Below are 72,089 nucleotides of genomic sequence, written 5' to 3'. Positions count from 1 at the left end.
CGTGGACACATCATTCTCTAACACATACACACCCTCTCTGCATCTTGTATCTATCTCATAGTCTCTTTCATGGCCTCTCCCAAACACACACATTCTCTTTCACGGTCTGTCTAATGTATTATTCCTCTCTTTTTCTGTTCCTGTCTCTTTCTCTACCTCCTGCTACTCATTCTCTTTCCTTCTGTCTCTTTTTCTCCTCTGACATCAGTAGTAGCATGCAGCTCAAAGTAGTAGCATGCATCAGGCCGCCCCATGTCAATGTTTTAGGAGGCTCAGGCCAGGAATCTAAATGCCTGATCAAGGGAGCGTTATCCATGGTTTTTAGACAGTACTTTTAATTATCCAACTTAATAACATTTTTTTTATTCCCAGCGATATATCAATAGTTTCGTCAAGAGATGACCCCAATCCCATTGGATGACAGCCCCCCATCCCATTTACACCCCCCTATAGATCCCTCCCTGTAGATCCCTACTCTGTTTATCATATATCCTGATGCCTAGTCACCTTAGCCCTATACATATCTAACCCTCCCACTCCAGTATCCCTGCACATTGTAAATATGGGTATTGGCACTGACCCTGCAACTGACCCTGTATATAGCTTACTTACTTTCTCGTGTGTTTTTGTTCTACTTGACTTTTTATTTTATTTTTTATAGTACTTCTGATATTGATCACTGCATTGTTGGGATTGCGCAAGCAAGAAAAGCATTTCACTGTACATGTGAACGTGACGATTAAAACCTGCTTATCTTTCTGAATTTTGTTAATGCTACTGTAACAGTATAACTTTAAACCGTCCCCTCGCCCCGACACGGGCGCGAACCAGGGACCTTCTGCACACATCAACAACTGACACCCACGAAGCGTCGTTACCCATCGCTCCACAAAAGCCGCGGCCCTTGCAGAGCAAGGGGCAACACTACATCTAGGTTTCAGAGCAAGTGACGTAACTGATTGAAACGCTACTAGCGCGTACCCGCTACCTAGCTAGCCATTTCACATCCGTTACACTACAACCCTTACATTTTTCATACACAGTAAACTTTGTATATCACATTTTTGTTTGTGCTGAATAATTTCAAATGGACTATTCAGTCTTATCAGCATGCACAGTTGTGATTGCTCTCAGGTACGGTATACATCCTGTTCAAATATAACCCAAACACAACTATTGACTTATTAGGTCAGAGCCACAGTACGTCATTTGTGTCACTTGTTGTATCCTACTATGGATTCTGTCCTATCACTCGAGGCAGAAATGGCTCTTGATTGTTGTGTAACTAGTATACACATCATGCATTGATTTATTCAATTTGTTCTAAGTATTTTGTATATGTGAAATCTAGATGTAGGATACTGTACATCCTACAATTCGTATTTAATTGTATGACCGCAGCTCAATTGGTAGCCCAATGTAATCTAACGTAAGGTATCATATCATACTAAAGCAGGCAAACTTAATATATTATAAATGGGCCAAAGCATACTGGTGCAATCAAGACGTTGGATACTATACGTCCTACAATTTGTATTATATTGTACGACAGCTATTCCATCAATAGCCTAATGTAATGTAACCTAACGTAAGGTAGCATATCATACTAAATGGAGTGGCACGGATTTACGTACAGAATAATATGTTTAGTGACAGATACTACTGCACTGTTGGAGCTAGGAACAATAAGCATTTCGCTACACCCGCAATAACATCGGCTAAATATGTGTATGTGACCAATCAAATTTGATTTGATAGGCGGGTTTTAGGGACAGGAGGCTCGACTCCAGAGCTGCAGCTAGATACTAGGATAGGATGTATAGGATGTAGTATAGGATGCATTCAGGGCATTCAGGGTTGGCGCCCCCCTTGGGTTGTGCCGTGGCGGAGATCTTTGTGGGCTATACTCGGCCTTGTCTCAGGATGGTAAGTTGGTGGTTGGAGTTATCCCTCTAGTGGTGTGGGGGCTGTGCTTTGGCAAAGTGGGTGGGGTTATATCCTTCCTGTTTGGCCCTGTCCGGGGGTATCATCGGATGGGGCCACAGTGTCTCCTGACCCCTCCTGTCTCAGCCTCCAGTATTTATGCTGCAATAGTTTATGTGTCGGGGGGCTAGGGATAAGACTTCTCCTGTCTTATCCGGTGTCCTGTGTGAATTTAAGTATGCTCTCTCTGATTCTCTCTTTCTCTCTTTCTTCTTGTTCTCATGTTGTCTTTTTGGTCTCGTCTCTTTCTGTGCTGTGTGCACCTTCCCATTTACACCAGAGATCTGTATGTAATGACGAGATGATCATCCTAATATAATATCATCCTAGGACCATGCCTCAGGACTACCTGGCATGATGACTCTTGTTGTCCCAAGTCCACCTGGCCGTGCTGCTGCTCAGTTTCAACTGTTCTGCCTGCGGATATGGAACCCTGACCTGTTCACCAGTCGTGCTACCTGTCCCGGACCTGCTGTTTTCAACTCTCTAGAGACAGCAGGAGCGGTAGAGATACTCTTAATGATCGACTATGAAAATCCAACTGACATTTACTCCTGAGGTGCTGACTTGTTGCACCCTCGACAACTACTGTGATTATTATTGTTTGACCATGCTGGTCATTTATGAACATTTGAACATCTTGGCCATGTTTGTTATAATCTCCACACGGCACAGCAGAGGAGGACTGGCACACCCTCATAGCCTGGTTCCTCTCTAGGTTTCTTCCTAGGTTTTGGCCTTTCTAGGGAGTTTTTCCTAGCCACCGTGCTTCTACACCTGCATTGCTTGCTGTTTGGTGTTTTAGGCTGGTTTCTGTACAGCACTTTGAGATATCAGCTGATGTAAGAAGGGCTTTATAAATACATTTGATTTGATGATTTCAGTAAGATCCTGTTACACCTATGGGGTCTTTGTTCGTGCACGGTTCTAGAGTGAGGGGAATACTGTAGTGCTTAATACATGAGAGTAAAGTAGAAATGTAATGCAGACATGGTCCGCAGATTTTTCTACTATTCTCTAATTAAATGTATACTGAGATGTAGTAACTGTTCAAAAATAAGTCATACCAGTACCCGTCCTCGCAGGTACCAGGATGTCAGAAAGAATATCGTATGATGTGACGTCATTACGTTTTAACAATGTTTTTGCAAAGATGGCGGTGGTTGAGTGAATGGGACGAAACAACCTTTTAGTTTGAAAAATAGATTTATTCTAAGGTATTTCAGTTTCTTTTCCGACAATCTGATTTAAATAGTTTATTTTCTGAAATTCCTTAATAAATAGATTCTTATTAAACGAAGAACTAGAATAGGTAATATGACACAGAGCAAAAAGAAGAAACGGGCGAATCGCAGTCTCCTGCTGGCGAAAAAAATTATTATCAAGGATGGAGGAACGGTGAGTTTCCACCTAAATGACAGTATTTGCCATCGTATTTCTTGAGATTAACTAGCAGCATGTGGTATGTCTACAATATGTCACATTTCGCGAGCTAGCTAGCTCCTGCTTGCTAGCGTCCGGGAAGTTCATCATATGCCTCTTCATAGTCCTCTCAAAAACAACATAGCTAACGTTAGCTAGTTGGCTGGCTAGCACCAGATGTGTGGCACTAGCTAGCTAAGTTAGCTAGCATATCAGTATCTTTGACAGTAATTTAGCTAGATGCCATCTGAGATGGACAAGTATTAGCTAGCTGACTAGCTAGTGAAGTAACTTTAAACACTATTGTTAAAAAGGTGTCTAGGCTAATAGAGTTCCATAACTATGGGCAAGCTTTCTAGCTAACTGTTTGTTTAGTTCGATGATGTTAGTTCGATGATAGTTATTCAGTAATATGGTAGCTAGCTAAATTCCTACTTACTGAAATCAACAACAACTAAAGTGAAATTTGCGAAGACTGCAACACCGCTACTGGCTCTAGTGTCAATTATGAATTCTGTGTAAGCAGGAAGATGCCCCACTGTGTATTATGGTGACTTATTGCTGAGTTGACCTTTTAATATATCTTCTTTGAAAGTAAGACAGTTGAGTATTACTTGTTTCTTGTTGACATACTTACATAGTTATTCCACTCTGTTCACCAGGCACAAGGTTTCGGGGCTCCCAGCGTGTACCATGCTGTAATTGTCATCTTTTTGGAATTTTTTGCCTGGGGCCTGCTTACAGCACCCACTTTGGTGGTATGTTGTCTTGTTTATGACCTATTATTTAATACAGTATGATTTGTTGGCTGCTGATGAAACTATGTTGAAGACCTTCTCCAATTAACAGTCTCCACTCTCTGTCCCTGTCCCCTTCCAATCCAGGTCCTACATGAGACGTTCCCGAAGCATACGTTTCTGATGAATGGCTTGATCCAGGGGGTAAAGGTATGGTGTTTGAACATGTGCTATTATTTTGAACAGTTATCTTTCAATTCTGTTACAAATTTTGTGGGTTGGTCTTGTTGTATTACAGGGCCTACTGTCTTTCCTGAGTGCTCCGCTGATTGGTGCCCTGTCTGATGTGTGGGGCCGGAAGTCTTTTCTCCTGCTCACCGTTTTCTTCACCTGCGCTCCCATTCCACTGATGAAGATAAGCCCGTGGTACGATGGCTCCCAACCAGAGCGAGTTCATAGTTACTGAGATCACCATTTTAAAAGCTGAAACAAGTGTATTATTAACTGAGTGCCATATCCTGCCTCGGGTTTCAGGTGGTACTTTGCAGTTATCTCGGTGTCCGGTGTGTTCGCTGTTACATTCTCTGTGGTCTTTGCCTATGTGGCTGACATCACGCAGGAGCATGAGCGCAGCATGGCCTATGGACTGGTGTGTATTGAACATTACCTACACAGTTTCTTCTAATCTTGTTTACCATAACACCTTTTTTTGATTCAGGGATTTGTGGTTCAGTGCTAAAATAGTACATCATTCAGAACCTATTTGCAGATTTGTCCCACTTAAACAAAGAGAAATTATGCGCAAAAAAAACTAAGTGGAACCACAATTTCATTCAAAGAGTGGTAGTAGCAGAGCTTGGCAGTAGTAAACCTTGTCTACTCTTGTTCGTTAGGTGTCGGCCACCTTTGCTGCTAGCTTGGTGACGAGCCCGGCCATTGGCGCCTACTTGGGCCGTGTGTACGGGGACGGCCTGGTGGTGGTGCTGGCCTCGGCCATCGCTATGCTGGACATCTGCTTTATCCTGGTGGCCGTGCCCGAGTCTCTGCCTGAGAAGATGAGGCCAGCGTCCTGGGGGGCTCCCATCTCCTGGGAACAAGCCGACCCCTTTGCTGTGAGTACCTGTTCACCTCTAAAGACTCAGTCAGTTGGTGTTATTATTTTGTGTAGCCATTATTAGTGTGCTTTCAGAACGCAAAATGATTTGGATTAGGCAGATGAGATGCAGTTACCTTCTCTTCAGAGTGTAGGCTAAGCTGTATGGCAAATTACATTTGAATTCAAGAAGTGAAGGGTTAGTCTACCAATATACAAATATATTGGCTTGTTAGGGAAACATTCTCAAACCTCTTGAAAATGTGTGCTTCACTTTGGCACTATGATCAGTGGTAGCAGCTAGAAATTTGGTGGGTCTCAAAGAGACCGAGGCGGAATATGGACATTTTTAATTTCTGTTGCATCATAGTCCTCCTGACTGCTGCTGTTGGGGTCATTTAGAAATCCAAAAGGTTATAGGGGTAACGTGTGTCTGTTTTCAAATGCTGGAAGGGACAATGGTATCAACGTAATTGGTGGCGGGGGGTGGAGGCAGGTATTGTTTATGATTGAAAGAGGGCTTAGTAATAGAATGTGGTGAGAATGGCTGTGCTGCAAGACCTCGCCCCCCTGACTGACGCCCATGGTTCCCCTTGGGGAAACATTATAGCATCTGTTTTTGTGTTGACACTTTCAACTAGCTACTCGTGTTACAAGTGGTCCTCTTCAGTCTTCCCATTTCCCTACAATAGCTCTATCACTTAGGCTACTGTTTTCATTCGAGTTCATAGAAGAACAAGACCACATGAGATGTCGTATGCATTTGGGTAGAGAAACTTGACAAGTTCTCATGTGGTTAGTTGTAAATGTAACGATTAATGTATTTGGACCAACTTGTTTGGTACAGGCCATGTTAGTGTTACCTCGTCTTTAATTTATGCACACTGTTTTCATAATTCCTCTATAGTAGGCTTTCAGCGAGTGGTGGTGGCTCTAATTGCGCATTGGAACCAAAGGTGCCCAAAACAGTGCAGGAATAGTACACAAAAAATTATATTTGATCAACACAATTGGATTTACCCAGGATAAGGAACAAACATTCATGGCGCGTTTAGACCAGGATGTGGTCTTTGTCAGCCAAATCTGAACTTCCCCTAAGGCGGGTTGTTTGAAGGGGCCACGGTGGTGTGTGTGTGTAAAAGGGGGAGGGAGTTCAACAGGCTGTTAGACAGAGGCCAAATAGGGGAACAATTAACCTTTCATAATCCTCTATATTGCTGTACAACAACAGTTAAAGCTACATGCCACAATGTACAGCAGCTACTCATGGCACAACGAACAGGTCTGCCTCAGGCAATGTTGAGGAGCGAAGGCTGACGTGTCGCTGAAATACATCAACATCACATGAAAAAGCAATGCTGATTGCAGGGTACTTAGTGTCTTCAGAAAGTATTCACACCCCTTGACTTTTTCCATATTTTCTTATTACAGCCTGAATTTAAAATGGATTCAATTGAGATTGTGTTTGGTCACTGTCAAAGTGGAGTTATGTTTTTCTACATTTTTACAAAAATGTAAAGATGTAATATGTAGAACTTGCTCCACCATTTCCTGGTTGCTAAAATTCGAATAGTTTGTCTAATTTCAGTTTGTGACAAAACAAGTAGTCATTGTGTAGATAATCATTGTAGATTTACAGCTTCTTAGACTTGCTTTCGATACGAATGACAGATTTATACACAGATTTCTATGTGAATTTGGTCGGGTCGCCCCAAAAATGACATATTGTAGCTTTAAAGTTGAAATGTCTTGAGTCAATAAGTATTCAACTCCTTTTGTTATGGCGAGCCTAAATGCATTCAGGAGTAAAAATGTGCTTAAGTCAAATGATAAGTTGCATGGACTCTGTGTGCAATGATAGTGTTTAACATGACTACCTCATCTCTGTACCCCACACATACAATTATCTATAAGGACCCTTAGCCGAGCAGTGAATTTCAAACACAGATTCAACCACAAAGACCAGGGGGAGTTTCAAGTGCCTCGCAAAGAAGAGCACCTATTGGTAAATGGGTAAAAAAATTAAAAGCAGACATTGATTATCCCTTTGAGCATGGTGAAGTTGTTAAACTTTGGATGGTGTATCAATTAGAGGTCGACCGATTAATCGGAATGGCCGATTAATTAGGGCCGATTTCAAGTTTTCATAACAATCGGAAATCGGTATTTCTGGACTCCGATTTGGCCGATTTTTTTACATTTTTATTATTATTATAAAAATACAAAAAATGTACACCTTTATTTATACTTTATTTAACTAGGCAAGTCAGTTAAGAACACATTCTTATTTTCAATGACGGCCTAGGAACGGTGGGTTAACTGCCTTGTTCAGGGGCAGAATGACAGATTTTTACCTTGTCAGCTCGGGGATTCAATCTTGCAACCTTACAGTTAACTAGTCCAACGCTCTAACCACCTGATTTACATTGCACTCCACGAGGAAACTGCCTGTTACGCGAATGCAGTAAGAAGCCAAGGTAAGTTGCTAGCTAGCAGGGGCCTCCCGGGTGGCGCAGTGTTCTAGGGCACTGCATCGCAGCGCTAGCTGTGCCACCAGAGTCTCTGGGTTCGCGCCCAGGCTCTGTCGCAGCCGGCCGCGACCGGGAGGTCCGTGGGGCGATGCACAATTGGCCTAGCGTCGTCCGGGTTAGGGAGGGTTTGGCCGGTAGGGATATCCTTGTCTCATCGCGCTCCAGCGACTCCTGTGGCGGGCCGGGCGCAGTGCGCGCTAACCAAGGGGGGCGGGTGCACGGTGTTTCCTCCGACACATTGGTGCGGCTGGCTTCCGGGTTGGAGGCGCGCTGTGTTAAGAAGCAGTGCGGCTTGGTTGGGTTGTGCTTCGGAGGACGCATGGCTTTCGACCTTCGTCTCTCCCGAGCCCGTACGGGAGTTGTAGCGATGAGACAAGATAGTAATTACTAGCGATTGGATACCACGAAAATTGGGGAGAAAAGGGGGTAAAATAAAATTAAAAAGTTGCTAGCTAGCATTAAACTTATCTTATAAAAAACAATCAATCAATCATAATCACTAGTTAACTACACATGGTTGATGATATTACTCGTTTATCTAGCGTGTCCTGCGTTGCATATAATCGATGCGAAAAAGGACTGTCGTTGCTCCAATGTGTACCTAACCATAAACATCAATGCCTTTCTTAAAATCAATACACAAGTATATATTTTTAAACCTGCATATTTAGTTAATATTGCCTGCTAACATGACTCGTTGCGAACTGTGAAGACTAGTTCTTCCTAACAAATTTAACAAAAGCGCATTTGCGAAAAAAGCACAATCGTTGCACGACTGTACCTAACCATAAACATCAATGCATTTCTTAAAATCAATACACAAAAGTATATATTTTTAAACCTGCATATTTAGCTAAAAGAAATCCAGGTTAGCAGGCAATATTAACCCGGTGAAATTGTATCACTTCTCTGGCGTTCATTGCACGCAGAGTCAGTGTATATGCAGCAGTTTGGGCTGCCTAATTTGCCAGAATTTTACGTAATTATGACATAACATTGAAGGTTGTGCAATGTAACAGGAATATTTAGATTTAGGGATGCCACCCGTTAGATTAAATACGTAACGGTTCCGTATTTCACTGAAAGAATAAACGTCTTGTTTTCGAGATGATAGTTTCCGGATTCGACCATATTAATGACCTAAGGCTCGTATTTCTGTGTGTTATGATGTTATAAAGTCTATGATTTGATAGAGAAGTCTGACTGAGAGATGGTAGGCACAAGCAGGCACGTAAGCATTCATTCAAACAGCACTTTCGTGCTGTGCTTCAAGCATTGAGCTGTTTATGACTTCAAGCCTATCAACTCCCGAGATTAGGCTGGTGTAACCGATGTGAAATGGCTAGCTAGTTAGCGGAGTGCGCGCTAATAGCGTTTCAAGCGTCACTCGCTCTGAGACTTGGAGTGGTTGTTCCCCTTGCTCTGCATGGGTAACGCTGCTTCGAGGGTGGCTTTTGTTGATGTGTAGGGACGGAAGCTATACTGTTACACTGGCAATACTAAAGTGCCTATAAGAACATCCAATAGTCAAAGGTATGTGAAATACAAATGGTATGGAGAGAAATAGTCCTATAATAACTACAACCTAAAACTTCTTACCTGAGAATATTGAAGACTCATGTTAAAAGGAACCACCAGCTTTCATATGTTCTCATGTTCTGAGCAAGGAACTTAAACGTTAGCTTTTTTACATGGCACATATTGCACTTTGACTTACTTCTCCAACACTTTGTTTTTGCATTATTTAAACCAAATTGAACATGTTTCATTATTTATTTGAGGCTAAATTGATTTTATTGATGTATTATATTAAGTTAAAATAAGTGTTCATTCAGTATTGTTGTAATTGTCATTATTACAAATACATATATATTTTTTTAAATCGGCCGATTAATCGGTATCGGCGTTGAAAAATCGTAATCGGTCGACCTCTAGTATCAATACACCCAGTCACTTCAAAGATACAGGCGTCAGGGATTTCACCATGAGGCCAATGGTGACTTAAAAAAACACTTAGTGTTTCATGGCTGTGATAGGAGAAAACTGAGGATGAATCAACAACATTGTAGTTACTCTACAATACTAACGTAATTGACAGAATGAAAAGAAGGAAGCCTGTACAGAATATGCATCCTGTTTTCGACAATGCACAGAAGTAATACTGGGAATAAATGTGGCAAAGAAATCTACTTTTTGTCCTGAATAGAAAGTGTTATGTTTGGGAGAAAATACAACTCATTACTGAGTACAACTCTCCATATTTGCAAGCATAGTGGTGGCTGCATCATGTTATAGGTATGCTTGTAAACGTTACTGACTGGGGAATTTTTCAGGTTATAAAATAAACGGAATTGAGCTAAGCACAGGCAAAATCCTAGAGGAAAACTTGGTTCAGTCTGCTTTCCACCAGACACTGGAAGATGAATTCACCTTTTCAGCAGGACAATAACTTAAAACACAAGGCCAAATCTACACTGGAGTTGCTTACCAAGAAGACAGTGAACGTTCCTGGGTGGCCGAGTTAAAGTTATGACTTAAATCTGCTTGAAAATCTATGGCAAGACCTTAAAATGGTTGTCTAGCAATGATCAACAACCAATTTGACAGAGCTTGAAGAATTTTTTAAAGAATAATGGGCAAATGTTGCTCAATCCAGGTGTGGAAAGCTCTTAAAGACTTACTCAGAAAGACTGTGATTGCTGCCAAAGGTACTCCTACAAAGTATTGACTAAATTAGATATTTCTGTATTTCATTTCCCAAAAATTTGCAAAACATGTTTTGACTTTGTCATTGTGGGTTATTGCATCAATTTAATCAATTTTGAATTCAGGCTGTAACACAACAAAATGTGGAATAAGTCGAGGGGTATGTATAGTTTCTGAAGGCATTGCGAAGATAATATCAAGATTGTGTTAATAAATGTAAGTGTGTTATGATGATCGTTCCAGGGAAATAAGCATCATCACACAATTGACCTACAAAACTTAGGCTAAAGGAGTATTTATTTTGAGTCCGAGTGAAGTCTCTCTTTTTTGCTCTTAACACAATCGTCACGATTGACGCTGTATAACGCTGAAGGCCCTAGTCACTGATATTGTAGCATAACAATACAGTATGGGGTGTTTGTAGGTCAGGGGTTCCCAACCTTTGTTCCCCAGTGCCACCTTTTTCACATAAAAAAAAGCCCCCCCCCCTTATTTATTTATTATTGTTTATTAAGGTGGCCTATATTAAATACAACACCAGCTTGTCATTGTTTAATTACCTTAGAAAAGTGTTGTTTTGAAGCTAATTTCCTGCAATTTTACGTAGTGTAACAAGACTCATGTGGTAGGCTATTTAATTATGATAATAATGGATAAGGAAAATATTGGTTTATTATAATGTATATGAACCCTCAATGTAATTATACATAATATAATTTTTTCCGGAAAGTGATTCGATCAGTTGATGGCAACAGTCACGCATTGTATAAGATTACTTCCCGAGCATTTTAGAAAGTCGTAGCTCAGCTTATGAATGTCATAGAGACAAACCAACGATATTCCCACGTGCACCAGAATTGCGTCTTACTCTTGCATTTCACCACTTGTTTCTATCCTAAAGCATCGTGGATTTATGCGTAGTTTTAGATCTGTATAAACAATCGCGAATTGTAGAAAAATTATTTCCCCCCCCAAATCAAGGAAGGTCCCGCAAACCGCCACGAAACGTTGGCGCCCCATATGGGGGGGGTGTGGGAACCTCTGTTGTAGGTAGTTATGTGTTGATGTAATTCTAGGTCTGACTCTCCGAAGCAGACCACAGCTGTTTTGTAACTCTACTTCTCTAGTTTACTCTCTTGGGTTGTGACCAAGTTCTCACAATAGGCCTTCTTTCCGCCATGAGTAGTGGTTGGGTCTTCTTGCACATCATATCGTTAACACTTGTTATCACCTACCGTCCTAACCCTTTTTCTTTCTGTCTCCAGTCTCTAAGGAAAGTGGGCCAGGATTCCACTGTGCTGCTCATCTGTATAACAGTGTTCCTGTCCTATCTCCCCGAGGCTGGCCAGTACTCCAGCTTCTTCCTCTACTTACGACAGGTCGGCTATGTATACTGTCAAATATATAAACAGACGTGTGAGATGCGCGTCAGATGTCAGCCCATCCCCCTATTTCCATTATCAATGTAGCTGAGGTCAAGTCCTTTTCATAGTCAGAATATAATTTGGTAGACTTGTCGAGGGGGTTTGACTATGTAGCTCATTCAAAGTATACAACCAAGTTATCATATTTTGCTTGGACCCCTGTTCTTTGCTGCTCACAGCTAGGCCTGTATATAGCTAAATCATTGTCTTTCCTTGATGATAGGCATACTCATTTTGTCTCACGGGCAGTACGATCACATTTTCGCTCTCCCTTTTTTCAGATTATGGGATTTTCACCTGAAAATGTTGCAGCTTTCATAGCTGTTCTAGGACTGCTTTCAATCATTGCACAGGTTCGTTGTCATTAACTATCATTACATTATATTTGTGTATATATCTATCTCACACACACACACACAAAAGTATGTGGACACCCCTTCAAATTAGTAGATTCGGCTATTTCAGCCACAACAGGTGTATAGAATCGAGCACACAGCCATGCAATCGCCGTAGACAAACATTGGCAGTAGAATGGCCTTACTGAAGAACTCAGTGACATTCAATGTGGCACCGTCATACAAGTCAGTTCGTCAAATTTCTGCCCTGCTAGAGCTGCTGTTATTGTGAAGTTGTAACGTCGCGGAGCAACAACGGCTCAGCCGCGAAGTGGTAGGCCTCACAAGCTCACAGAACAGTACCACCGAGTGCTGTAGCACGTAAACATAGTCTTTCCTCGATTGCAACACTCACTACCGAGTTCCAAACTGCCTCTGGAAGCAACGTCAGCACAAGAACTGTTCTTCGGGGGCTTCATGAAATAGGTTTCCATGACCGAGCAGCTGCACACAAGCCTAAGATCACCATGCGCAATGCCAAGCTTCCAACTTTGTGGCTACAGTTTGGTGAAGGCCTTTGCTGTTTCAGCATGACAATGCCCCCCGTGCACAAAGCGAGGTCCATACAGATATGGTTTGTTGAGATTGGTGTGGAAGAACTTGACTGGCTTGTACAGAGCCCTGACCTCAACTCCATCGAACACCTTTGGGATGAATTGGAACGCCGACTGCGAAGCCAGGCCTAATCGCCCAACATCAGTGCCCGACCACACTAATGCTCTTGTGGCTGAGTGGAAGTAAGTCCCCGCAGCAATGTTCCAACATCTAGTTGAAAGCCTTCCCAGAAGAGTGGAGGCTGTTATCATATATTAATACCCATGATTTTGGAATGAGATGTTAGACAAGCAGGTGTCCACATACTTTTGGTCATGTAGTATATATCTATATAGTCATTCCATTCTCTGCCATGTTATAACGACCTTTGGTTTGGCCATATAACAAGAACTTTCATTATAGGCACTATGAACATTCCAATAAAGTGTTTCTAATTATGTCCTTTTTTGTTCCCTTTGTAAGACTGTAGTATTGAGTTTACTCATGCGTTCCATCGGGAATAAGAACACCATCTTGCTCGGCCTTGGGTTCCAGATACTGCAGCTCGCCTGGTATGGGTTTGGCTCCGAGCCATGGTAAGCTTTTTCAAGGCGACTCACACCATTGAACGCATCTGATCATTCAGTTCAGTCATAGTCACTGTAAAGTAACTATCTTTCTGTTTTCTCTCATCTCTACAGGATGATGTGGGCAGCAGGGGCTGTAGCAGCCATGTCAAGTATCACTTTCCCAGCAATCAGTGCGTTGGTTTCCCGCACCGCTGAGCCAGACCAACAAGGTTTGTACTTAGTTATAACTTTATTTTGCAACTTTCTTTGATTTGTCTTTTGGCCGGGTCATAAATGCAAATGAGAAATCGTTCTGTTAAAGGGGCAGTTAATCAAAATGACTTATTTTTTTCCTTACCTTGAAACCAGTTAATGCTTAGCCATAGACCGCTTTTCAAGGTAAGGAAATAAATATGTACTTTTGCAGAACTATCCCTTTAACTTACCTTGTGAATTAAAAGTTTAATAAAATCCAACTAATATGAAATTCATTTTGGCGCTCATCCCACAGGGGTGGGCCAGGGGATGGTGACGGGGATCCGGGGTCTGTGTAACGGCCTGGGGCCGGCGCTCTACGGCTTCATCTTCTACATCTTCCACGTGGAGCTGGATGCGCCCCCAGATGGCAGCCAGGACACTCCGGTCCACACTCAACCCCACCTTCAGCACCTCCCACAGGTTAGCCCGCAGCCCCAACCTTTTCTCCTCCTAGTTTGATACGCAGCCTGAACCCGACGAGGCTTGAATTTGGGTGGAGTTCAACAGCCAGCATAGCTCCTCAAAAGTGAAAAAGCAGTTCAACAAGGCTCTATTGCTGTCTTTAAAGTGGCTATCATTATTTAGGCACTATGCAATCTGAGGTTTGTGGCCACTATTTAACATTAACTAGTTACCAAGTATTTACGTGACTGTTTTTGAATATGCTTTGTACAACCTTGATTTGTTAAGCATTTTCCTAATTTAGTCAAATTCTCTTGTACCTTTTATTCCCGCCTCCTCTCCTCAGACGTCCATCATTCCTGGCCCACCATTTCTCTTCGGAGCATGCTCAGTGCTGCTAGCACTCTTGGTGGCCCTCTTCATACCAGAGCACCCCCACCTGGGCCCCCGGCCTGGCAGCTGGAAGAAGCACAGCTCGCCCCACGGGCACCCCCACAGCCCGCAGCCGCCCGGGGAGGCCAAAGAGCCCCTACTGCAGGACACAAATGTGTAACACAGACCTGGCTACTCGGGCCTGACTCCCCCCTCTTCAAAACCACACAAAGCAAGATAGCTCATGTGTAGTAAACAATCAAAAAGCTATATTAAGAGTTACCACTATATATGTATACATAGGAGTATGTTTTTTTAAAGAAAGTTCTATCCAAAGGCACTATTTGCAATGGCTTATATTTATTCATTTTTGTTTTTGTTTTTCCTCAAACTTTTACTTTTTGTTTTTCTTCAACTGTTTTGATGATATTGGACAGGGCAAAGCTCAACTCAGGGACATACCTGTTGGGCTGTTTCTGAACACAGTGTGTTCCACAATCAGAAGAGGGAGTCTCTGCACAATAAAAACAACCTAGAAAGAAAAAGAAGCATCAAAAAGACTGGTTAGTCCTCTAGAGCTGGGCCTTCAGCTTTACTGAACTGTGTGTGAGAAAATGACAATGCGGGGCTGAATCGGAAATCCACTTGAAATTTCCCCAGATCTCTGCATAAAAAAGCCTTAATCCACAAACTAACCACGGAATGTGAAGACGCGATGGACTTGGAATTGGTACAGCTGAATTTTTAAAGCACCTTTGTTTTGACGCTTATATCAAACTGCTGCCTATATGAATTCCTACTACCACTTCTTCAGACTGACTGGTGCCTCAATTGGGGTGGGATACTTTTTGGCGGGACTACAAGGAGATATCGTATCAACACCTGCTTACTCTTTGACATCACAGAATGTGACAGATTGGCTTGATATTTTGTCTTTTAATTCTCATTTGTTCATGTACACGGCCAAGTCCCTGACATGTATGGATCGTACAGTTACAGAAAATGATCATACAAGAAGGGTTTGCCTTTAAAAAAATATCCAATTTACACGAAGGACATCCTATGTCAGACAACGCGTTGCATAGTTACGGAATCCGTAGATCCATCTCGTGGCCTTCTTTAAAAAAAAAACTTTTCACTTGTACAAACAAAATATGTTCTCGTTTTAACTTGCTTTTTGACCAAATACCAAAAGTACATATTGAATCATGAAAGTTTGCTCTAGCTATTTATGAGTTGGTGTTCTGTAAAACAGCAATTTCTTGAAATACTGTATGCAGTTTTTTTCTTTTCCATGTATTGTCATTGTTTTGCTGCCTTTTATTTTCAATATTACATTTGTTGACTGACCTTGTAAATATACAGTAAGTATACAACCATGCATTTCAATAAAGTGGAATATTTTGATGGATGGTGGATTTATGGTTGGGAAATTTAGGTAAAGGGATCATTGAGCTAAACATGAGATACCAGTATGATGAATCTCGTAGTCAATCCATTTTAGGGTTCCACCCACAGCCTTTTATTGTACACTATCTGATAGGGTACACACTTATCGATATAGTTTTGCATGCTTTGCTGTGTTGGGCAGCAGGCTGTAATTAACATGTGAGATGGACAGTTATTTCATCAAGAAAAAGTTCAACGTCAAGCTATATTTCTAGTTTGTCTTCAAATAGTTCTTTAAGCTTGATTTGGCAATGCAACTATTTGAGGAGATCCACAAGATGCAACTTCTGTTTAAAGACAACAAACCAACAGATTTAATTGCAGTTGATCAGAGGCTTGACCACTGACATTTTTGGAAAACAGAACTTTAAAAAAAAATATATATATATATATACACACACACACAATGATTTATTTCATACACCCATAGGTACAGTTTTTACACAGCAAAACACTTCAATGAGCTGGTGAAGAGCACGTTAACCATTGAAAAGGGTAACTTCTCAAATGGTTGCACAATGTAAACAAATGGCAGCTTTTCTTGGGAAACACTATTAAGAACGTTTTCACACGGGCTCAAGTGTCATTTGGACCAGGGCTTGAGTATTTTAAACAATTTATTTAACCAGGAAGGGCTCATTGAGATTTGAAATCTAATTTTCAAGAGATTCCTGGCCAAGATAGGCAGCACCAAAGTCATTACACAATTACAGACAGACATGAACAACTACAGGTAATCTAGTAAAAAAAAAAAAGAATTCACACGAGAATAACAAAAACATAAAACAAAATATTGACAGGTATAGGAATCAGCCTCAAAATCCTTCATCAATGTTTTAAAAACAATCGGAACAAATTCTTCCAGTTTAAAAGTATTTTGTAAGGCATTCCAAGCTGATGGCGCAGAGTACATAAAAGCCCTTTTGCCAAATTCCGTTCGTGACATTTGGAACAGTTAGCAGGATAAAGTCCTGCGAACGAAGAGAGTACCCACAACATTTCTGAACAATAAAAATATCAAATAAAATCGTAGAAAACCCCAAATGGCTTTGTAAATAAAAGTATACCAGTGACTGAGCCTGCGATTAACTAGAGAAGGCCAGCCAACGCTGGTATATAAAGTGCAGTGGTGCGTAACGGTTTTGCAATTTAAAATAAATCTCAATGCTCCATGGTAAAGGGTGTCAATTGATCTCAAACACTGAGTGGAAGCATTCATATATAAAATATCACCATAGTCTAGTATAGGCATAAATGTAGCTGATACAAGCCCCCTTCTGGCTTCAAATGAAAAACAGGCCTTATTCCTAAAATAAAATACCAACTTCAGCTTCAAAGTTTTTGTAAGTTGTTGAATATACAAATTGAAAGAAAGGCTGTCATCAATTAATTCCAAGATACTTATATGAGGTTACAGCTTCAATCTCATTGCCCTGACGGGTAGTAATAAGTTAAAGGTTCTATTTCTTGCTTTAGAAAACACAATTAGTTTAGTTTTGTCAGCATTACGGATAAGCTTCAGTTGACACAAGGTACAGTTGAAGCCGGAAGTTTACATACACCTTAGCCAAATACATTTAAACTGTTTTTCACAATTCCTGACATTTAATCCTAGTACAAATTCCCTGTTTTAGGTCAGTTAGGATCACCACTTTATTTTAAGAATGTGAAATGTCAGAATAATAGTAGAGAGAATGATTTATTTCAGCTTTTATTTCTTTCATCACAATACCAGTAGGTCAGAAGTTTACAAAACACTCAATTAGTATTTGGTAGCATTGCCTTTCAATTTTTTAATGTGGGTCAAACGTTTCGGGTAGCCTTCCTCAAGCTTCCCACAATAAGTTGGGTGAATTTTGGCTCATTCCTCCTGACAGAGCTGGTGTAACTGAGTCAGGTTTGTAGGCCTCCTTGCTCACTCACGCTTTTTCAGTTCTGCCCACAAATTTTCAATAGGATTGAGGTCAGGGCTTTTTGATGACCACTCCAATACCTTGACTTTGTTGTCCTTAAGCCATTTGATGTTGCTTCAATATTAGTTTGAAGGTAGGCCTTGAAATAAATCCACAGGTACAACTCCAATTAACTCAGATGATGTCAATTAGCCTATCAGAAGCTTCTAAAGCCATGACATCATTTTCTGGAATTTTACAAGTTGTTTAAAGGCACAGTCAACTTAGTGTATGTAAACTTCTGACCCACTGGAATTGTGATACAGTGAATTACAAGTGAAATAATCTGTCTGTAAAGAATTGTTGGAAAAATGACTTGTGTCACGCACAAAGTAGATGTCCTAACCGACTTGCCAAAACGATAGTTTGTTAACAAGAAATTTGTGGAGTGGTTGAAAAACTAGTTTTAATGACTCCAACCTAAGTGTATGTAAACTTCCGACTTCAACTGTACCGTATAAAAAGCAGTTTGCAAGTTCTGGATAGCTTTTGTCAACAATGAGACACAACAATAAATAACAGTATCATCAGCAGAAAAGTGAAGTTGCGCATTTTGCAAATTTTGGCCTAAATTATTTATATAAATAGTGAATAAAAGGGGACCAAGTACAGACAGATAATTTAACAGGCATAAGCCCATCAAATTGTTCTATCCAGTGGTGTAAAGTACTTAAGTAAAAACACTTTAAAGTAATTTTTTGGGGTATCTGTACTTTACTATTTTTGACAACTTTTACTTTTACTTCACTACATTCCTTAAGAAAATAATGTACTTTTTACTCCATACATTTTCCCTGACACCCAAAATTACATTTTGAATGCTTAGCAGGACAGGAAAATGGTCCAATTTGCACACTTATCAAGAGAACATCCTTGGTCATCCCTACTCCCTGATCTGGCGGATTCACTAAACACAAATGCTTCATTTGTAAATTATGTTGGGGTGTTGGAGCGCGCCCCTGGCTATCCTTAATTTAAAGGACAAGAAAATTGTGCCGTCTGGTTTTCTCAATATAAGGAATTTGAAATTATTTTTACTTATGCAAAGAAGGTATTTCTTCTTTTAATATATTTTCGAAAATGTCTAACATGTTTTCGCTTTGTCATTATGGGGTATTGTGTGTAGATTGCTGAGGATTAAAAAAAAACTACTAGCATGCTAGCGGATACAATAGACATCCAGTCATTGCCCTAATGCTTGTTAGCAATTGCGCTAACGCTAGTTAGCAACTTCCTTCAAGCTGCACGCAGACATAAAAATGGTATCTACAAGATCATCTGACTCTGGGGAAGTAGATAATGGTCTTCATTGCCAAAATCCTGAAGTATCCCTTTAAGCCTATTGGCTTTTGAACCTATGGGTATTCAATATTCCATCAAATGATCAAGGATAAACATCACTCACCTACCTACACTGGCCCTTTGATCTTGTTGCTTCTGCATATCTGGTTTAGTTTTCTTAATTCTAGTCTCCCAAAGGGACTTGATAGAGATGACGGTGCCACTGCCACCCAGGTCATGGTGACCCTGATCAAATGCAGCTCCCAAAACAGCCTCAACTCAAAACAGGACTGGAGTCTGTCTGCCTGTTCACTGCTTCCTCAGACAGATAGAGCTTGACAAGGACAGAGGCAGGAACATATCTGCTTAGATTTGTTCACCGCAGAAGGAAACACATTGGTCCTCATAATGATGATTGACAACATGATTAGCCTTTTTTCAATTTGGACCTCAATTCTTATTCCTTATCAAGCCAAACTGCAAGTACTAAATAACTTTCACATAATTGACAAAAAGGATTAAATACATCTCACCCCAAATAGACTGTAAAGTTCATGGAAGCACCAACAGTCAATGTATAAGTTCAAAACAGATGGGAGCACAGCTGTAGAAGTCCGGTAACAAATGGTCAAATCCTGTTGCCGGGAGGTCGCAGCCAAATTAAATAGTACCTTCTAAATTGGACTAATTTGCATGAAGTAAACCCATGTGCTAAGTTCCTTAGACATGTCCTCAGTGTATGTTATTGTATTGATGGAATAGCTTCTTTGCTTTGAAAATCTTGTTACAGAGTAGCAATAGAGCTCATACCTTGTCAGTAGTGTTCCTAGATGAAACGTGACTCCGGAGGTTTCATTTTAGTCAGGGGTAGAACACTGAAAATAGTGGTGGTGGTCACAAGCTAAACTTGCCACATGGACTACAGTCCCCCTGACAACACATACCTTCCGAAGACAGTAGGAAGAATTGTGTGAAATAGGGGTGGAAAACGTTCCAATGGTTCCAATGTCCTCTGTTCACTGGGGTGGGAAATTAGAAGCATTTTAGGACCAGCTCTATTCATTCCAAGTCCTGGAGACAAAAACATTGAGCAATGGTCAATGGAAAGATGGTTACTCAGTTAACTACATATTTTAAATGAACTGTAGGGCTATATAATACAGACCTTACATTTCACCATTAAAAGAATTCCCATGGGAAAAATGACTGGGAATTTCCAACATGAACCTGTATCTCTCCCATACTTCCAGGTGACGACAATTATTTAGCTCCTATAGACTGAAGGCTTTATTTTGCCAAACTAGTGAGTGTCAGAATTCTTGTGGAACATAACCGACAACACTCAGCAAAGCCAATAAATCTTTACACCTCAAATTTATTAAAACTTGTTTTCAGGACCCACACAATATCAGAAACGGTGATTAAGTCAGACAGGCATTTCTCACACACCTTCAAATAGTACAATCTCCCTAAAATACAGAGACCACAGTACGCATTCCCAAAATCCTACACTAAGGTTGTGTTCGAATACTCATACTAACTGCACTATTTGTGACGTAAATTGAGTAGGTAGTATACGGTATGTTAGTATGGGTATTCGAACACAGCTTAAGTGTTCACTTCCACCCATAACTTAATATTTTCCTTAAAAAAACAAACATCAAACAGCAAGAAAAGCAGCAACTTCGTAACACAAATTGATCAAACTAACAATTGGGGAACCATTGGAGTGTTTTGTCCAGTAGCTGCTGACATTATCATACAGTGCCTTCAGAAAGTATTCATACCCCTTGACTTTGTTCACATTTTGCTGTGGATTTAAAATTGATAAAATTTTTGATTTGTTATCACTGGCCTACACACAATACACACCCATAATGTCAAAGTTTTTTTACAAATTAAAATTGAAAAGCTGAAATATCTTGAGTCAATAAGTATTCAACCCCCTTTTTTTATGGCAAGCCTAAATAAGTTCAGGAGTAAAAATGTACTGAACCAGTCACATAATAAGGTACATGGACTCATTGTGTGCAAAAATCACATTTAACATGATTTTTGAATGACTACCTCACCTCTGTACCCCACACATACAGATAATTGTAAGGTCCCTCAGTCGAGCAGTGAATTTAAAACCGTTTCAACCAAAACACCTGGGAGTTTTTCCAATGCCTCACAAAGGGCACCCATTGGTGGATGGGTAAAAACAAAAAGCAGACATTGAATATCCCTTTGAACATTAAGTTATTCATTACACTTTTGATAGTGTATCAATACACGCAGTCACTACAAAGATACAGGTGTCCTTCCTAACGCAGTTGCCGGAGAGGAAGGAAACCACTCAGGGATTTCACCATGAGGCCAGTTAGAGTTTAATGGCTGTGATAGGAGAAAACTGAAGACGGATCAACATTGTAGTTAATCCACAATAATAACCTAATTGACAGAGTGAAAAGGAAGCCTGTATCGAATAAATCATTTTCAAAACATGCCTCCTGTTTGCAACAAGGCACTAAAGTAATACTGCAAAAGATGTGGCAAAGTAATTAACTTTTTGTCCTGAATACAAAGTGTTATGTTTGGGGCAAATCCAATGCAACACATTACTGATAAAAAGAAAATGGAATGGCGCTCAGCACAGGCAAAATCCTAGAGGAAAACATGGTTCAGTCTGCTTTCCACCAGACACAGGATAATAACCTAAAACACAAGGCCAAAATCTACACTGGAGTTGCTTACCATGAAGACAGTAAATGTTCCAGAGTGGCCAAGTTAGTTTCGACTATAATCTACTTGAAAATCTATGGCAAGACCTGAAAATGGTTGTCTAGCTTCGATCAACAACAAATTTGAGTTTGGAGAATTTTGACAAGTATAATGGGCAAATGTTGCACAATGCTGGTGTGGAAAGCTCTTAGAGACTTACCCAGAAAGATTAACAGCTGAAATTCCTGCCAAAAGGTTGCAACAAAGTATTGACTCAATGGTGTGAATACTTACGTAAATGAGATCTGTATTTCATTTTCAAAACATTCTAAAAACCTGTTTTCACTTTGTCATTGTAGGGTATTGCATCGATTTAATCAATTTTGAATTCAGGCTGAAACACAACAAAATGTGGAATAAGTAAAGGGGTATGAATACTTTCTGAAGGCACTGTAGCTGATATGAACACTAACAAGCGCATGTTGTGCAATGACACTTTTCATAGGGAATCACTAAACCGCACATTCTCTTGAAAATAGCTTTCTAGCATTAATGAGGGAATGTGTGGGGCTGTAAGAAAACAAAAAAAAGGTGCAAAGACATTTTTACAGGGTTATACAGTATTTCAGAAATACAACAGGTTTACTAAAAAGGTTTGTTTTCCAACATTCTGCTCTACAGGAGAAAGCGCTACTGTTCATACCCATCCTATGTCAGTAAGGCAACCAGAAGAGAGCAATCAAACTAAGGCCACACACAAAGATAAAAACAGCCAGCAACTAGAGGTTAGTTTCACAACGTCGAGTAGTAGGGAACTTGTGGTGTCCGTGGCGTGTGCAGCCATCCATGTTCGGAGGAAGAAAGGTTTGGAAGGCCAAGGGGGCAGGAGCAGTATGGTGACCAGTAACACCCAGTCAAAGTGACTACCCAAAGAGTCAGAGTACAGTAGACCAACTTCACATCATCATGGGGGCTGGTTTTGCATTGCTGGGCTTGCGTCCAGTGGACGCAGGCCAGGGTACTGCAGGCTCATTTCAGATCCAGGACCATAGAGGCCGGGTTCTCCAAGTAGTCCCTCCACAGGTTGGAAAACCGCGCCATGGTGGCCCCGTCGATGATCCGGTGGTCTGCCGACCAGCTGACATTCATGACGTGAGCTTTCACCACCTCGTCCCTCGAGTTAAACCTTGGCAGGACCTGGAAGGGGCATAAACATGTCAGAAGATTATTATTCATAAAGCAATCCAGACATCCATAACTATCAAATAAATATAAATGTAACAAGTCCAGACAATGTCATGAGGCTCAGTCAGGCGTCTGTATCGTGTTGACACCTCCCAGTCAGCTGGCCACATGCCCACTGAGCTGAGAACTAGCACCAACACTCAGCTCCCATTATCAGCTGAGGTCCGTACCCCTGCGCTACTCATCATAGCCAGCATTGACAACATAACTGATAATGTTAAAGTAATATACATTTTCACAAACCTGGATCTTTCCAAGAGCGCCAATCGCCACCTCAGGAGGCAGAATTACTGGCTTTGCATAAGTGCCTCCAATCTGATTCAATGGAAAACACAAATACATGACATGTAAAGACTGAACAAACGGCTTAAGCAAGCATAGGTCCCAAATAATGCAGCCGCTAGCTGTCAATTACTATTCAAGTTAGCATTAGATGGCTACTAAAATAGCTACTAAAAAATGCCAACACGGCTTTTAATTATGAAAACGTCAACATTATCAAATCACACAAGGTTTAAAAAATATATAAATCTGTTTGACTTATCAGTATCACTTTAAGCTCATCCTCCCAGCCATTAGTTTCCCCTCCCCAGCTCACCGAGCCGATGTTGGAGAGGGTGAAGGTGCCTCCTGTGAGGTCGGCCGTGCCCAGCTGGCCCGTGGTGCCCAGGGTCTGCATGCGGTTGAGCTCCACTGCGATCTCAAACACACTCAGCAATTGCACATTCTTCACATTGGGCACCAGCAGGCCCTGGCTCGTGTCCATGGCCAGACCAATATTGTGGGATGCCTGGTGGTGGAGGAGGAGACAAATCAGCACATCTCAGAACCAGCTCGGGTTCTCAATCACTTTGAAGAAAGGATGAGAGAAATGTCATGTCTGTGTTCATGTTAATGAGTCATTCTAGTTCTACGGCCAGCATTCTGCTCGCTGTGAGCAAGTATCCCATCTATTTGAATATACACTACATGACCAAATGTATGTGGACACCTGTTTGTCAATCATCTCATTCCAAAACCATGGGCATTAATATAGAGAGTTGGTCCCCCCTTTGCTGCTATAACAGCCACCACTCTTCTGGGAAGACTTTCCACTAGGATGCTGGAACATTGCTGCAGGGACTTGCTTCCATTCAGCCACAAAAGCATTAGTGAGGTCGGGCACTGATGTTGGGCGATTAGGCCTGGCTTCGCAGTTGGCGTTCCAATTCATCCCAAAGGTGTTCGATTGGGTTGAGGTCAGGGCTCTGTGCAGGCTAGTCAAAGTCTTCCACACCGATCACGACAAACCATTTTTGTATGGACCTCGCTTTGTGCACGAGTGTATTATCATTCTGAAACAGGGAAGGGCCTTCCCAAAAATGTTGCCACAAAGTTGGAAGCACAGAATCGTCTAGAATGTCATTGTATGCTGTAGCGTTAAGATTTCCCTTCACTGGAACTAAGGGGCCTAATATGTTCCCGTGTCAACCTCTAACTTACACAAAGACAACAAACCTGAGTATCTCTTTATTCATTTGGGCATGGTTATGAAATTCAAGATGTAGGATGGGACATAAACCTAAACTTTAAATTAGTAATTTCTCTGAACAGGGGGGAACAACCAAATTCACTGAGAATACATTAGATAGGATGAAGAAACAATACTCAGAGCCGCAGCTCACAGTCACATGTACAGGGTAGCAGGTGTGATTGCAGAGTACAGTGAAAGTCATAAGCTCCGACATGCAGGTCTAAGTGAAATAAAATGACAATGCTAATAAAAAAAACGATAGAACTATATACACATAACTGTAGCAGTGATTACTACATGTCTATTAGGGTGGAGGCAGAGTATAGACTTGAGGCGGTGGGGGGACCATGTGAAATAAAAACAAAAATAATAAAATGAGAAGAAAAAAAACATTAGAAAACAAACAAAGTAGAAATCTGCAATGTTTTATCGGAGCTTGAGGCGAGGCGCCCTCTTAAGCTTGCTGCTACATGCCAGGGAGATTGATTGTGGAGGCTGCTTAGAGAGCGCCCTGCCACAAGATGTATTAGCAAAACAGACAAAAAGTTGGTTGGTTATCCCAGGTCCGTTCAATGTACGTGCGTAAAGCTGGCACCGGACACTGGGCATGTAAACTATGTTGCTCATCAGAAACAAATGGAGGCAAACAATAGAAAATAGCTACAAAAAAATAAGGACCTGTAGGACATAGCCATTACTTTCGGGGCGAAGACTGCATTTGGACGCGACGTCACCTCAGAATCGCCTTAGACAAACTAAGTACCGGAAGGGTGTATGGATAACTTGGAGGTCCCCAACATCTCCACAAGAAGGAGATGTCACAGGAGAGGATCTTCAGATCCAGACTCAGTGATTCAAAAGAAGGCCTCTCACAGAGCATCCAAAACCAAATCCCAAGCGGGCACAATAGGTTGAGAATCCGTAATCTAATTCCTAGGAATGAAAAGTGTTGAGCTGGGGTTAAGACAGCTCATTTTGGGGTTCATTTGAACCAGAGACCGTGTGTTGGATAATAACATGGTTGTGGCCAACCCTGCTTGTTCCCTTGACTCTGCTTCCAACCACCAATCGCCTACGGGCCCATAACCTGTATCACTAGACACCTCATTAGGGACCAGTGAACTACAGACAGAACGCAGCAATGAATCCCAGTAATGCACAACCTATGGGAGGGGTGCCCCCTTGTGGAATCATCATAGGGCTTGGTTTCAATACTTCAAAACCAAATGGTAGGTCCAGGTAGTCACAAAAATAGATGGGGGTTGGTTTAAATGGTGATTTTAATGAATGGAGTGAATTTGGAGCGGCAGTTTAAGAGAGCGGTTGGAAAGGACGTGGAGCGCTGGGATTTTTGACCGCTCAACTCCACTCATATACTCTGCTCCCACCCTGGGGAGATTCAGATGCCCCTCTGGTACCACTCGTTCAAGGTAGAGGTCGACCGATTATGATTTTTCAACGCCGATACCGATTATTGGAGGACCAAAAAAGCCGATACCGATTAAATCGGCCAATAAAAAAATAATAATATGTATTTGTAATAATGAAAATTACAACAATACTGAATGAACACTTATTTTAACTTAATATAATACATCAATAAAATCAATTTAGCCTCAAGTAAATAATGAAACATGTTCAATTTGGTTTAAATAATGCAAAAACAAAGTGTTGGAGAAGAAAGTAAAAGTGCAATATGTGCTATGTAAGAAAGCTAACATTTCAGTTCCTTGCTCAGAACATGAGAACATATGAAAGCTGGTGGTTCCTTTTAACACGAGTCTTCAATATTCCCAGGTAAGAAGTTTTAGGTTGTAGTTATTATAGGAATTATAGGACTATTTCCCTCTATACCACTTGTATTTCATTAACCTTTGACTATTAGATGTTCTTATAGGCACTTTAGTATTGCCAGTGTAACAGTATAGCTTCCGTCCCTCTCCTCGCTCCTACCTGGGCTCGAACCAGCAACACAACGACAACAGCCACCATCGAAGCAGCGTTACCCATGCAGAGCAAGGGGAACAACTACTAGAAGGCTCAGAGCGAGTGACGTTTGAAACGCTATTAGCACGCGCTAACTAGCTAGCCATTTCACTTCGGTTACACCAGCCTCATCTCGGGAGTTGATAGGCTTGAAGTCATAAACAGCGCAATGCTTGACGCAKAACGAAGAMCTGCTGGCAAAACSCACGAAAGTGCTGTTTGAATGAATGTTTACYCYCCTGCTTCTGCCTACCACCMCTCAGTCAGATACTTAGATACTTGTATGCTCAGTCAGATTATATGCAACGCAGGACACGCTAGATAATATCTAGTAATATCATCAACCATGTGTAGTTAACTAGTGATTATGATTGATTGTTTTTTACAAGATAAGTTTAATGCTAGCTAGCAACTTACCTTGGCTTACTGCATTCGCGTAACAGGCACAAAAAAAAATAAAAATAAATAACCAAACAACGCAATATACAGAGCAAAATCAAGCAAGCTGAAGAAATACGTTTTGTCCACTCCTTGTGGAGTGCAACGAGAGAGAGGCAGGTCGTTATTGCGTTGGACTAGTTAACTGTAAGGTTGCAAGATTGGATCCCCCGAGCTGACAAGGTGAAAATCTGTCGTTCTGCCCCTGAACGAGGCAGTTAACCCACCGTTCCTAGGCCGTCCTTGAAAATAAGAATGTGTTCTTAACTGACTTGCCTAGTTAAATAAAGGCATAAAAAAAAAAAAAAATACTAATTTTTTAATTTAAAAAAATCGTCGCCCAAAAATACAGATTTCCGATTGTTATGAAAACTTGAAAATCGGCCCTAATTAAATCGGCCATTCCGATTAATCAATCGACCTCTAGTTCAAGGGGTACCAGAGGGGCATTAAACATGGAAAGCTACCAATACACGTTATGCTTCTGTGAGATCGCATGACGCCCAGCCCCCTTTTGGACACAGAACGCTCCTGAAATGGCTGACGTAGTACCCAGTTTGCTGTAACAAAATGTAGGGTACAGTCGTACCAGTAATGTTTTTGGGGAGCGGCGCACTAGTCGCCCAGATCCGTGCTAAAGCCCTCCTAACCCAAACTAGCTGCTCGGGGGCTGCTTTCTCAGAGGAGCATACAGTGTGCCCACCGAGAGGGAATTCCTTATCCAAAACAGATTAAATACGGCCTCAAGGGCACACCTTCTTGAGGACAAAGTAACAAGGCTGATGCGCATCGCAAGCTGCTCCAAGGAGTTGTAGTTTTGACTTCCCAACCGCAGCGGCTCACTTTGAGCAGGCCAAGGTCCGCCGCAAACACAAGTAAATTAGAGGCAAATTGTGTTCGTCACGCCCGGTCTAAGCAGCTCTGCTTCCGCCCTAGGCAAGATCAACATATGCCACCCGTGTCTTGGATAGTATAAAGATTTGGAATGGATTGACAGACTAGAGTAGAGTAATGATGTGTATCTGGTGCATTTCAGTTGAGCTTACTCAGTAGCACTTGGCAACAATGTTTTTTTCCCAACTTCACATCAGAGTTACACAATGTTGCAATCACTCGGCAGCCAACTGTCTATAGTAGGAAACAGAGGTGGTGTCAATAAGCCACATATATCACACGATACAATTCACGACCTCATAGTTCAAATTACAATAAACATAATCCAGAAGAACTGTAAAAAGGGATATCATTTGAGTTTTGGAAACAAGTGCTTTCATAAAATGCACGTGCCTCGTTTCACAGGAGCATTGTAAAAAATAAGCCTTAACTCAATGAACCAGCCTTAACAAATTTTGTTTACTTACATATCGAGTTTGATTGTCCAACAACAGTTTTATAATTTATTCATTTTGTGACCACCTAATGTCCTCTTTCTACTGCTGTGGTGCTGAATCGCAGCGGGAATGGTGAGTGGGGCGGGCCTGCCCGGTCATGCCTAGAAGGAATCCAGCTTTTGTCAAATTAAGATCAAGTTCAATTTTAGCTAACACAAACCCTTTTCCTAAGCTTAACATAATTCTCCTAAACTGCTTACAAAAAGTAAAATCTGACATTCAATTTGACAAATGCTGGATCCCTTCTAGCCATGACCGGCTGGCCCTGGTGTTCGTAGACAGCCATGTTTTGTTATTTATTACTCCTAATTAAAATGTTCATGCCTAGGCTAAATTAAATTAGAGTCCGGAAAACAGCTGTGTTTCGTTCAATATTCATTTAAAATGTTCATACAAATAGCCTATTGGACAGGTCGCTCGCAAATGATATAAATATACTTCGGCATTGTGTTTTCTTACTGTGTAGGTGACTTGTTCAAGGCAAAATGTTTCTTTTTTTAAATGATGCTTCATTATGATTTATAGCAGGGATGAAGACTCAACGGTTAATATTTTGCTTTTCAATAAAAATCTTTCATTTTGGTGTAAGAACATTGTTCTACTTTTACCTCAACTTTACAGGCTAATTTCTATTCTGAATCATGTAGTAACCAAAACATTTTTGATTCTTCAAAGTAGCCACCCTTTCCCTTGATGACAGCTTTGCACACTCTTGGCATTCTCTCAACCGGCTTCATGAGGTACTCGTCGAGTAGCCTCCCGTAACTGGTGATGGAGCGCACAAGAACCGTGTTGATTGTGAGCAGCCACTCTGACCAAAGACTCAATCCATCTCCGCATCCCACAACTCAAACTAGAGATTGACGGGGGAGTGAAAATTAATTCCAGTCCTGTCTTGTCAAAAATGTTCCCTGTATGTCCTGATCCCGCAACAGTTCCATAACCCCGGAATCTTACTGTCCCGTGCTAATTTTTATGTGCAGAAATCAGAAATAACTTCCTCCGTTAGCTGCTCGTCTGTTCCCCTGTTCTGTGTACAGAATCGCTTTAGTGGAAACCAAGACTGTTCTCAGGGCAGGCCTGGTTGTAGCTACATAGTGCCTTCAAAAAGTATTTACACCCCTCGACTTTCTCCACATTTTGTTGTGTTACAGCCTGATTTAAAAATGGATTCAATTCAGATTTGTCGTCATTGGCCTACACACAATACCTCATAACGTCAAAGTGAAATTATATTTTTTTTCAAAATGTTTAAAAATCTAAAATGTTTAAGTCATTAAGTATTCAACCCCTTTTATGACAAGTGGAAATAAGTTCAGGAGTAAACGTGTGCTTAACAAGTCACATAAGTTGCATGGATACACTATGTGCAATAATAGTGTTTAACGTGATTTTTAAAATGACTACACCATCGCTGTACCCCACACATATAATTATCTTTAAATCTACTGGTAGATGAAAATAAATACATTAATAAAATAAACTACATTTAATATCCGTTTAAGCATAGTGAAGTTATTAATTACACTTTGGATGGTGTATCAATACACCCAGTCACTACAAAGATACAGGCGTCCTTCCTAACTCAGTTGCCAGAAAGGAAGGAAACTGTTCAGGGATTTCACCATGAGGCCAATGGTGACTTCAAAAACAGTTAGGAGTTTAATGGCTGTGATAACCACATTGAGACTTTCTACTTACCCAGATGGAAAGGGGATACCTAATGCATTCAACCGAAACGTGTCTTCCACATTTAACCCAACCTCTGAATCAGAGGAGGTGCGGGGTGGGTGCCTTAAATCAACGTCATCAGCGACTGGGAGCAGGTCTTGTGGGGGTTGACTGCTTGCTCAAGGGCAGAACGGACAATTTCTTTCCCACCTCGCCGGCTCGGGGATTCGAACAAGCAACCTTTCAGTCGAATTAACTTATGACGTGCAACTGTTTATTTCTCCTCTTGCATCTGAGGAAATTACCATAATTAATTTTTATTGTTTTTTAATAAGCAAATTATATTAGGCCTCACTCCAGAACTTCACTCCCTTTCCTGTTCCTGTGTCAACCTCTAACTTACACAAAGACAACAAACCTGAGCATCTCTTTATTCATTTGGGCATGGTTATGAACCCAAATCCAGCTTAGCCGTCGTCATCTAGGTCGCATTTTTAGCAATCTTAACTCATTGCTATAGCCAGGCCAAACAATCCGAAGAATAACAATTTTTTTTGTGATTAGGAAACTATAAGAACCATACAAACTCCAACACACAACGTCCAGGGGTGAGCACGCTCTACCACAAAGGGACAGTTTAGTTGGATCAAAGTAAGACAGACAGTCTCGTGTTCCAATTGTTTGTTTTAGTAGCGTGAATCGTTCCTGTCCACACCGAGATGAAGAGCGGAATAATGGAAGGAATTAATTCTAGCCTCACACTTATCACCTGTGGAAGGCGGGGCTTCCAGTGAGGAAAGGATTTCATTGGCCTTGTCAGGAGTGATTTTAGATTTTCAACCGAAGTTGTGAGAGTGCGACTCCCCATAGTATGTTGTACCAAAGTTGACTGACTGAAAGGGAAGCAATGTCTCCCCAAAACCATCCCCCCTTCCTGCAGCCTTACCTTGTAGGTGATGTTCTGAACAGCCTCGTCCACCGAGGCGTTGAGGATAGGGAAATGGAGAAGGCCCAGTGAAGCAGCCTGCTCAAATAGAGAAGATTATGATTATCTTCAAATAACATTTTATTTGTCACATGCGCTGAATACAACAGGTATTTATCGTGTAATGTTTACTTACAAGCCCTTAACCAACAATGCAGTTAGAGTGAAGACAATATTGATTAAATAAACTAAAGTAAAAAATAATAATAACACAAAACACCAATAACGAGGCTATATACAGGGGGTACCGGTACGTAGTCAGTGTGCGGGGGAACAGGTTAATCGAGATAATTTGTACATGTAGGTAGGGGTAAAGTCACTATGCATTGATAAACAGCGAGTAGCAGCAGTGTAAAAACGAAGGGGGGTGTCAACGCAAATAATCAAGGCCTTACCGTGTAAGGGTAGCCATTTGATTAATTGTTCAGCAGTCTTACGGCTTGGGGTAGAAGCTGTTAAGGAGCCTTTTGGACCTAGATTTGGAACTCCGGTACTGCTTGCCGAGAACAGTCTATGACTTGGGTGACTAGAGTCTTAGACAATTTTTTGCTCTCGATGGTGCTCTCGATGGTGCAGCTGTAGAACTTTGAGGATCTGGGGACCCATGCCAAATCTTTTCAGTCTCCTGAGGGGGAAAAGGCGTTGTCGTGCCCGGACCATGATAGTTTGTTGGTGATGGGGACATCAAGGAACTTGAAACTCTCAACCTGCTCCACTACAACCCCATCGATGTGAATGGGGGCGTGCTCGGCCCTCCTTTTCCTGTAGTCCATGCTCAGCTCCTTTGTCTTGAGCACGTTGAAGGAGTTGTTGTCCTGGCACCACACTGCCAGGTCTCTGACCTCCTCCCTATAGGTGGTCTCATCGTTGTTGGTGATCAGGCCTACCACTGTTGTGACGACAGCAAATGTAATGTTGGTGTTGGAGCCGTGCTTGGCCACGCAGTCGTGGTTGAACAGGGAGTACACGAGGGGCCAACGTGTTGAGGATCAGCGTAGCAGATGTGTTGTTGCCTACCCTTACCACCTGGGGACGGCCCATCAGGAAGTCCAGGATCCAGTTGCAGAGGGAGGTGTTTAGTCCCAGGATTCTTAGCTTAGTGATGAGCCTTAAGGGTACTATGGTGTTGAACGCTGAGCTGTAGTCAACGAACAGCATTCTCACATAAGGTTACTTTTGTCCAGGTGGGGAAGGGCAGTGTGGAGTGCGATTGAGATTGCGTCATCTGTGGATCTGTTGGGGCGGTATGCAAACTGGAGTGGGTCTAGGGTTTCCGGGATGATGGCGCTGATGTAAGCCATGACCAGCCTTTCAAAGCACTTCCTGGCTACCGGCGTGAGTGCTAAGGGGCGTTAAGTCAGTTACCTTCACTTTCTTGGGCACAGGGACTATGGTGTGATCCAAACTGCAGCAAGCAGGCTATTTACCCAAATCCTCTGGCATAGTACTTCAGGTATGACGTGCAATGATTCTTTCATGACACCCCTGTAATAATGAAGTTTCTGTGCAGGGCATTATAACACTTCAGTCACTTAACACAAGCTGCTACCTCTGTCATAACAAGAGTACATGATCTGGCATGAGCTTATAACACTGACATTTAAACGTCATAACGAATACATCTTATTAGGTGTTACCCCATGCATTTTGGCAATAGCGTCACTTTGACACTAGACATGTCACCTCACAACTTCATATTACATCATGTCAGGAGTCAAAGGTCACCTTGATGAAGAAGGGCATGTAGCTGAGCTTGACCCCGCGACCCTCTGACAGGCCCTTCAGCTCCTTTCGCAGCTGCACCAGCCTCGTCAAATCCACTTCATCTTTATAACCAAAATGGGGGATCTTCAGAGCTGCAGTCATGGTCTTCACCATTGCTTTGTGGAAACCTGGTCGTTCAGAAGAACACATTGGGAAAAAAGGGATATGTTTTGATGAAGCCAGTACTATATTGCTAAGTTAACACCTGTCCGGTCAGGTCACTTTAGACTGTTGCAAACAAAGCCAGAAGGAAGCTGTTTGGACCCTGGACTGAACCTAGATTGAGAATTTAAATACAGTGACTAGCTTTTTGAAACCCGTTCAAAACATCACTGCTACTCTAATTATAATAGACTATATTTAACCTGTCTAGCTAATACTATGAGTTATTCTCTGAATCAGAAATGTAGCCCAGAAAGAAAACATTTATTGGAACCATTAACGATCTCTGTAAAGCTCACTACCTTTCAGGGGCTCAGTGCTGTCCTTGCCCGTGAAGACGGGCCTGGAGTTGACAGGGAGCGGTACACTTGGTGGGGGCTTCATCTTGGGCATGGAGGCCGAGGAGGGGGCGGATGCTGCGGGAGGGGGTGGCTGGATCTCATGGAATGGGGTCAGGGGTAAGATGGCCCCTGTCTGTTTGGCCAGGAAGTTGAGGATGTCCTCTTTGAGGATCCGTCCGTCTCTCCCGGTACCGACCACTTCACTCAGCTTGATCTAAGGAGGAATGGAAAGTAGGCGGCAAAGAGGTAAATAGACTGAATCATCACAAAAGCCTGGACACCCTGTAGTTGGCCATTCCAGGTTTAAAGGGGTGGTGCTAAATCTTGTGCTGTAGTGCCATCTTGCAGTGAATGCATGCTTGCATGTGTATGTGTCTGTCTTTTAATAACAACTCACATTGTTCTCCATGGCTAAACGACGGACTGCAGGGGTGGCCTGGGTCTTGTGTCCCTTGATTTCCTGGTGTGTGTGCTCATCGTTTGACATCGCCGGGGTCTCCACAACATCCTCCTCATGGGCCACCTCTGAAAGATCGACCAAAGTCACTATCCCCACCTTCCAACAGAAGCCAACGTTGTTTTTGAACTTAGATATTTTGGTGTGTCCCAAAATGTTTTTATTTATTATTATAAACGTGACCCAGGTAATACGAACTGGCTTCAAGTTTCAGTTCTATTGTTCTAAACATTTGATACATAAAAAGTTGGGAGATTCCCATTACGCCATTGTTGGTGCTTTGGCGGCATACCTACCCGGACCGGGCTCTGTCTCGATATCCACCAGAGGTGTGCCCACTAAGGCTGTGGCATCAACCTCATAGTAGAGCTTTTTAATGACACCGTCATAACGACTTGTGATGGTGACAGACGCCTTGTCACTCTGTACCTCACAGATGCTGTCAAACTGGGAGACTTTGTCTCCTTCCTTCACATACCTATGGGAACAGAAAGACAACCTTAACATCTTTCTCTTGGAGTAGCTATGCTTAGTAATCATTGAACTTGTGTGGCCTCTAGTGGCAACTCTTTTAACAAAACGTAATTCATATACAGCTTTGCATGTTGCTGTACTATATTTTGAAAACATACCATTCCTTCACCGTCACCTCCATGATGCCCTCGCCAATATCTGAGAGTTTGAATGGCAGAATTGGTCCTGATGTGACTAAAGAAAGCAAATGATCATTAAAAATGAAACATCCATTCTTTAACCTATAACTTCCACATAGCCTTTCGTGCATTATTCCACATCCCTGTGCGCCGATTCCGAAGCCTACTTACCATAACTGGTGTGGAAAAACCTAGAGCTGCACAGCTGAGGGATGAAGACAGTGTGGGGATGACGGGTGTAGTCTGGTCGGCCAGTTTGGACCCTGGAGCAGCAATGCTTGTACCGATGTGCCAAGAGCTGCGAGGATAAACGAGAAATAGATCCATGTCATGATCAGTCATTAGATGGGGTCCCGTTACTTCTATACCGTTTCAGCATCTAAAGATATACCTAGCATGACTTCGAAGCTTTCAACAGTTGACTAGCTGCAGAGCAAGTTTAGTTTAACAATCTAATGTTACACACACACAGTACCAGTCAAAAGTTGACACCTTTTCATTCAAGGGTTTTTCTTTATTTTTATAATTTTCTACATTGTAGAATACTAGTTAGGACATCAAAACTATGAAATAACACATATGAAATCATGTAGTAACCAAAAAGAAGTGTTAAACAAATCTAAATACATTTTATATTTGTGATTCTTCAAAGTAGCCATCCTTTGCCTTGATGACAGCTTTGCACACTCTTGGCATTTTCTCAACCAGCTTCATGAGGTAGTCACCTGGAATGCATTTCAATTATAGCAGATGTGCTTTGTTAAAAGTTAATTTGTGGAATTCTTGTGACAAGGTAGGGGTGGTATACAGAAGATAGCCCTATTTGGTAAAAGACCAAGTCCATATTATGGCAAGAACAGCTCAAATAAGCAAAGAGAAACGACAGTTCATCATTACTTTAAGACATGAAGATCAGTCAATGTGGAAAATGTCAAGAACTTTGAAAGTTTCTTCAAGCGCAGTCGCAAAAACCATCAAACGCTATGATGAAACTGGCTCTCATGAGGATTGCCACAGGAAAGGAAAACCCAGAGTTACTACTGCTGCAGAGGATACGTTCATTAGAGTTACCAGCCTCAGATTGCAGCCCAAATAAATGCTTCACAGAGTTCAAGTAACAGACACATCTCAACATCAACTGTTCAGAGGAGACTGTGTGAATCAGGCCTTCATGGTCAAATTGCGGCAAAGAAACCACTACTAAAGGACACCAATAATAAGAAGAGACTTGCTTGGGCCAAGAAACACGAGCAATGGACATTAGACTGGTGGACATTTGTCCTTTGGTCTGATAAGTTGAAATGTGAGATTTTTGGTTCCAACCGCCATGTCTTTGTGAGACACAGAGTAGGTGAACGGATGATCTCCGCATATGTGGTTCCCACCGTGAAGCATGGAGGTGGTGTGATTGTGCTTTGCTGATGACACTGTCGTTGATTTATTTAGAATTCAAGGCACACTTGACCAGCATGGCTACCACAGCATTCTGCAGTGATACGCCATTCCATCTGGTTTGGGCTTAGTGGGACTATCATGTTATTCAACAGGACAATGAGCCAACACACCTCCAGGCTGTGTAAAGGCTATTTGACCAAGAAGGAGAGTGATGGAATGCTGCATCACCTGACCTCAACCCAATTGGGATGGTTTGGGATGAGTTGGACCGCAGAGTGAAGGAATAGCAGGCAACAAGTGCTCAGCATATGTGGGAACTCCTTCAAGACTGTTGGAAAAGCATTCCAGGTGAAGCTGGTTGAGCGAATGCCAAGAATGTGCAAAGCTGTCATCAAGGCAGAGGGTGGCTATTTGAAGAACCTCAAATATATTTTGATTTGTTTAATATTTTTTGGTTACTACATGATTTCATGTGTGTCATTTCATAGTTTTGATGTCTTCACTATTATTCTACAATGTAGAACATACTAAAAATAAAGAAAAACCCTTGAATGAGTAGGTGTGTCCAAACTTTTGCCTGGTTCTGTATGTATGAATGAATGAATGTAGATACACACACTTTCCACCATAATGTCTCTTGGATCACCAAGATTAGGATCTGTATTTACCTATTTCGTAATTATTGATCAGATATTATGCATTTTACCACAATTTCCACAACAGTTTTCAAAGTCCCCAAAATGTAAAACAAATTAAGATTAAAACTTTTTTTTACATTTCTTACCTAATAAAAAGGCCTGATAAAAAAATATTTAAATTCAAATGTATTTAGTAATTTCTCTCATTACACATTTCCTAAATCTTGTATTTTTTGTAATTATTTGTGTATACATGTTATTTTCATGTACACATATTTGGATAAAGCCCAAAAAGCACACTATCAGATTAATCCAAAACATTTTATTTTTCCTAATATATCCTAAATATTGGTGCATTACAGTAATGAAAAGCATGTTTCAATAATGTGTGTTTACAGTTTTCCAATGGCAAACTATGACTGAGCTCTATTAGAAATTCAGTAACCCAATACATGAAACTGTCATTTGTTAATGCCAAATGACTTGCATAAAACAACCCTTATTTTACCATAAGTACTGTAATTACGTGCATGCATTTTAAAATTTTTTTTTTTTTTTTGTTTTTTTGTTTTTTTTTTTACAGGTAACATTGGTGTATTAGATGTGTGGTTCTAAGATATTTTGGATGTATTACTAAATTGAATGGGATTCTATGCGCAAATGGCATAACATGATATGCATATAAACTACCTAAATAAGTCGGATATGGACCAAAAGCTTTCTTGGGATATCAAACAGTATAGCTAAAACAGGTACATTTAAAAAAAAGTGGGATATCCTCTTTTAAGTGGCGGATGCTCTTTGCTGAAAAACAAACTCCAGATTGTCACTTAGTAAATTAAATGGGGTTTAGAAACCCATATTTCATGACAGCCCTGCTTAATCAAATACCTGATTTTTACAAAATAATCCACACAAAAAGGTGAAAGCAGTGGTCCTAGTAATTAATTAAAGTCACCAGCACAGCACACCCATTGAATATACATTAGAATTAACTTATTATCATTGCCTTATTTAAGGATCTCATTACCGAAACTGACATAAAAATGTGGTAATGATTAGGGCTGTTGCGGTGAACGTATTACCGCCACATCGGAGGTCATTAGTCATGAAGGCAGTCAAATTCCACATGACCGTTTAGTCACGGTAATTAGGCTTGTCCAAGCTCTGATGCTGCTGCTGGTCATTAGTAGCCTACCAAACCTGCCAACTGCCTGGTACCTAGCACTCCATTGTCCCTCTAATCACACACTTCATGTGAGCCCATGAGCTCATGTTGTGCAACATTTCTATAGGCTATGCAATTGCAGGAGAAAACAGAGTGATGGCTGCTAATAAAAAGAGGAGGATCCCATCAGCTTTCTATAGGCTAGGCCTACTATATTTATTTCTCAACTTTCCTAATATTAAGCACATTGCTTATATTTACAACAGGAGCATAGCCTACCTGGCTGGCATGAAAATAAACCACGGGAAAAAGCGCCCTCCATTCGCTATTTAAGTGCATAGATGACATGTTTCAATACAGGTGCATGATAATGGTCCATTCTAAATCAAAAATGTCACACATATATTATTTAGTATTTGTAAAGACAAGAAATCAAGAATAGTCTGATGGGTGACAATATTAGCCTATCACTTGTGAATTATATACTATCACTTGTGAATGATGCCCAGCATAAGAAACAATACCTTTTTTGTTGTTGTCTTTTTCAAATCAGTTGCACACCTCATGTAGCCCAGCCCATAGAAACCTTATTAAAACATATTGGCCTATCACAACTAAAGTGGCCAAATAACTTCTTAAAATGAAGCACATTAATTCGCTTTACAAGGGGTGTAGAGCCTAACTGGCACATATAAGCAACGAGTAAGTTTCAAGTTTGGGGAAGATCATTTTCACCATAAAGATGCACCTTTATAATAAAAGCATTACGTGGATAATTGCATTTGAGGTCACTTTTGATAAATGGTGTTTTCCGCTAATGGAACATTTGCGCTTATAGCCTACTACCATGTGCGCATTGCTGCTCTTATAATGTGAAGAAATAGCCTAATAGTTTATCAACATTTTAAGCTAAACGTTTTGTTCTGTTGCATCAGCCACATTGCATCAAAAAAGTTTTTTTGATGCTAGTGGTTGTATTATTTTGGGATCGCTCATCCCACAACTGTCCCAGACTATGTTTGGAATATTTATTTCACAGAATAGGTTGACTTTTGTACTATGGGGGATAATAGATTGAAATAGGCTAGTGCTTTTACAGTTTGTTAGGCCTACATAGTAACTGATGAAAAGTAAATGTGGAGAGTTCTTCCAATATCTTCAATATACACCTCGGAATTGTAAAGGACGCACGCAGTTGCATCCCCGATGTGTCTGTCTTCACTTGTAGCCTGTGAGAAAGACCTGATCATGTGACTGAGAGCCGAGCCGTGTGAGTGAGACATGCTTTGGATTGCGCAGCACACTCGGGGAGAAAGGCACAACGCAGCACTCCGGGCCGCAAAAGGCATGGACTTTTTTAGGGTGCATTACAGCCACAAAGGGGATGCCGCCGTGAAATTTGAGGCATTATCAAGTGCTTGTCAAATTGTGAATGAGAGACTAATGAAGTGTGTACAGCCTGCGCCAAAAAGAAAAGCAGAGCTTATACCTTTCTAGCGTCTTTTTTCAAATCATCATTGGAGTCACATCATGCAGCCTTACAATGTATTAAAAATCAAAACATATAGCTCAATGTTTGTAGAACAACTAAAGTTACATTAATAATAATTTAATTATATTATGATGAAATGTTGTGATGTTTTTGTTCGTTTTGGACTTCAGTCAGGGTTTTCAGTTCGGGCACACATTTTTTCCCTCGAGACCAGCTGAAGTTCGGGAGACAAAGTCTACGCCCCTTCATCCGTGATTGTTCAACAGTAAAAATTCTTCAATAAAAAGTCTGTTGTCATTCAAAGAGAGACTACTTGTTTTCATGCACATTTTTTAATTGAGAAATACTGCAAACATCTTAGTTAGATGTAAAATGGTACGACTAAGATCTTGGCAAAAACATCCAAATTAATTACAGATTTCTTGAGTTATCTTGGATTCATTCTGACTATTTTGTGGAAGTGTATACTGGCTACGGCATCTCAAAATGGACAAACAGTACTATTGCAGCTTTTTGGAGTATGCGAGCACATTTGTTCATTAGCCGCCCGCCGAACTGAAGCATGCTGACGCCTTAAGGACTGCTCCTTTAGATTATGCATCATGGGTGAATAAAAAAATTAAAATTAAATGAGTTACTACAACAACTTGAAAGTGTTACAGTAACGAGAAACATGTCCACGAAGTGATTTTACTAATAAATATTATGTAAACTTCAACTAGTATACAATTTGTATGATTTACTCACCAATTACAGCAACAGAGTGTTTTATTCAAATAAATTAGGTTTTTCTAAAGTAAAATTGTATAAAATGACTCAAGAATTTAATCCGGATGCATTTCGTTAATGAGAATTTGGGTAGATAATGTATAAAAATTCAGGCAAAAATGTAAAATGTATTTAAAATGAGACACTGTGCTATAAACTAAGCATTGTAGTCTTCAGAATGATAGTTAAAGGTGCATTATGGTTTTCTTACACAATTTTCTACTGCCATGGTTTCATGAGAATCACCCAGCCATGTGTGGCAAAGTTGTTTAGCTATTTAACTTATTTAAAGTGGAAACTTTTGTTGCAAAGTAGGGCTGGGCGATATGGCCAAAATATAATTTGCTATTTTTCACATTTTTGACAGTATTTTATGTTTTTGATTAATAAAAGTTCTAAATTTTCTTTGAGTAGTGCGTGACCGTAGGGTGGCAAAACACATTCTAAATGATTTCAATGGGTCTTTCTCAATTCTGATTATTTTATACTGTTCAATTGAACTTCAACCTAAAATAATTTCCTGCATTTCCATAAATTTGTGCATTTCCTGCACTCATTTGAGATCATTTCCACACTGCCACGATATGGCCAAAAATACTAGGGCTTACTTTTAACCAAATGTTGCAATTGCGATTAAGATCAAAACACTTGTGTGAACTTTTGGAATCATGGAAATAGAATGTTTATTATAATTCTATAGTTAGAATACAAATAATAGTGGGCACTTTGAATACAGTGTTGTTTGACATGACAACGAATGAAAATGCCATGGACGAGTTATTGTGAGAGGATAGGAACCAAAGTGATGTTCTGTGTTTCCTAGGGGACCCTATAATCTTTGGCTACATTATATCTTTATTCATATACCCAACATATTCATGCTTCGTCTATTCCTCCAAAATGAAATCTACAATTGGCTTCCTCTTTCGCAATGAAGCCTCCTTCACTCATGCTACCAAACATACCCTTGTAAAACTGACTATCCGACCAGTCCTTAACTTCGGCGATGTCATTTACAAAATAGCCTCCAACACTGTACACAGCAAATTGGATGTAGTCTATCACAGTGCTATCCGTTTTGTCACCAAAGCCCCATGTACTACCCACCACTGCGACCTGTATGCTCTCGTTGGCTGGCTCTCGCCTCATATTCGTCGCCAAACCCACCTGCTCCAGGTCATCTATAAGTCTTTGCTAGGTAAAGCCACGCCTTATCTCAGGTCCCTGGTCACCATAGCAGCACCCACCAGTAGCACGCGCTCCAGCAGGTATATTTCACTGGTCCACCCCAAAGCCAACTCCTCCTTTGGCCGCCTTTCCTTCCAGTTCTCTGTTGCCAATGACTGGAATGAATTGCAAAAATCACTGAAGCTGGAGACTCATATCTCCCTCACTAACTTTAAGCACCATCTGTCAGAGCAGCTCACAGATAACTGCACATAGCCCATCTGTAAATAGCCCACCCAACTACCTCATTCCCTTGTTTTTTTCTCTCCTTTGCACCCCAGTATCTTAACTTGCACATTCATCTTCTGCACATCAATCAGTAATTATTTCGCCACTATGGCATATTTATTGCCTTACCTCCCTAATCTTACTACATTTGCACACACTGTATTGTATATAGACTTTTCTATTGTGTCATTGACTGTACATTTGTTTATCCCATGTGTAACTCTGTGTTGTTGTTTGTGTCACACTGCTTTGCTTTATATTGACCAGGTCGCTGTTGTAAATGAGAACTTGTTCTCAACTGGCCTACCGGGTTAAATAAAGGTGAAATAAATCAAATAAATAAATATAAATTTAGAAGATACTGTTGCAAACAACATGCTGATTTAGGCCTCCACCAGCACTGGTATCAGGCTGTATTAGCTAGCAACGTTTGCTCTGACTCAGTACTTTTATTAACTAGTTAGCTAGCCAGCTAACTAGCGATTAGCATTAGTGCCTAACATGATTTAGCTTAACTTGCTAAGAAAATACAAAGTAGCTGTTTGCAGATGTAAGAAACACAAACTAATAATGTTGTAATTATAGAACGCTTGTGGATTTATATTAAGATCAAATTGGAAACAACATTGTTGTCATCAACATTGTTGCATTAACCATGTAGACTGAACTAAAGTGTCTCGTGGTCAAGCAACAACAAATGCGCTCCTTAAGTGACAGGGGGGTGGGACTTGGTCTAAGTGGAACGCACAAAATGAGTATCATCCATTGAAAAGTGTAAATTTACTCAATTGTAGCTGGTCCCATCAGATAACATGGCACACGTTAGCCCTACGCTAACCTCAACAGGTCGTACCGATTATAACTTCTTCAGCCTATGAAAGATTTTAGACTTTATATCCACCAACCAATAGCATTTCTTAAAATTAGGGATGCACGAAATAGTAAAAAAAATATATAATAAAAAAACAATAGGAATAAATTGGTGAACATAACGGAATCTGCTGATATTAGCGTAAAATGCCAACATCGGTATCGGCCGGTGTCTAGTTTAATGGCGATGTTAAATACCGATGTCAAAGATACCGTGCATACCTATATAACGTAGGTACATTACGTAATAACTCCACGTAAAATGTTGTGCTACAAGTGCAACACAGCATTCCTAACCTAGCCACACAATGTCTGCTGTGTGGATCGAGCAGTGATTTGAAAGAGTAAGAACTTCAGCGACACAACTCAAAGGTGAAATCCATTAAAGCCAAGATAGTGGAATTCATTGCCCTTGACAATCAACCGTTCTCTGTCGTAGGTGATGTTGGCTTTCGCCGACTGGTCGAGCACCGGTACACACTACCAAATGCGCTATTTTTCAGATGTTGCCTTACCGGAGTTACACAGTAATAGCGTCACTGCTATTAGCTTCACGACATACATACTATGGAACACCGTTTGCATCTTTGTGTGTCAAAAAAGATACAGTAGCACTATCAAAGCTGTACAAAACAAGTCTTCAAACACGCAAACACTGGCCACGAACGATGTGTTTACAATACTGCGTTTGTAATAAAGCATAATTTGTTCAACCGCAACTTCTGGGGTAGCTAGCTTTAGCTTGGTACCTAGCTAGCACCAATAAAACCAGTCTGAAAACAATGACCCAGCAGAAGCTGCAGTTATTTTCATTATTCTTATCAATGATTTAGGAATCCTTGTGAGTAAGTATTAGCTAGGTTGCCACTTGTTTGACTATTGAAATTGAATAGCTAGCCAGCTACTTAACCCTGTTGCTCAAAGCTAACGTTATACGCAGCCAGCTAGCTTCATCTGGCTAGTGCTGCTCGACCAGACCGGGTTATGTGTTGTGAAGCTAGCCACAATAAGGATTAGGCAAAATAGTGGAATTTGCCGTTTTTCTCCAAAATAAAAGTGGAATTGACAGTGATGCAAATTAATACCAATAGTAGAATTATGCCATACCTTTATTTTGAAGGCTATACGCAAAGTCCACTATTGTGGCTAATCCTTAGTGGCTATCATCACATAGATAGTTCTTATTTGATTAATGATGGTCAGACCTGTCTCATAAATTAGGGTTATTTTAGATGATGACACCTAGCTATATAGTTAGCTGGCTAACTATAGCTACTGAAACAGATTATGTTGTGTTATTTGACATGTTAAATAGTGTTATTTGACACACATCTTTTTTTACACGCAAAGACCCAAACGGCGTTCCATAGAAATCCTGGTTGAGAATGACACGACTGAACAAATGAACAACGAAACAGCACAGCAAGTAAAATAAATTGGTTTTGATTATGTTTTACTGGTAATGGGGACATAAGTAAATGTCAACAAAACTTTTTGGTCAGTGTGGTGTGTGTGTAACCTTTATTTAACTAGGCAAGTCATTTAAGAAATTATTATTTACAATGACGGCTTACCCCGGCCAAATCCGGACGACGCTGGGCCAATTGTGCGCCGCCCTATGGGACTCCCAATCACTGCCGGATGTGATACAGCCTGGATTCAAACCAGGGACTGTAGTGATGCCTCTTGCACTGAGATGCAGTGCCTTAGACCGCTGCGTCCATGTGTGTGTGTTAACTATACTAGAATGCTTAAAAGGCAGCTAAACTTTTAAATATCGGTTAATGGTATCGTTTTTTAAGCAAGGAAAATATCGGATATCGGCAAAAAACGTCATATCGGTGCATCACTACTTAAAATAGGTCAACACTGGCCACTAGAAGGATATTTTGAACCTACAAATTCAAGGTTAACTTGTTTTGTTGGTCTGTAACAAAATGTGAGTCAACATTGCACTGATGCATCCTTGACTAGGCAACAAGCTACTACTGTTAAACATTTTCACTTCTTCATATACATGACAAAATCCCACGTTATCAGTTTCACACACACATCTATGTGCTTTTATGGGGAAAATAAGGTCCTTACATGTAAGTTCATCGTAAAAAAAAAGAAGCCAAGAGCCTTATGGAAATAGCAGTCTTGTACTGTGGGCCATCATCGCTTCTCAGTGGCAGACACTGCTAAAGCGGTTGACTAGCAATTGATGGTGCACTTTAACCATGGGTTCGAGCCAACTTGACAGCAAGCTTTTTTTAAATGACAGGGGATAAAAAAATCTGTTCACTGCCCGTCCTTAATGCTCGATTCAAAACGCATGTGACGAACTGGATGATTATAATAACGCATAGCGTTAGCAGCTCTAGTCGGCTGGCCCTCGCCACATATTCGTCGCCAGACCCACTGGCTCCAGGTCATCTACAAGTCTATGCTAGGTAAAGCTCCACCTTAGCTCACTGGTCACGGTAACAACACCCACCCGTAGCACGCGCTCCAGCAGGTATATCTCACTGGTCATCCCCAAAGCCAACACCTCTTTTGGCCGCCTTTCCTTCCAGTTCTCTGCCGCCAGTGACTGGAACGAATTGCAAAAATCGCTGAAGTTGGAGACTTACATTTCCCTCACTAACTTTAAACATCAGCTATCTGAGCAGCTAACCGATCGCTTCAGCTGTACATAGTTCATCTGTTAATAGCCCACCCAATCTACCTACCTCATCCCCATATTGTTTTTATTTACTTTGCTGCTCTTTTGCACACCATCATCTGCTCATCTATCACTCCAGTGTTAATCTGCTAAATTGTAATTACTTTGCTACTATTGCCATACCTCCTCATGCCACTTGCACACACTGTATACATACTTTCTTTTTTTTCTATTGTGTTATTGACTGTACGCTTGTTTATTCCATGTAACTCTGTGTTGTTTCTGTCCCACTGCTTTGCTTTATCTTGGCCAGGTCGCAGTTGTAAATGAGAACTTGTTCTCAACTAGCTTACCTGGTTAAATAAAAGGTGAAATAAAAATATCAATGAGAAAGAATCTCTCAAATGACAAAGATAAACTGCTACAGTAAGTGTTGCACAAATCCATACGCAGTGTATGCCTCCAGTTGACGAACTACACTTCCTCCCCAGCTAAGTTCACACACAGGTGTTCGGAGAACGCTAAATAGCCAATTAGCACAGGTGGCCGCCTGTCTTCCGTAAACAAACGTTGTAATATAACATAAAGATGGCCGTGTGGAAACCCTATCACAAACCCCAAACCTATAAAAAGTGTGTCGTAATTTAACCTTTTGATTTTAGAAATGTATTTGTCGCTGATATGAAAAATACGTAACTTGATTCCAAAACCATACCGCAAGCGATGCGTTTAACGTTCAGAACGAGCGTAGAAAATCTTAACAAAATATTACAGTACTATCGTCAGGCGCTAAAGGTAACGTTAGTTACAGTGGTCTATGAATGGGTTAGGGATGACATTGTATTGGCATTCAAGTTCAATTCTTTCAGACACACACAGCGTCAACAGTTTGAGTCAAATAAATAGTTGACTATCTGCGTAGTAGTAGTAACCAACAGATAGCAATTGTTCATAACTACAAAACAATTAGGAAAATGGTCAATTTCAATCTCACTTCACTGTAACATAGACTAAAATTAGCTTGTTTGCTAGTCGGGCTAGCAGCTGCATGGGAAACGTCTCTAGATTGATGTACAGTAGCAGTATTTCTAAATGTATGATCCTTGTGCATCATCAACTATCTCGCAAAGCTTTCACGTCGGTATACACATTTGGAAAAACTTTAACAAACCTACCAAGCGTCTCATAAATGTGAATGAGCCTCTGGTAACTGCCGCCATCTTTGTTTCTCTTCGTCCGGATCCAACGCACGCCCCTTTCAATGGCCAATCAGAGATCAGTCACAATAGAGATTTTGCTGTGTTCATGGGCCAGTCGGAACTAGGAAACACGTGCCATGTTCAACCAGTTAGCAAGTCAGAATATCCGAGTTTCTTAGTTTCAACGGGGTTGTGAACGCGGCATAAATCCACTATATGAGTCAGACATACTTTTGAGGAGATGGGAACAAGTACCCCAGACTGAGAATAAATAATATTTCCTGTCGGGTGGGAAAGGTGTCACATTGTTCCAGGTCAGACAGGTAAAATGGTAGAAGTGGATGCTGAGTTCGAATCAAGCAGCACGTTGAACAAAGTTGGTGAAGATGCATGTCCTGAATGGACAACAGTAGTGTCGAAAACTGGAACAAAAGGGAAATTGTCTGAAATTGGAGTGGAGGAAACGTCTTTGAATGATAATGAATCGCTTCTTGTTGAGTAAGAATGCATGTGTGGGAAACCCATTTGAGGTGTCAAATGGTGATGTACACGCTGAGAAAAGTGGAGTGTGTCAGTGACCAGGAGGGAAACTCGTATTAACGTGTGTACTTTGACCATGCGTCGTCAATGGATCGCGCGATGCATTCTGGACGTTTCAGGGACATGAGCTCTCCTTCAAGGGGCGAATGAGAGTCAATTGGGCGCTAGCTCAAAAACCCAAATTAGCATGCATTTCGTCAACATTACAAATCTTTTCCGATATAAGTAATTGGTTATCTGTTATATAGTATAGCTGGGGAATCGTGACTACGTACTTTCGAGGGAAATATGCAGGTTTCTCGACTCATACCCTGAGATTTCGTGACGATTAGTTTAGCAACCGCGTGACGCAGCATAACAACGGGAACGCGATTGGTCGACAATCTGCTGTGTGAGGCGTTACACGATCTTCAATTCATTGCCTAATGGAATTCCGATATCCTCCTTCTTCTGGGTTTTATGTGTAGGGTGACCACATCTCCCGGATTGTGCAGGACAGTCTTGCGTTTTTGRACTTTGTCCCGCAACCAAACAATCAAGTCCCGCATTTTATCAACAAATTCAAACACCAAATATATTTTTTTTTTATGTGTTCCGTATTTCAGTCAGACATTCCAACCTGTCTCTTGGAATCATGTTGCGCTTATGAAAATATTTTAGGATGTGGTAGCCTAAGCCAACTGGTGACAAAGCCGCTGGGAGTAGTTTGGGGGTGGGGGTGCTGTAAAAGGGGGCTCTCCATGCTCATTAGTTTCTCATTTAACATACACTACATGACCGAAAGTATGTGGACACCTGCTCGTCAAACATCTCATTACAAAATCATGGACATAGAGCTGGCAGCAAGCTTATAGGTCTGCTGTTAGAACCAGTAAATCCCACTTTACCAATCTTGGGTAGCGGAATTACTTTGGCTTCCCTCCAGGCCTGAGGACAAAGACTTTCCTCTAGGCTCAGATTAAATATATGACAGATAGGAGTGGCTTTAGAGTCAGCTACCATCCTCAGTAGCTCTCCATCTAAGTTGTCAATGGCAGGAGGTTTGTCATTATTGATCGATAACAATAATTTCCCCACCTCTCCCACATGAACTTTACAAAATTCAAACTTGCAATGCTTTTCTTTCATTATTTGTTTTTTTTATGCATGAATACGATGGCTCACTGTTTGTTGTTGGCATTTCCTGCCTAAGTTTGCCCACTGCCAGTGAAGTAATCATTAAAATAATAAGGCAGCATCAAATAGTTTTGTGATGAATAAGCCATCTGATTTGATGGAAGATGGAGTTAAATTTGTCTTTCTGCCCATAATTTAATTTAAAGTACTCCCAATGTTTTTTTCCATCTTTATATCATTGATCTTGTCTTCATAATACAATTTCTTATTTTTGTTGAGTTTATTCACATAATTTCTCAATTCGCAGTAAGTCAGCCAGTCAGATATGTAACCAGACTTATTAGCCACTCCTTTTGCCCCATCTTTCAACCATACCGTTTTTCAATTCCTCATCAATCCATGGAGCCTTAACAGTTCAAACAGTCAGTTTCTTTACAGGTGCATTTTATCAATAATTCTAAGAAGCAATTTCATAAATTCATCAAGTGCGGCATCTCAATGCTCCTTATTAATCACATCAGGCCAACAAATATTTTTAACATCATCCACATGAGTCACAGCAAAATCTTTTGTATGATCACTTATACACTATTTTAGGCCCAGCTGTTGGAACGTTGGCTTTCCTGGATATAACAAACTATAATGTGATCACTGCATCCAATGGGTACGGATACAGCTTTAGAGCAAAGTTCTACAGTATTAGTAAAAATGTGATCGATACATGTGCATGATCTTGTTCCTGTAGTGTTTGTAAACACCCTGGTATGTTGATTAATAACCTGAACCAGATTTCAGGCACTGGTTACAGTAAGAAGCTTCCTCTTGAGCGGACAGCTTGATGAAAACCAGTCAAGATTCAGGTCCCCAAGAAAGTAGACCTCTTTTTACATCACATACACTATCAAGCATTTCAAACATATTATTTAGATACTGACTGTTAGCACTTGGTGTTCTATAGCAACAACCCAAAAGAAAAGGCTTTAGATGTGCCAAGTGAACCTGCAACCACAACACTTCAATAACACATGACATAAGATCCTCTCTAAGCATTACAGAGATATGGCTATATACAGCAACACCTCTCCCGTAAGCATTTCTGTCTCTTCTATAGATGTTATATCCTTGTATTGCTATTGCTGTATCATCAAATGAATTATCTAGGTGAGTCTCAGAAATGGCTACTATATGAATGTTATCTGATGTTAGCAAGTTATTCATTTCATGAACTTTATTTCTAAGGCTACACATATGAATATGTGAAATTTTCAGCCCTTTCCTGGGTAGCTTATCAGAGATAGACATAATATAGAAAAGAGCAAATAAAGCTAGATAAAACAAATCTACATTCAGCAGTCCATTAATCAATTGGTGTGTGTGTGTGTTCTGCGGGGTTGAAGCAACAAGCCCATAGGCTTAGCTCGCTCATCCCTTCCAGTCTTCTGGGAGGAAGGGTGGAAAATGAGCCTGTCATAGCAGATGTAAGCAATGTCCTCACACGCTCTGGCAGCTTTCATGGCTGGGATAAGTTATTTCCTCTTCTGGCGCACAGCTTCTGGATAGTCCTCGTTGAGGAAGATATATACGTTTCTCTCAAGTTATTGGCTCGTTCCAGAACATCTACCATGTCCTTCAACATCAGGAACTTGACCACTATCGGCCTGGGCTTGTCATCTGGGCCGGTGGTGGGTTTTCCAGTCCTGTGGGCGCTCTCCACCTAAATCATCCATCTTCAATTTCTCAGAGATAATTTCGCTCACTTTGTCACCAGACTCTGTCCAGGTCTCATGTGGAGATTCTGCATGGAGGCATTGTCAGGCTGAAACAGTAAAGGACCTTCCTCAAACTCTTGCCACAAAGTTGGAAGCACAGAATCGTCTAGAATGTCATTGAATGCTGTAGCGTTAAGATTTCCCTTCACTGCAATTAAGGGGCCTAGCTAAAACCATGAAAAACGGCTCCAGACCATTATTCCTCCTCCACCAAACATGTCAGTATGCACTGGGTCAGGTAGTGTTCTCCTGGAATCCGCCAAACCAAGATTCGTCCATCGGACTGCCAGATGGTGAAGCGTGATTCGTCACTCCAGGGAGTCCAATGGCGGCGAGCTTTACACTATTCCAGCCGACGCTTGGCATTGCGCATGGTGATCTTAGGCTTGTGTACGGCTGCTCGGCAATGGAAACGCATTTCATGAAGCTCCCAACAAACATTTCTTGTGCTGAAGTTGCTTCCAGAGGCAGTTTGGAACTCTGTAGTGAGTGTTGCAACCGAGGACAGACCATTTTTTACGTGCTACGTGCTTCAGCACTCAGCGGTCTAGTTCTGTGAGCTTGTGTGGCCTATCACATCCTGGCTGAGCCGTTGTTGCTCTTAGAAACTTTTATATATACATATTAGCTAAACAGGTGGGGCTCAAAACAGCCCCACCTGCCCTGAATGATGGGTTGCAACTGTCCAAAACATTGATTCAGCTTTGATCTAAACTTTACTAAAGGAGCACCATTGTAAGAAGTAGCGGAGGTGCTACGACACCCCTGCAGTCTATGCACCTAATGAGCAATTGAAGTGCACCCAGCCTACTCTTTTGCCTGTGCAAAATTTGCAGAAATGAGAGAGCACAACATCTGGGAATATTTGGCCTAGGAACATTTTCTGGTTGGTCTCAGGGAATGTAAAACAGTTAGGAAGGAAGAACTGGAGGTTGGTGGCACCTTAATTGGGGAGAACAGGCTTGTGGTAATGACTGGAGCGGAATCAGTGAAATGGTATCAAATACAGTACCAGTCAAAAGTTTGGACACACCTACTCATTCCAGGGTTTTTCTGTATTTTGCTATTTTCTACACTGTAGAATAATAGTGAAGACATCAAAACTATGAAATAACACATATGGAATCATGTAGTAACCAAAAAAGTGTTAAACAAATCTAAATATATTTGAGATTCTTCAAAGTAGCCACCTTTTGCCTTGATGACAGCTTTGCACACTCTTGGCAGTCTCTCAACCAGCTTCATGAGGTATTCACCTGGAATGCTTTTAAATTAGCAGGTGTGCCTTGTTAAAAGTCAATTTGTGGAATTTCTTTCCTTCTTAATGCGTTTGAGCCAATCAGTTGTGTTGTGACAAGGTAGGGGTAGTATACAGAAGATAGCCCTATTTCGTAAAAGACCATGTCTTGTGGCAAGAACAGTTTGAATAAGCAAAGAGAAACGACAGTCCATCATTACTTTAAGACATGAAGGCCAGTTAGTTCGGAGCATTTCAAGATCTTTGAAAGTTTCTTCAAGTGCAGTCGCAAAAACCATCAAGCCCTATGATGAAACTGGCTCCTCTCATAAGGACCGCTACAGGAAAGGAAGACCCAGAGTTACCTCTGCTGCAGAGGATAAGTTCATTAGAGTTACCATACTCAGAAATTGCAGCCCAATATAAATGCTTTATAGAGTTCAAGTAACAGACACATCTCAACATCAACTGTTCAGAGGAGACTGCTTGAATCAGGCCTTCATGGTCGAATTGCTGCGAAGAAACCATTACTAAAGGACAGCAATAAGAAGAAGAGACTTGCTTGGGCCAAGAAACACGACTAATGGACATTAGACTGGTATAAATCAGTTTTTTGGTCTGATGAGTCCAAATTTGAGATTTTTGGTTCCAAGCGCTGTGTCTTTGTGAGATGCAGAGTAGGTGAACGGATGATCTCCCCATGTGTTGTTCCCACCGTGAAGCATGGAGGAGGAGGTGTGATGGTACTTTGCTGGTGACACTGTCAGTGATTTATTTATAATTCAAGGCACACTTAACCAGCATGGCTACCACAGCATTCTGCAGCGATACGCCATCCCATCTGGTTTGCGCTACGTGGGACTATCATTTGTTTTTCAACAGGACAATGACCCAACACACCTCCAGGCTGTATACGGGCTATTTGACCAGAAGGAGAGTGATGGAGTGCTGCATCAGATGACCTGGCCTCCACAATCACCCGACGAGATGGTTTGGGACGAGTTGGACCGCAGAGTGAAGGTAAAGCAGCCAACAAGTGCTCAGCATGTGGGAACTCCTTCAAGACTGGAAAAGCATTCCAGGTGAAGCTGGTTGAGAGAATGCCAAGAGTGCAAAGCTGTCATAAAGGGTGGTTACTTTGAAGAATCTAATCTAAGTCAAATGTTTGTTTCATACTTTTTTGGATACTACATTGTACATTAATTATACTGTCATAGCCTAAATGAAAAACTCATAATACTTGTATTTCCCTTTTGACCCACATTTTAATCGCATAGACAAGTAGGCGAAATCCAGAATATAAAAAGTGTCACTTAAACACAAGCCACATGCAGGAACCAATGGGATGCTCGAGGAGGGGCGTTCTTGCTGATTCATGAATGCCCACATGCAGGAACATCCAAATTGAGGGCCGCAATCACACACTATTGGAGAGGTCCGGACATTCGGAATTCAATCAGGGTCTCAACTTACTGTGAGAATGCTGTTCATAGATTACAGCTCAGCGTTCAATACCATAGTCCCTTCCAAGCTCATCACCAAGCTAGGGACCCTGGGACTGAACCCCTCCCTCTCCATCTAGTAGGGCTGAGCGTTTAGTGCTTTTTGAGGTTGGTTCGGTTTTGGTTCGATTATTAAAAAAGAATCACAGTTTTTCGATTATTTTTTAAAACATTAAATGCACTATGCATTATGTGGATTGAATGCTGTAACAACACCGAATAAAACAATGAATAAAAGTCCCATGATGGTAGTGGCTGCCCATTACTGCTTATCACTTATTATTTATTTATCATTTATTTACATTACTTTACTTTAACCAAATATTTGTTTTATTTGATGACTTTATTATTTCCTTCCAAGTCATCACCTTATCTCATCAGTCCTGTGTCATACCAACAGTAAAGCATCCTGAGACCATTCATGTGTGGGTTTGCTTCTCAGCCAAGGGAGTGGGCTCACTCACAATTTTGCCTAAGAACACAGCCATGAATAAAGCATGGTACCAACACATCCTCCGAGAGCAACTTCTCCCAACCATCCAGGAACAGTTTGGTGATGAACAATGCCTTTTCCAGCATGATGGGTCACATTGCCATAAGCCAAAAGTGATAACTAAGTGGCTCGGGGAACAAAACATTGATATTTTGGGTCCATGGCCAGGAAACTCCCCAGACCTTAATCCCATTAAGAATTTGTGGTCAATCCTCAAGAGGTGGGTGGACAAACAAAAACCCATAAATTCTGACAAACTCCAAGCATTGATTATGCAAGAATGGGCTGCCATCAGTCAGGATGTGAACCAGAAGTTAATTGACAGCATGCCAGGGTGGATTGCAGAGGTCTTGAAAAAGAAGGGTCAACACAGCAAATATTGACTCGTTGCATCAACTTCATGTAATTGTCAATAAAAGCCTTTGACACTTATGAAATGCCTGTAATTATACTTCAGTATTCCATAGTAACATCTGACAAAAATATCTAAAGACACTGAAGCAGCAAACTTTGTGAAAATTTATATTTGTGTGATTCTCAAAACTTTTGGCCACGACTGTAGTAATCATTGCTGAATTACCGACCAGGCACACAGGGCCCGTGCCCAGGTGCCCTGACCTCCAGGGGGCCCCCATTCATTTCATGAATCACTCTCGCTCAGATATCATATTAACATGGCATAAATCATGGCAAAATGTGTAAAATTGCAGGAAGTTAGCTTTAAAATGTAAAACGTCTCTCCACCCCATGGAAGAATTTGTAGAATTGCAGGAAATTAGCTGTAAAACTGCAATTTTTTCTTTCCGACCCATAGCAAAATGTGTATAATTGCAAAAAATGTACTGTATTCTCCCTTGCATGACACACCCTTACAATCCCCCCCATCCGGGCCTCACTAAAACTTAGACCCTGGCTACGGCTCTGGCTGCAGCCCAATAAGGCGACCAGAGTATGGGCAAGTGGGTGTGTCGAAAAGAAAGTAGTGGGCGTGAGGGAAGGAGTGGGTGTGTCAAAAGGAAAGGAGTAACCACGCAACTACCCTCCCATTAGAATTTGTAATTCTGTTTTGAAGCCAGATTATGAGTCGGAGTCATAGTTCACTGTTAGTTTTACTCAGATAGTTGTACATTTTCAGCTATAAAACGTACAATTGTTTAATTTTGATTAAATGTACTGATGATGGATGTACTGTTGCTTGTATGCGTTGTATGTGTGGGCTTACTGTGTCTGTCACCCTGATATTGGCTACTAGGTAGCTATCTTCCCACGCCGTTGCGGGACAGTAGTGCTTGGCAAGTGGTTGCGGGAGAGTAGTGCTTGACAAGTGGGAGCGAAGGACACCGGTGTTGTTGCCGTTCATACCCTCCACATTGAGTAGTAGTGTATCTAAAGAATAAAAAAATTAAAAAGGTGACATCCAAATTGGTTTTCAATATTAGTTATTTCTTGTATAGGCTGTTATCCCACTTGAAATACAATTCTGGGAGGGAAAAAAATTGCCACGTTAGCTACTGCCTGTGACACCGGATACAGCTGCCCAGTGGGAAGCACCTCAGGTTGGCAGGTACCTTGATACAACACCTGTGCACTGGTCAACATGTTAGCTACCGCCAGCGACATCCTGATGCAGCTGATACAGGTGCCCTGTGGGAAGCATCTCAGGTCAGCAAGCAGCTCTATACAATACTGGTGCTGGTGCACTAGTCATTTGCACTGGCAAATGGTGGCAACAAATCTGCTGAATTAACTGATTCGCTTTCCATACACCCACTCCTATCGACACATTGACTCCGGTCGCCATATTGGGCTGCAGCTACCCATACTTGCACCACAGATAAAACAGTGCCCTCTGTAATTATTGGGACAGTGAAGCATTTGTTCTTCTCTTGGCTCTATACTCCACAAGTTTGGATTTTAAATTAAACATTTACTTTGAAGTTAAAGTGCATACTGTCAGTTTTAATTTTAGGGTATTTTCATCCACATCGGGTGAACCGTTTAAAAAGTACAGCACTTTTTGTACATAGTGTTTAACATTACAATAACAGGAGGTTAGCATTTGGGGGGGGGGGGGGGGGGGGCGTTATGATTTTTTTGAGAGGAAGTCCATTGATGGGAAGTGGGAGAAGATAGAGCTAGATGATACTTGGCCAACATTCTTCTAATTTTGTTATTGATGAAACATTCGATCTCAAAACAGTTTTCCGTTCCCAAAACTGTAATGTTACTAAAATAGTGCACTAAGATTTGTAGACTTTACCCTTTCTAAAAGTTTCAATTTTTGTTTTTTGTTTAGAAGGGCAAGGGCAAACTGCGTTATTGCACACAAGCGCTTCATAGAGTATGCGTTCCTAACGGAAATATGCAAATACATGCTAGAACGCTAGCTCGTGTTGGCCCTGCCCACCTCCTTGCTTTTTCTGCCCACTCTGCTTAATTTGCTCCCATTGGAAATGACATATTGTGGTCTATCTTGGGTTAGTTATCAAAATCTTTGCTTGCACTGAGTGGCGAATCAAGTTCATTTGACTGGAGTTATTGGACTAGTGGTCCACTAGTATATTCAGACTGGGCTACTAGTCCGTAAATCCAGTCAAAATAACCAACTTGATTTGCTACTTACCTTGGCTGTTGATTCACCTAGAACGTTTGGTTACGCTTTATTTGACAAGAAATGAATAACACATTCCCTACATAACACACAGTACAACAACCGCACGTTGATAATTCCGATATGTCTCTTGCGATGATCTCATTTGGTGCCACTTTTTTCTGGGACTCCATAAAAACACGCCACTTCATTACAAATTACTTTTCACTAACCCTTTCCCTAACCTTAACCTATAGCTCCTAACCTGATACGTTAATTATCCTAACCTGCGACGAAAAAGTCGTAGCTGTATGGAATTGGCTTGTTTTTCGGGAATCTCCTTTTTTCTAGGCTTTTTCCCCCAGCCATGGCTAGAAGGGATCCAGCTTTTGTCAAATTACGGTCAAAAGTGTATTATTTTTTAGCATTTTTGCTAATCCAAACTCTTTTCCTAACCTTAACGTAGCAGGTTATGAGGATTAGGTTAAGGCTAGGAAAAGGGTTAGCTAAAATGCAAGAACAAAACAACAACTTTTTTACCTTAATTTGACTAAAACTGGAATCCTTCTAGCCATGACCCTTTCCCCCCCACTACCAAGTTTAAACAGGGAGAGTGGGTTCATTGCGTTGCTTGCTGATCACGAGTGCGCATGTGCTAACTATCAACAGACTCAAGAGTAGCAGCTCTGTGGTAGCAGCCTATGCTGAGCAATATATTCCATGGACATTTTTGAATAACATGTGAACATCCCAGTTCAAATTTAACCCGTTTTTGGGACCATTGTGGATGTAACTTTTTTCTCAGTGATAAGAAATTGCGTTAATTGATTAGGCCTAAGTACTACCGCACTGCGCAGTGACTGTTGGGGGAAGTTCGCGGTTGGACTTGCTGTATTGTCTGCCCCAGACACCGCCGAGTGTCTTCTACAAGCGCTGTCCAAGGCTACTTCAGAGCAGACCATCCACATTGGCGTGTTTTCGCATCATTAAAGACCGCAATAATACATTTCTTATAGCGGTGAAGTCATTGAAAAGTATAAATATTTGTCTTATTTTTTCAAAAATGGCCGCAGCAGTGGAAATGGACGGAAGTATAATGGAGGGTGTGAGTATTTCACACGATTAAAATACACTTTCTACTACATATTTTATAAAAATGGTTTGACAGTAAACTTAGGATATGTATTTACTGTGTACATTGTCATGTTTTGTCCTCTTTCAGGGCGGGCAAATTTTGAGAGTAACCGCCGCACTGAGTTGCATCAACGGCGCATCCATCAGAATACACAAAATCCGCGCAGGTAGAAGTACACCAGGATTAAGGTAATTCATTTCATAAATATTTGCCATAATATTACACAGAGTATGTATAACAACAAAAGCCACATGTCATTACTAATAAATGTAAGCTTCACTCTAGTCGCAGTCTATAGCCCTGGGGCGATCCCCGGCGACCCCAGACAGAAGTTTAGTGAATCAGAAAACAAAGCAAAGTTGGTCTAAAGGACCTTTCTTTTCAAAGTAGATGTAGCATTAACGTACGTCTCCGATAAACAATTGATAACGGTTTTACAGCCTTTATTTGTAACTGTCTAATTTGTTTTATATTGAACGGCAGATGCCCTCGTTACATTTTTCATGTGATCCTTTGTTGGTTAATGCGCTAGCACATGGCTGTTCACTTATTCCTATCAACAACCGAACTAGCCTACTCAACTTTTCCTTCATCGCCTATGTTATTCTGCACAGATAATATCAAAGCCTACTTATTTTTTTATAGTGAAATAAGACGTTTGTTCCTTTCATTGTTAACCCGCCACCCCCCTTCCCCTTTTCACAAGACCACAACATCTGTCAGGGTTGGAGTTGGTGAGAGACATTTGTTGTGGAAATCTAGAGGGTGGCACAGTGGGATCTACTGAAGTCACACTCACCCCTGGGAAAATAAAGGCTGGGAAGCACACCGCAGACCCCCAAACAGCAGGGTAAATCATGTCAGGCTGCTTCTCCGTTCTTCCAAACTACACATTCAAATAGAGTATGGGACAGACAGTTTGTTGTGTTAAAAACCTTGTAGTTACTATCAACCTGACATATTTTATAGCCGTAGAAACACTATCCAAAACAATATCTAGAAGTGTCTATAGAATTCAATACTTAATTTCACCAAACAAATAGGAAGAAACGTACTACATTAGTCTCCATCTAACTCGTACTTCTGTGTCGCTCTGCGCCAGGAGTGTTGGGCTGCTGCTGCAAGTCTCTCTACCCTGTGCCCTGTATGCTGACGGACCCTCGGAGCTCTGTCTGAAGGGGGGCACCAACGCAGACATGGCCCCGCAGATTGACTACACCATAAAGGTATGGTTAACCTAACCTGTGTTTGTAGAGGTGCCAGTGGTTGTAATGGGGGCTTGTGTTCCTGGGAAATCATGAATTGGACTTCTCTCAAGTTATATACCCTGTGTCTATAGATAAACCCGCAGATGACCGCTTGGTATATGACTGTCACTCGACATCCTCTTATTTGCCATTCTCCTATTGTTGTTAAATGCCATTGGAAATACTTTAATACATACAAATGTCTTCCAGGTATTCAAGCCCATCGTGGAGAAGTTTGGAGTACATTTTGACTGTGATTTGAGAATGAGGTTCGTATCCCTTCCCGTGTTGGAGAATTGTTGGTGGGATAATACTGCCTGGCCCCCCCAAAAAATGACACTTCTTCTGTCTCGAATAGGGGCTACTACCCCAAAGGTGGAGGTGAGGTGGTGGCCAAGGTAAACCCAGTGAGTGAGCTGAGCCCCGTCACCATGACCGAACGAGGGACCATCACCAAGATATATGGCAGGTCCTTTGTTGCTGGGGTGCTACCCTATAAGGTACAGTACAAAGGATTGGCTTTGGGTTAGAATTACCTAGGAATTTTACATTAAGTTAATGTTTTACCTTTGTAATAATGTACTACTCTATTAATGGAGTAGAGTGGTTTTCATCCTTATTCCACTTGTGTACTTACAAACAATGAATTAGATGTTTCTGGACAGGTGAAATTTACGCCACGGAACAGTTCTTTCCACTGATACATGTGCTACCCTCTATGCACGTGGGAGAAAAAAATTAACTACATTTTGAGTGAGCTCATACTTGTTTTCCTCCAGCTCGCCAAGGACATGGCAACGACGGCAACAAGAGTTATCAGGAGAGAGATAAAGGACCTGTACATAAACATCCAAACGCTGCAGGAGAAGGACATGGCCTGTGGGAGCGGCAACGGCATCATGTGAGCTTATACCTGACGTTTTACGTTACGTGAACCCTCCGACTGTTAACACTGTTAAAAGATGCCAATACCCGTATGACCTCAGTAAACCTGTATCAGTCACTATGCCAATGTTTTTGGTGACGATCCTTGTCAAACCACTTGCACTAGTAGAGGGTGTATTGATGGCGTCATCTGAAAAATCATTCATAAGTAGACTGATGGCTTGCATAATGTTGTGTCCCTAGTTTGGTGGATAGACGAGAGAGGGGTATTTTAAAATGTTTTTTTTTTTTTTTTTTTTTTACTGCCATGGGCGATCTGCCGTCTTAAATGCTTTGCAGTTCTACCTCATTTTTGATGTGCTGTCTATCCTCACCAGAATCATCGCAGAGTCTTCCACGGGCTGTATATTTGCAGGGTCAGCTCTTGGGAAGAAAGGTGAGAAATCCACTGTTCTTGTGCTTGCTTGGTCTGTGAAGTGTACAGTACACGATGTACCACTAGTCGGCAGAATCTGACAGAGAATGCCTAGCATGTCTATACTAGGATGTGAAACTGTAATATCTGATTGGATGGTGAGTGAAGTAGTGCATCAACATGAACATTTCTAAGGCCATACAGGGTAAGTTGTCAACGGTGGAGAAATAGGAAAATATTGAGAAAGGGGAAAATCTTGCTCATTGTATTTTGTTTGGCAATAGTGGCTACTATTTTCAAATTGCCATCAGCAGATGCATCCGTAGGTCTTTTTTTTTTTTTGATTGTCTGTTTCTACAACAACACAGTTTGTTCTCTTGGGAGCAGAGTTAGGAGGCGTATGCAGTGCACCTGTTAAGGGAAACAAATGACTAAAACCTCTCTGGCACACACTGATAACCTCTGGGCCAGTATTCATAAAGCTTAAAGTAAAGGCGTTGGCATGCTTCGAGCTCAGCTAGGCGAACCGAACGAGTGTGCTCACATACTCCCTTAAGCAATATTACTGTTTGTCCGTTTTGAGATGCAGTAGCCAGTATACACTTCCTGAAAATAGTCAGAATTAATCTAAGATGACTCAAGAAATCTGTCGGTTAATTTTGACATTTTTGCAGAGGAGATCTTAGTCGCGCAATTTTACAGTAAACTAAGATGTTTGGTGCAGTATTTCACAATTAATTTTTTTAAATGAAAATGGGTTCTCTCGTTGAATGACAAATGCTTTATTGAATAATCCCTACTGTGGACCAATCAGACGAAGGGGCTTAGCCACCGGCTTACCTCGAGGAAAAATGTGTGCCCGGACAGACAAAAACCATTACCGAAGTCCAACGCTAACAAAAATGTTGTCGTAATATCTGCGCAATCTCTTCCGAACTGTTTTGTCTGGGAAGCATGCATACGCCATAAGAGGCCTGCTGATCTGGGATCAATTTTGCCGTTTAGATTATAATGAAAAAATTTACAAGGGGGTACCTGATCCTAGATCCCACTTCTGCTCTATTAGACACCAAAAATACGGGCCCAGATCTAAAAAGAATAATACAAAATGTCAACTAATGCTTTTCTCCTGTGCCTCAGGTGTGTATGCAGACAAAGTGGGCTTCGAGGCTGCAGAGATGCTGCTCAGGAATATAAGGCACAACGGCTGTGTGGACGAGTTTCTCCAGGACCAGGTTAGCAATGACACACACACAGGTATTTTACAACGCAATGTTAGGTGTCCTCCTGTAAGTGATCTATACTAATTGTAAGTAACGTGAACTTCCAAGTTGAATAGGTGCTTGACCCCTGTCTTTGCCTTACTCTCCATCTAACAGCAGCTGCTTGAACTTACTCTATTTAGAGTCATACTGAACTCTTTGTCTTACACTTTCTGGCAGCTCATCCTCTTCATGGCCTTGGCGAATGGCACCTCCAGAATCCGCACTGGCCCAGTCACCCTACACACACAGACTGCCATCCATGTGGCAGAGCAGCTCACCCAGGTGGGTCCCAAAAATGTTTTTAATTTATTTCCGAAGACGCACATTTGTTAATGTCAATGGTTTATAAACTTTTATAAAACCAGTCAACTTTTTAATAGAAAGTGTTGTCCTTATTCCCAGGCTAAGTTTACAGTGACCAAGGCAGAAGATGAGAATGCCAGCAATGACACCTACATCATCGAATGCCAAGGAGTGGGTGTCACCAACCCTCATTTCTAGCCACGCCCATGTTTTGTCTCCCCACCTTTTTTATGTTGACATCTCCACCTGCAGTCGTGGATAGAAGAGGCACTGGAGAGACTTGAGGACTCATAGCCGATACACTACTGTGACGTCACTGAATAGTCTGACGCTGCTTCTATTTATATTATGATTTATGGCCCTTGTGGCTCGATATTCAAGCAAATTAATTATTGGTTTAGAAACATACAGCCACATGAGTTGGTCATCGTTGTCCTTTTCCCCCTATTGCATTAACTATCATTACCCTCTTAGCTTGTATAACTCAGGGTATTAATGCCTTACACTGTTATAATAAAAACCTTCGATTTCTGCGTGGAAGTGGTGTATGTTTCAGTAGTTTGTTGAAGCGCCTTATAGTGCATACTGGCTTTTACGACAAACATTTTCATGTTCTTTGTCCCTAGTTTATCATTTTAGTTCCATGCTGCTGTCCTTTCTTAGGTCAATTAATTATATAATTTTTTGTTGATGGTCACTAAGGTAATGCAGACTAGACTGCAGAGGTTTGTTGGCTACTGTTTTAGTCATAAGATAAAAAATAAACAATTTGCAGATTTGCCACTTTTGTAAACATTTACAAATAAAATTCCTTCCCAGAACAGATGATTTTGAGTAAAATATTTTTCACAGACCTGGATAAATTGAGAAATATGTAGCTAGAAGTTAGTCATCAGTGATGACATAAAAATATATATTTTTCTAAGTGTATATTTTTACCCCCTTTTTCTCAATTTTGTGATATCCAATTGTTATTTTGTCTCATCGCTACAACTCCCCAACGGGCTCAGGAGAGGTCGAGTCATCCATCCTCCGACACATGACCCACCAAACCGCGCTTCTTGACACCTGCCCGCTAAACCTGGGAAGCCAGCCCCACCAATGTGTCAGAGGAAACACCTTTCAACTGATGACCGAAGTCAGCCTGCATGCGCCCGGCCTGCCACAAGGACTAGAGCGCGATGAGCCAAGTAAACCCCCCCCCCCCCCGGTCTAACCCGGACAACACTCGACCAATTGTGCACCACACTATGGGACTCCCGGTCACGGCCACTTGTGACATAGCCTGGGATCGAACCCGGGCCTGTAGTGACACCACAAGCACTGCAATGCCGTGTCTTAGACCACTGCGCAACTCATCACTCTTAGTCTGTCATAATGCAAAATATCATATTTGTGATTCAAACAAATATTTTAAGGACAGGTTGGCAACAATTTAACTCCAGTCAATAACTTGTTCCAAAAATCTTATTAGATGTGCTTGAGAGTAATTACATAGACATCGCATGGAGTTGCCTGTCTGATATTAATAACTATCTAGCTGACTCAGCTTGATAGCATGGTCTTGTTATACTTGCCACCTAATGATTTAACAGCAAGAAGAACCCTTTGGCACCACATGTTGAGGTGCTTAGGCTTCGTTTAAGCAGGCAGCCCAATTCTGATCTTTCTTTCTCCATTTGAACTTTTGACCAATCACAGATATTTTGGGAAAAATATCTGATGTGATTGGTCAAAAGACCAATTAGTGGGTAAAATATCAGAATTGGGCTGCCTGTGTAAACACAGTAATTTTTATCTTATTCCAGATAACTAGCAGAAATAGTTGCAGGTTTGTCTGACTGGAAAGCATGCGACCTGTGGAAAACCTTATGTAACTACTCCTGGCAAAGCAGACTTTTTTTTCCTTTACGGCTGCTGCAACTTGACGGAACCTTTTCAACAAGCTCTGAGTAACGAGAAGGTAAACTATTGTATGTTTTAGCTTTGCTCATTGAGTGGTTATGAAAGTAAGTGGTGAATGTGTGAGGGCTTAAGGGTTCACGGCAAGGTTTGTTGCTCAGCTCCTTTTGTGGCCTGTTCTAACCGCTTTGACTCACCACTCCCAGACGCAGGGACAATAGAGGGGAAAGAATGGGTCTAGCCCATGTGAATGACTATGCAGATCTCATTGGTGAGGAGGTTGTGGCCACAGCGTTATTCAATCTCTAGTTATTCACAACAGTCATGTGCATCTGTTGCTTATAGAAGTCACCAACTCCCTAATTTTACCCTCTTGTGTTTTAGATTGAAAACAATGCCGTTTTTATTGGAAGCTCACATACTGAGTTGTATACCAATTTACAGTACATCACAAAACATAAAACACCCTCTCAAGAAAACTCCCTTGGTCTAATACTCCTATGGCTGGGTGGTTCTTTTATAATATACTGTACAGATTAGAGGAAACTGCATGTACAACCATTCCCTTTTTTGAATTCCTTCTTGAGTAGTGCAGGTAAGCCTTCTCCCTACAGCTACATGTTCACTTGTCCTGTTTTTCCGTGATGTCAGATGGGCAGAGTATCAGGTCGTCTCCACATGACCCCCAAATACAAACAAGACTCCTCAATGCATGGTGTGTGAAATAATACACAGCACAGCACAGCACTGCAATTAAATGAAAAATGACCAGCATTTATAGAGCAGATCGATATCTATCTACAGAGAGGAAATAACAAATGAGTGGCTGATAAATCTGAGAGAAACTTGAAATTCACACCGTGGCTGCGTTGTAACAGGAACAGGAGCACCATGTGAGGGCCAATCACATTGCAGTAACCTGAGGCGGTTACCTGACCCCACCATCCCTAGCTTTGCGTTCCTCCGGCACACTCAGAGGTACAGTACTCACAAAGCCCCTCTATCGTTTGGTAAACATCGACTTGATCATATTCTGGGGTTGGAAGGGGCACAGTGATCCACAGAGTTGTCGCTGAGGCCCCGGGTGGCCCCCAAACCTTCCCTTTTGCTGTACTCCAATGTAGGCATGTCAGACGTCGTGTCCTGGAGGGCCCAAGAGCACAGTGACTGGAGCCAACCTGCAGCCGCAGCAGCAGCACCTCAGCAGGTCTGGATTTCTCTAATAGCAGGTGAGCTGGATCGATGGAAAACATTCTCTATCTCATTGCTGCCAGATCAACCTTTACTAGCATCAATTATTACTATATTTCTGGGATTGGGATTTGTTTAATGTGGTATCTCTTCTAAGCTCCAATTGTAACGGGCTTCCTCCTTCTCCTCATCCGAAGAGGAGTAGCAGGGATTTGACCAAAATGCAGCGGGTTGTGAATACATATTGATTTAATAGACAAAACGGAAAAACACGACAAACACTTGAATAATTACAAAACAAATAAACGAATGTAGACAGACCTGGACACGAACTTACATACAACGTGAAGAACGCATGAACCAGGAAAACAGACTACATAAAACTAACTAACTAACAAAAAACCGGAACAGTCCCGTGTGGCGTAACATACTGACACAGGAGACAATCACCCACAAACAAACAGTGTGAAACAGCCAACCTATATATGGTTCTCAATCAGAGGAAAACGTCAAACACCTGTCTCTGATTGAGAACCATATAAGGCTAATTACAAGTGACCTAAACATAGAAACACAAAACATAGAATGCCCACCCCAACTCACGCCCTGACCAACTAAACACATACAAAAATAACATAAAACAGGTCAGGAACGTGACACCAATTGATTGGCAATAACCATATTATCAGATTTTTTTTCTTTGAGGGGGGAAAAGGTACAGTATTTATTGCAGTCTATGATTGAATGAAGTGAAACAAACAGCGACTATGACAAATGACATTCTATCACAGATACATGTTTTCATGATTGATGGATGCAAGAGAAAAGAAAAGACGTGTGGTCAACAATCAAATTTCTTGATTTCTAATGACCTGTGATCTGGGCAGGAAAAACTCTGGACGTTACTGAGGTAGCCTCTTTAAAGGACGGTTCACTAAAAATACAAATGTATATGATTTTGTGCTTACCTAAATAAAGTAAACAAATAACCCTGAGTACTTACATAGGGTCAATACGTTGAATCAATGTTGTTTCTAAGTCATTTTAATGAAATTACGTTGAACCAACATGGAATAGATGTTGAATTGGCGTCTGTGCCCAGTCGGTGTGCGTGATGGCAATAAAACGGGTTTGCTTTCAGTCTACTCTCACTCACATCCTCTCATTGAGGGTGACCCACATAAACACTGGTACGAGAGGATGATACCTAATTCTAGTGTCACAGTTTACTTCCTTGTGTTTCTATATAAAGATAAATTACATGTTGAGGGTGAGATTAAGCTGAGATCAAGCTTGGTTGCATATTGCATTGGGTTTATCAGATAAAACAAGCACCATCCCACTTCTGAGACCAAGGGAGCGAATTCGGTTCATAGCCCCGACTCGATGATCCCAAGTCCAGCAAACAACATCTTAGCCATTACTCCAAGAGGTGCGAACTTCTTGACGAGGTTGCAAGTAAGTGTTTGGCTAAGGTCGCTACAATATTATCTTAAGTTTCAGTTGCTCAAACTATATATTTATTTACTCCTATATACTGTAGTCCATTGGCCAGAGGGCCAAATTTAACATAATTGTCCACTTTGGGGTGACAAAGTCTAATGATGATTTTCATTAAGGTCCATGTCTGTGGGTTATATTTTGGTATGATAACCACTTATAGGAAGTAGGTAAACGTAGTTTCACTGCATTACATGTTATGACCCCTTTCCGTATATTGAGTGTATGAAATTAAATGTTGTATTATAAGGGAACAATCTTCTCATACTAAAGCAATTCAATATATTATTTACTTCATAATACAACACAAATTAAGGTATGAAACAATTGGATTGGTAATGACATATCTATCCTCCTGAGGCCCGTGATGATTATTATTATTACATGTTTGGGGTGAAAAAAAATGTTACCAAGAAAGAAATTAGAATAAATATTGTTATTTATCTTTTATTGTAAGTGCAACATTGTCCTCTGTAGTGGTCATTGGGATGTAAATATGAAAAAAATATAACATTAAAGTCAATGGGTACAGTAGGTGAAAAACAGTTGGGGCATCCGGGTGTCCACTACAGAGGACATTTCTTGATAAGCTCTTATTTAATGTGAAAAAAGTATTACACAGTCCTGACAACTCCCTTAACTATTCCTGAGATATTCACTTACGAGAAAGAATTAGAATATCAAACTCACAAAAATGATAATTACACACACTTCTTTTCAAATGTCCACGGACTGTGCTAATTTTGACCTCAGCCATTTTTTTAAGAACCAGGAAGACGAAGCTGTCAAGGTCACACCCCCACACGTGATAGCATTGAAAAGCCTACAATGTCCTCTCAAAGGGACAACAGGACTTAATACAGTGACTGTATGGCCTCAGAGATACGGACCAAGAACTGATGTTCACTAGAGAGAACAAAAATGAATTGCTGGGTCTCAAGAGTCTATGGGCCCTTTAAAAAAGAAAAGCTGCACACTCTAGGAGCAATCATTTATTTCCAATGTTTCGATAGCCAAGCTGTTTTCATTAGGGTATAATCTCTATTGGCCCACCTTGGGGGTTCAAAGGCCATACATGGGGGTACATCAAGATAGAATGGGCTGTAATGGGTGGCGTTCTATCAACACATGGTACCCCAGCTGATAACTACACCAAATGTCATACAGAACAAGGAAACACCATTGGGAAAGCTTTTTAGCTACACTGAACAAAAATATAAACACAACATGCAACAATTTCAAAGATTTTACTGAGTTACAGTTCATATAAGGAAAGCAGTCAATTGAAGTAAATTCATTATGCCCTGATCTATGGATTTCATATGACTGGGAATACAGATATGCAGCTGTTGGTCACAGATACCTTGAAAAAAAAGAGGTATGGGCGTGGATATGAAAATCTGTCAGTATCTGGTGTGACCACCATTTGTGCAACACATCTCCTTCGCATAGAGTTGATCAGGCTGTTGATTGTGGTCTGTGGAATGTTGTCCCACTCCTCTTCAATTGCTGTGCGAAGCTGCTGGATATTGGCGGAAACTGGAACACGCTGTCGTACATGTCGATCCAGAGCATCCCAAACATGCTCAATGGGTGACATGTCTGGTGAGTATGCAGGCCATGGAAGAACTGGGACATTTTCAGCTTCCAGGAATTGTGTACAGATCCTTGTGACATGGGGCCGTGCATTTTCATGCTACAACACCAGGTGATGGTGGCTGAAGTATGACACGTCAATGGGTCTCAGGATCCCGTCACGATATCTCTATGCATTCAAATTGCCATCGACAAAATGCAATTGTGTTCATTGTTCAAAGCACGCAGATGAACTACCCTTAGACGGCTTTTGACAGTTTGTGCAGAAATTCTTCGGTTGTCCAAACCCACAGTTTCATCAGCTGTTTGGGTGGCTAGTCTCAGACTATCCCGCAGGTGAAGAAGTCGGATGTGGAGGTCCTGGGCTGACGTGGTTACACGTGGTCTGCGGTTGTGAGGCCGGTTGGACAGCCAAATTCTCTAAAATGACATTGGAGGCAAAATGAATGCTCATTTTTCTACCATAAGAGAAATTAACATTAAATGATCTGGCAACAGCTCTGGTGGACATTCCTGCAGTCAGTATGCCTATTGCATGCTCCCTCAAAACTGTGGCATTCTGTAGTGTGACACAACTGCACAACTTAGTGGCCTTTTATTGTCCCCAGCACAAGGTGTACCTGTGTAATGATCATCTTGTGGAATCAGCTTCTTGATATGCCACACCTGTCACGTGGATGTATTATCTTGGCAAAGGAGAAATGCTCACTAACAGGGATGAAATAAGATTTTTGTGCATCTGGAACATTTCTGGGATCTTTAATTTCAGCTCATGAATGGGACCAACACTTTATATTTTGAGTTTATATTTTTGTTCAGGGCATATAGATTTAGTCTATAATCAGTCCCAGGTATGTCTGTTATATGTGGGTGATTCCTCACGAAACTAGAACACAACAGGACCATGATTTGGGGGATTTTCACAATTGTATCCATAGAAGGGTCCTTTGGAGGAAGGATTCTTGACATATATTTGACATTTGCATCTTAAAACATAATTGAGAAATAATTATTTGAAGTTGGAGCATTTGACATTTGAGGCTTACCCAGGCCTCCTTTAATAAAAAAACCATATAGTTTCATCTGTCGGTGCTACATAGCAAACATTGGTGTCATGCGAAGCTTTACCGCTTGCTCTAATATGTGTTTTGATTTCAATAACAATTTCTTAGATTAATTTCTTATTATTGAAAAATATAAACATCAATATTGAAAACATGCTGTTTTTGATATGGCAATTGTTTAAATACAGTACCAGTCAACAGTTTGGACACACCGACTCCTTCCAGGGATTTTTATTTTATTTTTTTACTATTTTCTACATTGTAGAATAATAATGAAGACATCAAAACTATGAAATAACACATATGGAATCATGCAGTAACCAAAAAAGTGTTAAACAAATCAAAATATATTTTAATAATCAGTAATTTCCTCTTGAAACAAACATCAACCAGTAACTATAACACTATAACAGATCGTTTACTTAGTCTAGCCAGCTATCTTAACTTGTAGTAATCATGGCCGAATTACCGACCGGACATGCAGGGCACGTGCCCAGCGGCCCTGATCTCCAGGGAAACCCCAATGAATTTTGTTAGTCACTCTCATTCAGATATCATATTAACATGGCATAAGTTATGGCAAAATGTATAGAATTGCAGGAAATTAGCTGTAAAACAACAAAAAGTTATGTAAAGCAAACATATTTATTTACCTTTTGTTAAAGATGCACTTTCAAACTTAAAAAAAATAATTTCAGGCAGTAGTTTTGAAAGAGGTGCTCAGGAGCCAAAAGTTGTCCTTGTTTTTTTTTGTGTACTATGTCATCAAATTGTGCAAACTGACGGTGTTTCCTTTGACACATTGGTGCATCTGACATTAGGGTTAAGAGAGCAGCGTGATAAGAAGTAGGCGGCCAGGCAGGTCATGTTTCGGAGGACTCTGGAGCAGTGGAAACGCGTTCTCTGGAGTGATGAATTCCCCATCTGGCAGTCCAACGGACGAATCCAGGAGAACGCTAACAGAGGAGAGTGCATAGTGCCAAATGTAAAGTTTGGGGAGGAGGAATAATGGTTTGGGACTGTTTTTCATGGTTCGGGCTAGGCCCCTTAGTTCCAGTGAAGGGAAATCTTACGCTACAGAATACAATGACGTTTTAGACGATTCTGTGCTTCCAACTTTGTAGCAACAGTTTGGGGAAGGCCTTTTCCTGTTTCAGCATGACAATGCCTCCCCACACAAAGCGAGGTCCATACAGAAATGATTTGTAGAGATCGGTGTGGAAGAACTTGACTGGCCTGCAAAAAGCCCTGACCTCAACTTCATCAAACACTTTTTGGATGAATTGGAACGCCGACTGCGAGCCAGGCCTAATCGCCCGACCTCGCTAATGCTCTTGTGGATGAATGGAAGTCCCTGCAGCAATGTTCCAACATCTAGTGGAAAGCCTTCCCAGAAGAGTGGTGGCTGTTATAGCAGCAAAGGGGGGGACCAACTCCATATTACTGCCCATGATTTTGTAATGAGATGTTCAACGAGCAGGTGTCCACTTACTTTTGGTCATATAGTGTATGTAGAATGTTCTGTTGTTGTTTAATAGTCATTTCAATTAGTATGCGAACATTCCAATTTGTGTCAACATTATTTTATCAGCCGGCGAACATTCTATTGTAGCTACAACCTATATAAATGTGTGAAAAACATAGAAAGCTACTTTTTTGGAGAGGTTATCATATCAATTTGGTCAGGGGCTTGTAGGGAACAATTTAATACGATTAACCCTTTGCTACCCTAAAGTGTACAAATCTTTCCTCTTGCCATGGACAAATAGTTCTTGGCGGTTTATATAGCATTTTATAAACTGGGTGGTTCGAGCCCTGAATGCTGATTGGCTGAAAACCGTGGTGTACCAGACTGTATACCATGGGTATGACAAAACATTAATTACGTTGGTAACCAGTGGTGTAAAGTACATAAGTAAAAATACTTTAAAGCACTACTTAAGTCGTTTTTTTGGGGTATCTGTACTTTACTATTTCTATTTTTGACCATTTTTACTTTTACTTCACTACATTCCAAAAGAAAATTCTGTACTTTTTACTCCATACATTTTCCCTGACACCCAAAAGTAATCGTTACATTTTGCATGCTTAGCAGGACAGAAAATGGAAGAACTTTTTGAGGCTATTAAATCCTTTCAGTCTGGAAAAACCCCAGGGCTTGATGGCATATCGGAGGTATATCAAGTATTTTTTGATATACTAAAAGTTCCATTGTTAGATTGTTTTAACTACTCTTATAGAAATAGTAGTCTGTCAGGTACTCAGCAGGAAGGTCTGATTTCTCTATTATTAAAACGAAACCCAGATGGCAAATATAAAGACCCAGTCTATCTAAAAAACTGGAAGCCCCTTACACTTCAATGTTGTGATGCAAAAATACTAGCAAAATGCATAGCACTCAGAATTAAAATGGTTTTACCAGGTATTGTTCATCCTGATCAGACAGGTTTTTTACATGGACTATACATTGGAGATAATATACGACAACTACTAGAAATAATAGAACATCATGAAACGTATAAGAAGCCAGGAATGGTATTTATAGCGGATTTTGAAAAAAGCATTTGTATAAAGAAGACTGGATTTTTTTATAAACGCCTGGATTTTTTTCAATTTTGGTAATTCTCTTTTAAAATGGGTAAATATATTTTATACCAACCCCAGGTGTAAAATAGTAAATAACGGCTACTTCTCAGAGAGTTTGAATGTCAAGAGGAGTTAAACAAGGGTGTCCGCTGTCACCATATCTATTCGTTATGGCCATCGAAATGCTAGCTATTAAAATCACATCCATAACAACATTAGAGGATTAGAAATCCAGGCTTAAAAAGAAAGGTGTCCATGTATGCCGATGACTCAAGTTTTATATTAAGTCCGCAAGCTAGATCCCTGCCATGTCTCATTGAAGATCTAGATAATTTTTTGTACTCTCTGGACTAAAACCTAATTATGGACTAAAACCCAATATTACGTATTGATCCTTAAAAAATACAACTTTTACATACCCTGCAGTTTACCTATAAAATGGGCTGACGGTGAAGTAGACATACTTGGTATTCATATCACAAAATATATAAATAAGCTCTCCACAATGAATTTCAATAGAAAACTTGTAAAAATAGATCCTGCAACCATGGAGAGGTAAATACCTGTCTATTTATGGAAAAATTGCCCTGATTAACTCCTTAGTCATATCTCAGTTTACTCACTTACTTATGGCGCTGTCTACTCCTGATGATTCGTTTTTTCAAATCATATGAGCAAAAAAATATTTCCTTTATCTGGGATGCTAAACCAGACAAAATAAAATGTGCCTATCTATATAATGAATGTGAATTGGGTGGTAAAATGATTAAATATAAAAGCACTAAACCTCTCTCTAAAAGCTTCACTCATTCTAAAGTTTTATTTGAACCCTAAATGGTCTCAAGTGATTACTAAGAAAAGCCATCCATTGTTAAAAATAGCCCTTTTGCCTTTGTGCAGATTGCCATGTCTCTCTTTCGATTAATTGAAATTATACTTTTTTCAAAGTATCTCTCTTTTTCAAAACAAGCATTCAGAGCTGGCTGCAATTTCAATGTCATCCCCTGAAAAGATAGAACAAATATTATGGCTGAACTCAAATGTGCTGGTTGATAAAATACCTGTATTATGGGAAAACGATAGTTGAAAAGGGTATTTTGTTCTTAAATTATGTTGTAAATTGGAATGGTAGAGTTATGTCCTTCGTGGAGTTATCAGAATTGTATGGAAAGGTCTGCTCAATCCAAGAATACAACCAATTGATTACAGCATTGCCCCAAAAATGGAGGAGGCGGGTGGCGGCGGGAGGAGGTAGGGAACTGGTCTGTCTGCCCAATATAAAGGATCAAAACTGGCGGAGGAATAAAAATGGAATAAATAGGAAAGTATACCAGTTTCATTTGAGGACCAGGATGTTGACAACTGTGCCATACAGATTGCAAAATAGTTGGGAAGAGATTGTTGATGTACTGATTCCCTGGTACAGGGTGTATGAGTTGATATATATAAAACAACGCAAGATTCAAGTCTTTGTGCTTTTCAGCTAAAATTATTATATAGAATTCTTGCCACCAACAAAATGTTGAATATTTGGGGCATAAAATCATCAAAGCTCTGCAGATTTTGTTGTGAGGATACAGAATCAATAGACCATTTATTTTGCTATTGCCCTCAGGTAGCCTGTTTCTGGTCTCAGGTTCAGGAATGGCTGAAAATGCATAGCATTGATCTAAAATTGACCCTAGAAATAGTACAGTTAGGAGA

The 72,089-nt window shown here is 40.9% G+C and overlaps 3 protein-coding genes and 1 non-coding gene across 5 annotated transcripts; 2 read left to right on the top strand and 2 right to left on the bottom strand.

Moving 5' to 3' along the window:
• The first annotated feature begins 3,108 nt into the window (after positions 1-3,108).
• LOC111975801 (hippocampus abundant transcript 1 protein) lies at positions 3,109-14,939 on the top strand. Its single transcript, XM_024004398.2, has 12 exons — positions 3,109-3,381; positions 4,068-4,163; positions 4,290-4,352; positions 4,441-4,568; positions 4,677-4,791; positions 5,036-5,254; positions 11,738-11,851; positions 12,178-12,249; positions 13,309-13,421; positions 13,527-13,624; positions 13,906-14,072; positions 14,401-14,939. The coding sequence occupies exons 1-12, from the start codon at positions 3,301-3,303 to the stop codon at positions 14,605-14,607; spliced, it is 1,473 nt and encodes a 490-aa protein (XP_023860166.1). The 5' UTR covers positions 3,109-3,300; the 3' UTR covers positions 14,608-14,939.
• Positions 14,940-20,463: 5,524 nt separating this feature from the next.
• LOC111975624 (lipoamide acyltransferase component of branched-chain alpha-keto acid dehydrogenase complex, mitochondrial) lies at positions 20,464-46,600 on the bottom strand. The gene is made up of 11 exons (XM_024004053.2): positions 46,026-46,600; positions 34,589-34,715; positions 34,397-34,472; positions 34,061-34,242; positions 33,705-33,832; positions 33,269-33,521; positions 32,766-32,932; positions 31,002-31,079; positions 23,655-23,846; positions 23,300-23,371; positions 20,464-23,008 (listed from the first exon to the last, which is right to left on the bottom strand). Exons 1-11 carry the CDS (start codon positions 46,068-46,070, stop codon positions 22,841-22,843), a joined length of 1,488 nt encoding a protein of 495 aa, XP_023859821.1. The 5' UTR covers positions 46,071-46,600; the 3' UTR covers positions 20,464-22,840.
• Positions 23,112-23,250, bottom strand: LOC111976190 (small nucleolar RNA SNORD94). Its single transcript, XR_002878905.1, has one exon. It is a non-coding gene; the product is annotated as a small nucleolar RNA SNORD94 (small nucleolar RNA).
• A 9,318-nt stretch (positions 46,601-55,918) lies between the features above and the next one.
• On the top strand, positions 55,919-61,086 carry LOC111975701 (RNA 3'-terminal phosphate cyclase). Of its 2 annotated transcripts, none has more exons than XM_024004232.3 (11): positions 55,919-56,401; positions 56,519-56,619; positions 57,138-57,281; positions 57,534-57,657; positions 57,889-57,947; positions 58,037-58,178; positions 58,458-58,579; positions 58,941-58,999; positions 60,119-60,213; positions 60,421-60,525; positions 60,646-61,086. In XM_024004232.3, exons 1-11 carry the CDS (start codon positions 56,360-56,362, stop codon positions 60,742-60,744), a joined length of 1,092 nt encoding a protein of 363 aa, XP_023860000.1. In that variant the 5' UTR covers positions 55,919-56,359; the 3' UTR covers positions 60,745-61,086. The 2 variants fall into 2 exon arrangements, with proteins under 2 accessions (XP_023860000.1, XP_023860001.1); XM_024004233.2 differs by having other exon boundaries at positions 60,119-60,235.
• The last annotated feature ends 11,003 nt before the right edge of the window (positions 61,087-72,089 follow it).

The sequence above is a fragment of the Salvelinus sp. IW2-2015 genome, linkage group LG16, assembly GCF_002910315.2.
Source record: "Salvelinus sp. IW2-2015 linkage group LG16, ASM291031v2, whole genome shotgun sequence".
NCBI lineage: Eukaryota > Metazoa > Chordata > Actinopteri > Salmoniformes > Salmonidae > Salvelinus > Salvelinus sp. IW2-2015.
Note: the sequence above shows the minus strand (reverse complement) of the source record. Positions and strands in the feature narration are given on the sequence as shown.

What these genes read in the sequence shown, in the direction of transcription:
- LOC111975801 (XM_024004398.2), top strand. Translation starts at nt 3,301, where the DNA reads ATGACACAGAGCAAAAAGAAGAAACGGGCGAATCGCAGTCTCCTGCTG. An exon ending in GCTTGATCCAGGGGGTAAAG is followed by an intron (nt 4,353 to 4,440) that starts GTATGGTGTTTG and finishes GTTGTATTACAG; the next exon opens with GGCCTACTGTCTTTCCTGAG. An exon ending in TGCTTTCAATCATTGCACAG is followed by an intron (nt 12,250 to 13,308) that starts GTTCGTTGTCAT and finishes TCCCTTTGTAAG; the next exon opens with ACTGTAGTATTGAGTTTACT.
- LOC111975624 (XM_024004053.2), bottom strand. Translation starts at nt 46,070, where the DNA reads ATGGCGGCAGTTACCAGAGGCTCATTCACATTTATGAGACGCTTG. An exon ending in TTCAGAACATCACCTACAAG is followed by an intron (nt 23,847 to 31,001) that starts GTAAGGCTGCAG and finishes CTCCACCACCAG; the next exon opens with GCATCCCACAATATTGGTCT. An exon ending in GCGCTCTTGGAAAGATCCAG is followed by an intron (nt 23,009 to 23,299) that starts GTTTGTGAAAAT and finishes TGCCCCTTCCAG; the next exon opens with GTCCTGCCAAGGTTTAACTC.
- LOC111975701 (XM_024004232.3), top strand. Translation starts at nt 56,360, where the DNA reads ATGGCCGCAGCAGTGGAAATGGACGGAAGTATAATGGAGGGT. An exon ending in GACTGTGATTTGAGAATGAG is followed by an intron (nt 57,948 to 58,036) that starts GTTCGTATCCCT and finishes TGTCTCGAATAG; the next exon opens with GGGCTACTACCCCAAAGGTG. An exon ending in GGGAGCGGCAACGGCATCAT is followed by an intron (nt 58,580 to 58,940) that starts GTGAGCTTATAC and finishes TATCCTCACCAG; the next exon opens with AATCATCGCAGAGTCTTCCA.